Raw genomic sequence first — 60,948 nt, forward strand, 5'->3', positions numbered from 1 at the left:
TGTTTTGTTAAGGGTTTGGTAGGTGGAGTCTTGCTGTGTTTTGTTAAGGGTTTGGTAGGTGGAGTCTTGATGTGTTTTGTTAAGGGTTTGGTAGGTGGAGTCTTGCCATGTTTTGTTGAGGGTTTGGTGGGAGGGGTCTTGGGTTATTACGGCAAGGTTGTAGTAGGTGGAGTCTTGGGCTGATGACCCTAGACGGTTGACTGACTCTGAGGAACAAATGAACATGTTATAAAGAAGTGTGTGTGTGTGTGGCTGTTAGGCTGGCATTTTTACAACAAGGAATAATAGGCTGTCCTGAAAGTGCAAACCACAACAACTAATATGATTGAACAAAAATACTACCCCCAATACGAAAACACAATCCTTAATTAACTCCTTGACACACTAACAATTGAATACAATACCCATTCCCCAAAATGAACCCACTTCTCCAATTACGAAACAACAGCACTAACAGACAACGGAAAGGTTAGGTACAAGACTCTCATTGCTGATTGGATGCACATTCTGTTATTCAGGGGGAATGGGAAATGACAGTTTAGCAGCAGTTGAGCTGGGGTTCCAAAGAAGAGGCGAAGAGAAGTTATATGATGAGTCACGAACATGTCGTGTCCATACTGTTACAATCTCTTTTACAAATTACACAAGTTTGTGGTGGTTGTGGCAAAGAGTTGCATTTACAAATGATGTTTTTATAGGTTGACGATATATCTAAGATTATCTCAGAATTGTGCATAACTAGCTCTGACTAGTAATGTTCATGTGTTGCTGATGTGTACAGAGTGAGAGCGTTTATCATGTTCCCAAATTAAAGATTCCCATGGTAATTATGAATTTACAAAACAAATGCAGGGACATTTGATGTCAGGTTTAGTTTATTTTTATTTTAGTATTTGTTTATGTCTGATGATCCAAATCATGCTTTTCAACTTTTAAATAACTGGACATATAGACAAGAAGCTGGCAAACTTTTAGATCTTCTCTGAACATTATCTAATCTAATTCAATGTCTTCGTGACTAATAGCCGACCCAGTCATTCCATTCCATGTTTCATGGACACAGCCGCCCTCCTCACAACGTTCTCAATGCAAATACCATGTCTAAGACCAACATCAGCAAGACACATGTGATGACCTAATATGATTGTCCCTGAAAATAATAAATACGAATGGGTTCAATTAAATGACTCGTTGAATTGCTTACACTCATTTATATTCCTTCCAATAAAACCATTTAATATTTCCCATTCACCCTGAATAACAGATTGTGCATCCAATCAGGGACGAGATTCAATGAACTCCCCCTTCGGTTGTGACTTAATGTTGTCATTTCCTATAAAGGGGGTGCACATTCATGTTTGGGGAAGGGGAATTGTTTTGAAGGAACTGCAACATTTCTATTCTATGATTATTTACTATTCATTCAATAAGGCTTAATTTTGTACTAGATCCATTCAGATGTATTTCCTATGAGTCATATAAATCCTATGAGCTGTACTGTATGAGTCTTATATGATGTCATTTGAATAATATTTGTTGCTGCTGTTCCATTTGCTCACAGGTCCCTCTGTTTCTGTGTCCTAGTCCAAATGTAATACCTTGTTTAGGTTTGTAAACTGACACTACCCAGGAAGGCATAGATTGGAAGGTGTTCACAGATAGCAAAGTGGGCTATGGGGTCAGAAAACATCCCCCAAACCCACATGTTTGTCTGTAACAGGGAGATTTTCTGGCACTTAAATCTCTGGAGAACTTACTAATAGATTCACCGGTCACATTACTTTGTTGACCCATTGGAAATATATAGAAAACAGGACAAAATCTAGTTCCTTCAGCATAGATTTTGGAGTGGGGAGTTGGGGAGGGTATTTGTATTAGGGGTGGTGTTTTGTACTTCCCGGCCGTTGTAGAATAATAAGTAATTTTTTGGTATTCTGTTTGTCTATACATGAATATGTAAGAGGTTACTCACTTGATGATTTCCTGACTCTCCATTTATAGACAAGTAACAGGATGAGTCCCAACACCAACACAACCACACTCACAAACACCCGGATGACCACTGGAATACCTAGAAATACAAATACAAGAATCACACACACCATGATGACCACTAAAGTACCTAGAACTACAAATACCAGACTCACACACACCATGTGTACCTAGAAATACAAATTGCAGTGGCACAGATCACAAAAAGTTCAAATTCTGCCCACGTAACGCAAATGTATTAGATAAAATGTGTATATCACATCACACTATTAATGATCATTTCCAAATGTAAATATGGTCTCTGTGAAACTTGAAACTTTTATTCTACTTTAATAATTGATAATATACACCTTAGTAATTTATCATATACTATCTAACTTTTGTTGAAGGGAAAGACAACAGAGAATGATGAATAGTGACATGTCCAATGTATCTACATACAGCTCTGGAAAAAATTAAGTGACCACTCCTAATTTTTCTTAAAACAGCATCTCTACATGTATGGCAGTCATTCACTTTCAGTGTCTGTTAAATTCCAACACAGGCACACGTCAATTTATTTAATGAGATACTGAACCAAATCTAATATATGGAAAAGTATAAAAACCACTGCTGTGATCATCACTATCCTCTTGCAATAGGACCAGCTGGATGACAAAAACAGTGCAAGTAGTACCTCAAAGGTAATTTGAACAATAAAATAACTATTCAGCTAGACAAAAGAGTTGAAAAGAAATGCTTTGAGTGAGGAAAAGAAGGGTTCAATTCTGGCTTTACTGGCAGAGGGATACAGTGAGCGTCAGGTTGCTTCCATCCTGAACATTTCAAAGACGGCGGTTCATAAGAACAAGGTCAAGCAACAGACGTTGGGGACAGCAAAGCTACAGACTGGCAGAGGGTGAAAACGACTGTCCACTGATCAAGATGACCGTCAACTCATTTAAATGTCGCTCAACAACCGTGGGATGACATCAAGTGACCTACAAAAAGAATGTCAAACAGCAGCTGGGGTGAAGTGCACGGCGAGGATAGTTCGAAACAGGCTCCTAGGGGCAGGGCTGAAGTCGTGCAAAGATAGAAAACGCCGGAGAGGCCTACCAGCCACAGTGTGGTGGAGGATCAGGGATAATCTGGGATGGCTTGCTAGAATCGAGCAGGTTGGTCTTTGTGAAGGATGCCTGAATCAAGCCAAGTACAAGGTTATCCAGGAAGAACGCCTGCTTCCTTTTGCTCTGACAATGTTTCCCAACTCTGAGAGTTTTTTCTAGCAGGACAATGCTCCATGCCACACAGCCAGGTCAATCAAGGTGTGGATGAAGGATCCCCAGATCAAGACCCTGTCATGGCCAGCCCAATTTCCAGACCTGAACCTCATTGAAAACCTCTGGAATTTGATCAAGAGGAAGATGGATGGTCAAAAACCATTAAACAAAGCCGAGCTACTATCCAACAGCAATGTGACTGACTGCTGGAGAGAATGCCAAGACGCATGAAAGCTGTGATTAAAATTAGTCCTAAGTTAAAACATTAAACATCTGTATCAGTGTCATTCATGAGTGAAAGACAAAAGTATGGTGTTATGCCATGACAGAAAAAAAGACGTTCTTATGCCATGAAATGAAATAGCATTGGCAGACTCACTAGCAGTTGCTCAATTCTTATGACTATTCCAGTAAGTTAGTAGATACCGGTAAAGCTTATTACTGGCTAATACGCTGTTAAAACAGGCAATGGCAAACACCATACAGTGCATGGACGCAATTTGTGGTTGAGGTAAACTTAGTAAGATCTTAGTTAGTCAGTTTAACTGTATCAATGTTATTCACGAATGGCCAATTAACTGTTAAAATTGCCAGTGGCAGGATCGTTCAGTATAGACACAAGAGGCTATACTGGCACCTGGCATAAGTACAGCTTGTGGTGTAGTGGTTAATGACACAGCTTTTGCGTGGGTGACCTGGGTTCGAATCTCGAGATGACAACACTTTCTATTGCGGGCCGGCTGAACTAGGCTTGCCTGGTTTCTTGTTTGGTTATTTTGACCAGTTGTTATTTTCAAATAAATACTCTATAATCTTTTTCCAGAGCTTTATATGATTGATTTCCTCCATCATCACAAGCATTTTTATATCACATTATTTCTCATGTCTAAGAAGAAAGATTATTAAACCTGCTGTTGATGAAGATCCATAATTAAAATTTCCGGATGTTGTGTAGAGGTTTGGTCTTGTCGTAGTAGTGGATGGAGCTGTGTGAGAACAAAATGTGTCAACAGAAGTACTGTAAAATAAATATTTTCATATTATAGAAAATAAGTCAGGAAGTCTCCCCACACATAATACATATCACAACATATAAAAATAAAATACTAAAGGAAATACTACATAACGATAAATATTAATAGTAAACATACCATCAGTTATACTACATACCCATTTTTATTAACAGTAAACAGTTTTTTGCAATGTCAGCATTAAATGTTATCAAGTAAAAAAAAAACGGATTGTTAAAACTGATTGTTATATATATATTATGCATGTGTCTGTGCGTGAAACAAATAGGAACAGAGAAAGTTAGAGAGAAGAAAGATTATTAAACCTTTTGTTGATGAAGTTCCACCGAGGTATCCATTAAATTCTCCACTAAAATCTCCACTAAAATCTCCGTGTGTCAGAAATGTAATGGGAAGGTGTGTTGAGGGTCTAGTAATGTGTGGAGCTGTGTGAGAATAAAGTGCATGTCAACAGAACTGTAACATCTATGTTTTTATATCATAGGAAATAAGTCAGGAAGTCACCCCACAGATACTACATACTATGACATACAATTATATAAAAATAGACTACATATTATTTACCAGTTTATATTAACAGTAAACTTACCATCACTGATATTACATACCAATTTTATATTAGCAGTGAACTTACCATCACTTATATCACAGTATGTACCAAACTGTATTAATAGTGAACTTACCATCAGTAATATAACATACCACATTACATTTACAGTAAACTCACCATCAGTGATACTGAATGAAATTGAGCAAGAACACAGTTTATAATCACAACAGAAATATTACCCTGAGATAATGTATAACACAGCACACAGTGCTATAAAACAAGACTGTCTACAGTTACAGTTGAGATATACACTGCCATGCTGTATAACCCGGTAGGTGGTTTTTTTTTTTTTCTATAACCCTGATCTGATCATTACAAAACACCAACATATCAAGTTTAGTGGTTTATTACTGTATTCAAGCACGGAGGAAATCTGTAAACTCTTGTGGCATAAAGAGAAAAAAATATAAGAGACACACCAAAGACACTGAAAGACAGATCTCACCTGAGAGGAGGAAGCAGTAGACATGGATCATCTTCATTCTGTAAAACCAGATATTATACTGTCACTGTCACTACACTGTTACTATACTATCACCAGTTAGTACACTGTTACACTCGGTATACTATTACTTTACTACCATCAGTTATTATAACACTATACTATTACTATACTACTATCAGTTATTATACCGTCACACTCACTTTACTATGTCTATACTAGAATCTGTTTGCACAGGTCTGATATAGGTCGTTTTCAACAACTGAAGCAACAACACTTCTTTGACAGTGTTTTTGAAATGCTCTTCCTTCTTTATTGAAGTTCCTCTTCTCGCATTGGCTCTTTTCTTCAGTCTCTTCAGGAAGTGATAAATGTCACTCTATTAAGGATAGAAGTCATATTTCCTTCAGTCTTACCGTCCTCATCAATAACTTCTGACACACTGAGGAATATTATGTTGTATTATAAATGGTAGAGCCACTCACGCACACCTTTATTTCTTTATCCATTTCGGGGACCTGGACAATGATGCCCTGTTTTACTCATATTAACAATGAAGGGTATTGGTTTGTTTGGCAGTCCGATATCCCAGAAAGGCAATAGAGGGCGAAGGGAACTGATCATCTCACCTGTTGGTGTTTATGGTAGGACCGGCTGCTTGCCAGTTACTAGTCATCCATGGTGTGTCCAACACCTCATATCCTGACCAGCTGTCAATGAGGGACAATATATAGGGGTCCTGTTAATGTCACGGCTGTCAATGAGGGACAATATATAGGGGTCCTGTTAATGTCACGGCTGTCAATGAGGGACAATATATAGGGGTCCTGTTAATGTCACGGCTGTCAATGAGGGACAATATATAGGGGTCCTGTTAATGTCACGGCTGTCAATGAGGGACAATATATAGGGGTCCTGTTAATGTCACGGCTGTCAATGAGGGACAATATATAGGGGTCCTGTTAATGTCACGGCTGTCAATGAGGGACAATATATAGGGGTCCTGTTAATGTCACGGCTGTCAATGAGGGACAATATATAGGGGTCCTGTTAATGTCACGGCTGTCGATGGGGGCTTTGGAGAAGAACCAAGGGTTTCTGTTCTTCTCCAAGGTTTGTTTGAACTAGAAGGGTTGGTTTGTTTGAACAAGAAACCTGCCTAAAAAGCTGTTGGAGGTTTAGTTTGGAGCTGCCCACTGGCAACAGGACGGCTGACCTCCAGAGGAGGAAAATACATGTACATCCAAAAAGAGCCATCTGGTACACCTGACTCACAGTGTTGTGGTGGGGTGTCCAAGTCTGAAACACCAGCTCATCTGGGGGGTTCAGTGTTGTGGTGGGGTGTCCAAGACTGAAACACCAGCACATCTGGGGGGGTTCAGTGTTGTGGTGGGGTGTCCAAGTCTGAAACACCAGCTCATCTGGGGGGTTCAGTGTTGTGGTGGGGTGTCCAAGTCTGAAACACCAGCTCATCTGGGGGGTTCAGTGTTGTGGTGGGGTGTCCAAGTCTGAAACACCAGCTCATCTGGGGGGGTTCAGTGTTGTGGTGGGGTGTCCAAGTCTGAAACACCAGCTCAAATGGGTGGAGTTTCACTGTTCCAGATTGTAATGGTGATATGAGCTGGCAACGAGCTGGTTCTCTGTACATGCAATTTCATTTTCTTCCCTGTTATGTATAGTTGGACAAAAGAGTTTAATGTTTAATATTTGTTCCATCCATCCATGTTTTCATGTGTATACATCTTCGCTTTAGTGTGGTCAGGGCCGGTTTATAGGCATGAGCGACACCGCTAGGGAGCCCCCAACCATAAGGGGAGAAGGGGCCCCTAAAATTTGGTTAGGGCCCCCTAAAGGCTAGAGCCGGCACTGTATGCGGGGTATCTGGGCCAATAAATGGGTTTCAAATGGGTTTCTCTCTCTCTCTTTCTGTCTTCATTCCTCTAGCAGTCTATGTTTTTCTCTATTGTTTAATTTCTTTTCTTATAGCTCTCTCTATGTCTCTGTCTGTCCCTCTGTCATTCTTTGCGTTTCAAGAGAGGGACATGATGATGCATGTAGAGTGTGAAGTGACCTCAGTCCAGATGTCCTGAGGTGTAAAACTTGTTCAGTAGCTGTGGATGACAACATTCTGAAACTGTTAACAGAGGAATCACAGGAAACTCAGCTAATTGACAACCTTTCTGTTCTGAAGTAACTCTGTCTTGTCATTGAGTATAAACTAATCTATATCTTCATAATGTAAATCAAATGTAATAGATCTAACTAGTATAGTGACAGGTAAGTTAATGACTTGAATATCCCTCCATTCAATCTCTCCCCATTTACCAATGATGTCATCATCATAAATATAACAGGGAACCCAACTAAACTGAACCATAACTACCTCAATGTCTCCCTCTACTAAACTGTATGAGTCCACAAGGACAAATGTACGGTTGTTCTAATTGTCACCAGGTGGAAAAGGGAACGGTTCTTCATGGATCCAGTTGAAGTAGGCATGATGAAGCAGGCACCCAGACACCAAGAACAAATATAACACTTTATTAAGTGGCAGAGTTTCCTTTGTATCTCTACATTCCAAAATACATGAACATAATATGATTTATTTTTTACAGATTGTAGTTAGTCATCTTCCATCTGTAAACATCTGCTTTAAAACATGCTATTTTAAACAGGCATACCAGGTACAGGAGACACAGGAATCAGACACAGCACAGGTGTTTTGGGTTCTGGTGGGCGATTTATTCAAGCAAATGAGAGGCCTAAATGCATGTCTGTAGATGCTCAACAGATGATCTACTGACAAGCAGTAACATTTTAAGTAACTGTCTACTACTGTAACCTTAATTAACCTTTAACCTTTATCCTAACACTAACCTTTACCTTAAATCCTCTTCTAAACCTAACCTTACCCATAACCTTCACAACCAGATGCTTATCAACAGTTTGTGGAACCTTTGTTGATAGTATTGCTATACATAGATCATCTAAAGATGGAAATCGGAACCCTAAAAATGAATTGTAACATTTCCTGCTCTCATCCATAATACTCTTATTGTGTTGGGCATTATTTTAATATGAATACACACCCACCCACCCACCCCCCTCTGGAAAAAATGAAGAGACCACTGCAAATTGAACGCTTCTGTTCCTCACTCCTTTGCAACTTTTTTTGGAAAGGAAAGAAAAAGCAGTGGTCTCTTCATTTTTTCCCAGAGCTGTATATTTATTTATATATATATAGAGAGAATATATTAATTCACTACGTCTTGACTCTGCAATATATTCATTACATTATGTTTGGTGGAAAAGCATCACTGCTGGGAAAATATGCACACTTTTGTCATGCCATTGGTGGAAAGCTGTGCAACAGCTCTACAAATTGTGCTTTCAACATAACAATTGACAGAGGAGTAGACAGATGTAAGATCCCTGAAGTCCACTTGATGTTGAAGTGATTAAGGAGGTTCTAGATTAGAATCTCAAGGGTGTAAATTAGATGGAACCATCATGGGTTCAACTAGCTTTTGGAGTGATTAAGGAGGTTCCAGAATCTTTGCATTGCTGCACAGAGGAGTAGACAAGAGCATCTGGGGGATCTGCAGGAGAGCAGATTGGGTTGATGTGATCTTTGTGGAAGTCCACAGTAGAGTAGTTTAGATATGTATCATCTTGGGGACAGTTAGTATAAACAGGGTTGGATTCAGAGGAGGAGGAGACGACTACAGGGAGTGTTTCAGTTTGTCCTTCTTCCTCTCTGATCACCTCGTACAAACAGTCAGTCTGCAAACAGAACCAAAAATAACATTTAGATGTGCAGAAATGGAAGGACATTTAAAGTCCAATAGGGGGAGCTGTAAGTCAACAAACACACAACCCTTAAATCAGGGGAATCATACTCTTACATGTTTAGGATCCTGTCTTTTCTACCTGATGATTTGTTGCACATACGTGCCATGAGAAAGTAGATATGGAGTACGTACACACACAAGATATTATGAAGAAAATATGTAGGCACATATTTGTGAGCAAAACTAAGACCCTACCATTACAACTACAGAAGACTCCACTTGCACAACTACAGAAATCTACACCCTCAGAGCTATAGCAGACTCCACCCTCAGAGCTGTAACAGGCTACACCCTCAGAGCTATAGCAGGCTACACCCTCAGAGCTATAGCAGACTACACCCTCAGAGCTATAGCAGACTCCACCCTCAGAGCTATAACAGGCTACACCCTCAGAGCTATAGCAGACTCCACCCTCAGAGCTATAACAGGCTACACCCTCAGAGCTATAGCAGACTACACCATCAGAGCTATAGCAGGCTACACCCTCAGAGCTATAGCAGACTCCACCATGAACATTTACCAGAATGATTGCAAACAGAAGTCTGGAGACAGACTTTTGAAAGTCCTTGACTGGATCAATAGATGTACAGATTTAAATCCAATTAAACATGTATTCCATTCGCTGAAAATAAGACATTCAGCAAATGAAAGCTGAATCCAAGTGACTTGAGATGGTTTCAGTAGTCCCAGCCAAGCATCACCAGAGATTAGACCAGGTGTCTGAGGGCTCAAAGTGTTGGAGATTTCCAGCAGTTATTGAATGCAGATGAATACTAAACATAACTGTTTAAATATCTGCTTTTTATAAAGTGTCCCAATACTCTTGAATTGAAAGGACTGTGTACAAAAAGTGTTTTGATTTCTATAAGACCAAACCCACACATATAGAAATACAGTGTACCTCCAGTATGACCTGAAAGGATGATAAATTGTTTGGGGAATTAAGGCCAAAGTACAGATTATTATTTTTTTTTTTATAATTACACCCATCCCTAAAACACACCCACACACAAACATCTAACAAAGATTCTAAAGGCCCACTCTCACCTCTCCACTAGGGGCAGTGTTGGTGTTATAGCAGACTGGTTGTAGTGGTGTTGGTCTCTTGCTTCCTCTCCTCGTTTTGTAGAACAGGACCAGTACGAGTACTAACACAATCACCATGACTACCAGAGCAGCACTGATCCACTTTTGGGTGGAATGCCCTGGACAGGACAGACAGACAGAGAGACAGACAGATGAAGGACAGACATGTTGTGATTATGAAAGGGAGCAGCCCTGGCAACAGATGTCACTGTGCTTCTTGGCTCGGAACCTCAAGTGTTGAGTCACTTCCTGTTGGGCTCTGAAGGTGTCATATCGCCATGACAACTTAAACGTGGTAAGACATTAATACTTCTGCTAATTTTGACACACTGACATAAATTGCATGAAACCTACCAGTACTCTTTGTATGTGCAGCACTATTAGAGTAAAAATAAACACCTGGAGAGGAGAGAAAGAATAACAGAGAGCTAGTGGTAACACAAACAGTAATAAATAAATGATTGCCTTAATCTTATTAGTTATGTCTAAGAGAAGAGTTTCATCACACCTTCTGATGAAGAGAGACCGTGGATGTTTGTAGATGTCAGAAATGTTATGGAGCGTTCTGAGGATGTTGCTGAGAGGTTTGGTACTGTTGTAGAGTTGTCAGATGTTGCAGAGAGTTTTAGTACTGTTGTAGAGTTGTTAGATGCTGGGAGTGTTGTGGAGACATGAGGTCTAGGGTTAACAATTGGGTTTAAAGCTGTTTGTGTGAACAAATATTGTAACATCTGTTTTCATGTCATAGGATATAAAACATAATACAACAAACGTATATTAACAGTAAACTTATCCCCTGTTATATTATATAACAATAATTATTAACAGTAAACTTACCATCTGTAACTGTCAGATACACCCATTGGTATGTGTCCACACCAACTCTGTCCACTCCACACCAGTATGTCCCAGAGTCTGACTTCTTCAGGTCCTTGATGGTCACAGTGACATGTCCATTTCCATAGTCTTCTATACTGTATCTACCTTGAGTTACATTCCTGCTCCCTTTAGTTTCAACCAGAATATCTTTACCAGAACACGTCTCCTTGCAGAAGTACTTGTTGTTGGTTTTAGCCCATGAGAATAAACAGGGGAAAGTGACATGTCCCCCTAAAACCCTCTTAAAGTAATTAACAGCCACGGCAGACAGAGCTATGAAACAAGAAGACATGGTTTAATCACAACAGATACATTACCCTGAGATAATGTTTTCACCTGCTAATTTTACTTTATCCCTGTACACAACCATTAAAAATTGCATCACATCAATTATTTTAATGTGGATGGATATAATGTACAGTACATTGAAAAACAACATCTAGACTAAATAACATCTAAACCCAGACAGACAGACTCACCTGAGAGGAGACAACAGGAGACAACATGGAGGATATTCATTCTACAACAGTTATTCAACATTCACACTGCCTATACTGTTACTATACTATTACTATACTACTACTATACTATTACTATACTACTACAATACTAGTACTACACTACCATCTCATCTTGCTAGGCTTTAAGTATTTACTATTAATTTCTTTGTTATCAAACTCACTTCTCTCTGCCACAATCTCTTGTAGCTCTTTATGTCTCTGTCCGGGCCTTTTTCGTCTTGCGAGTCTGAGAGAGGGTGATGATGATGCTTGTAGAGTGTGAAGTGACCTCAGTCCACATGTCCTGTGGTGTGAAACTGGTTCAGTAACTGTGGATGACAACATGATAAAACTGTTAATATAACAAGAAACTCAGCTAACAGGCATCTTGACTGTTCTGAAGTAACACTGTCTTGTCATTGAGTATTAGTTAATCCATATCTTCATAATGTCTATCAAATGTAATTGATCCAAATACTATGGTGACAGTTGAGTTAATGAATTCAATATCCCTCCATTCAAACTCTCCCCATTTACCAATGATGTCATCATGTAACTAATACGACCCAGGAAACCAGGCGTAGTGGAGTAAATGGCACAGGGGTGGGGTGTGGGTGGGGTTCCAAGCCGTTGTGAGTAAACAACAACTAAGGAGACGATGGTCATGTGGAAGGCGCTCTTCTCTGCTTTCACTTCTAACTGATCATCCAGGAGGCGACTGATAACTTGTTTGACATGATGGAAGTGCTCAGGAAAGGAGTTAAATAGTAAACCAGGATGTTTACGATGTATATGATAACAAAACGGCCGATCGTGTCTTGGGAAAAGCTCATTCATAAAGGACTGGAAGACAATAGTGACCCCATATGGCATCACAAGGTATTGCTAATGGCCTCGGTTGGTAATAAACACGGTCTTCTATTGGTCTTGTGATGGAAATTCCATGTATCGACACTCGGAGTAAGGGACACAGAGACAAAGTTCTCTTTGTACATTATAACCGTTTTATGAACTATTCGGCACATATGAGAGACACGTTAACCGCTTACACACACATAATCGTCTGAGGAGTCTCTAACTCAATATAACTCATTCAACCGTATATATCACATAGAAAAAGGGGTGTGGTAAGATGCTGCCATCTGTCTCATGTCAATCAAACACATTCCCTTTGTTCTTATCACACATGTCAAATGCTATCTTCCCCCACCTTATCCTTCCTGCCATAATGTTTACTGTAGTGTTTACCTAAACTTCACACAAAGGACAGCTCTCCTTCCTGTCATAAGTAACTTCTTCAATTCAAAGAGTTCTTACAGCATCTGGACAGACAATAGATTCCCCCTATGCAAAAACCAGCTCCCCCACATTCCTGAGGAACAAAAGACTGACACCCTTCTTCTAGGCAGGAGGACATGGCCCAAATACCTGTTAATCCTCTGATATTATACAGACATGTGTGTCACAATCAAAATAAAGATCTACATATCAGCCAAATGGAAAGACAGACATTTCTCAAATGTACCTTAGTTCAAAATTACCATAACAGTCTCCCTTTCCAATATGGATCAGGTTATATGTGTTGCGTAAATCCCACTTGGATAGATGGAGGCCTGCCCACCTGCTCCAGAGAGGCCTGAATCAGAGGAAGAAAGTATCGATGTTTGATTGTAATTTCATTCAGACACCTGGAGGCCGTGGGTAATGTGGATGGGTGTATTGATCCTTGTTGGAAGGCATCATCAATGTAGGTATTTATGGTCTCCTTTTCTGGAAGAGACACAGGATAGATCCTTCCTTTAGGTGGAGTGGAGTCAGGGAGTACATCAGCAGCACAGTGCCAAGCGCAATGAGGCAGCAGAATAGAGGTCTTTTCCTTGGACATACTGAGGAGGAATGGAAGTAGAAGATTAAGGCAATGGGAAAAACAGAAAGTTCTCCACGAGCACAGTTCTCCTCTTCTCCAAGAGATGACAGGGTCATGGAGGCTAAGCCAGGGGTGTCCAAGAACCAGTGGCTCACCTGGTGGTGCCAAGGTGTTCCCCATCCAGGGAGCTCATCCTTAAAGGAGGGTCAAGAGGGGTTCGTTTTACTGCCCAGGTCATGGACTTGTTGATAATCAATAAAATGACCAGCTGCTCCCGAAACCACTAATCCCTTAACGGACAGAGTCACCCCATTAACAGTGAGAAGGACAGGTAGATCCTATTGTCTTTTTGACCCCCTGCAGGGGTGGAGCTCGTCAATATACTTCTCCTGCTGCGACGGTTGTGCTTGTAGCTCCTCCTGCTGTGTCAGTCGTTCATGTAGCTCCTCCTAATGCGTCACTCGTGCATGTAGCTACTCCTAATGAGTCAGTCGTGCATGTAGCTCCTCCTAATGCGTCAGTCGTGCATGTAGTTCCCCCTGCTGCGTCAATTGTGCATGTAGCTCCTCCTAATGAGTCAGTCGTGCATGTAGCTCCTCCTAATGCGTCAGTCGTGCATGTAGTTCCCCCTGCTGCGTCAATCGTGCATGTAGCTCCTCCTGCTGCGTCAGTCTTGCATGTAGCTCCTCCTAATGCGTCAGTCGTGCATGTAGCTCCTCCTAATGCGTCAGTCGTGCATGTAGCTCCTCCTAATGCGTCACTCGTGCATGTAGCTACTCCTAATGAGTCAGTCGTGCATGTAGCTCCTCCTAATGCGTCAGTCGTGCATGTAGTTCCCCCTGCTGCGTCAATCGTGCATGTAGCTCCTCCTAATGCGTCAGTCGTGCATGTAGTTCCCCCTGCTGCGTCAATCGTGCATGTAGCTCCTCCTAATGCGTCAGTCGTGCATGTAGCTCCTCCTGCTGCGTCAGTCTTGCATGTAGCTCCTCCTGTTGCCTCAGTTGTGCATGTAGCTCCTCCTGCTGCATCAGTCGTGCATGTAGCACCTCCTGCTGCATCAGTCGTGCATGTAGCTCCTCCTGCTGCGTCAGTCATGCATGTAGCTCCCCCGGATCCATCTGTAGTTGTTTTATTGGGTGAGGTGTTCTGAACGAATACGACACAGGAACCATGTGGAGGGGTAACACAGGGCGTGTAGATTCATTACTAACAGGCAAATCCATGGCCAAGCAGGCAGGGTCAGGTGCACAGGAGATCAGGTGAGTACGGTACAATTCCAACATCCAAAAGAGAAAAACCAAGGGGCAGAATCAGACAACAGAGTCCAAATGGGAAAAGGTACAAAATGGACAGGCTAAAGACGCAGTCGAAGGAGAAGACAGAAACTGGTCGATACTCTAGAGACAATCAAAACTAGAAGAACAGCGAGAAACAGGCTTATTATGTCGTAGTGAATACAAAAAATACCTCACAAAGACAAAAGTGAAACTAACTCAAATAAGTAGTGGACACTAATGAAAATCAGGTGGGATAAACAGGTGTTCAGAATTCAGGTGATTGGGGACTGGGGAGTGTGCTGCGTTCAGGGTCAAAAGGTTGTGCGTTATCTTCTGGAGGTAGGGGAGGAGAGGTGATCTAACACGTCATCTAAAACATAGTTCCTCAACCCTCTCCTGGGGAACCCACAGCCATTCCATTAGATGTATCCCAGAACTAGCACACCTGAATCAACTTATTGACTAATTAACAAGCCCTTACCTGTTGAATCAGGTGAGATAATTCAGGGCAAAAACTAAACTGTGAGATGGCTGGGGGGTCCCCAGGAGAGGGTTGAAGACCTATGGTCTATATGTAACAGGGAATCCAACTGAACTAAACCAAAACTAACTCAATGTCTCCCTCTACTGAATTATAATATTCCACAAGGACAGATGTACAGTTATTCTAACTGTCACCAGGTGGAAAAGGGATAATTTCGTTGTCGATCCAGTTGAAGTAGACATGATGAAGCAGGCACCATGTCACACCCTGATGTGTTTCACCTGTTGTTTGGTCCCCGCCCCTCACCAGGTGTTCCCGGTTCCCTATTAGCCCCGTGTATTTAAACCCTGTTCTCTGTTTGGCAGTTGCCAGATCGTCTTGTCCCGTACAGTCGTTTCCAGCGTTCTATGTGTTCATCAGTCAGTCTACCTGTCCTTCTATTCCCCGGTTACGACCCTTGCCTGTTTTCCGGATTACGAGCCTGCCTGCCCTCTCCTGTACCTTCGACCACCCGACCGCCCGACAACGAACACTGCCTGTCCCCCACTACGAGCCTGCCTGCCCTCTCCTGTACCTTTGACCATCTGACCCCCCGACAACAAACACTGCCTGTCCCCCACCACGAGCCTGCCTGCCCTCTCCTGTGCCTTCGACCATCTGATCGTCCGATAACGAACACTGCCTGTCCACCACTACGAGCCTGCCCACTGCCTGGTAGTTCAATAAATACTTTGGACCGCCCTCCTCTGCCTCTGTGTCCGCATTTGGGTCCCCACCCGTGCACCGTTGTGTCAGAACGATCTGGCCATGTCGGACCCAGCGGAGTTGGAACACCTACACAACGCAGTGGCCTGCCAAGGGGTCGTCGTGGGCCGACACGAAGAGGCACTCCACGGCATCGCAGAGGAACTCCGTGAGCAGAGAGTGCGCCAACAGGAGACCAACGATAGCCTGCTGCGAATGCTGGAGAGAATAACCCTAGCCCTGCCTGCACAGGTAGCTCCCCACCTGCCTCCTGCCCCGTCTATTCCCGACTTCCCAACGCCCCCCCCGATGCCCCAAAGGGAGCCACACTTACCTGCCCCCGAACGGTTCTCTGGTGACTCCAGTTATTGTGTTCCCTTTTTGTCCCAGTGCTCGCGCATCTTCGAGCTCCAGCCGTCCTCGTTCCCTACGGAGAAGTCACGGGTTGCTTACATCATTACCATGATGTCCGGGCGGGCCTTGGCCTGGGCCACGCCGATCTGGGACCAACGATTGCCCATCTGTTACAGCCTAGCGGCTTTCACGGCGGAGGTAAAGAAGGTTTTCGATGCCCCTCTGTCCGGCAGGGAAGCGGCACGCCAGCTCCTACGACTCAGGCAGGGCAACAGTAGCGTTCCGGATTACGCCATCAAATTCCGTACCCTGGCAGCGGAGTGTTCGTGGGGTTCTGAGGCGCTACTCGACACGTTCTACAACGGTTTGTGTGACCCCATCAAGGACGAGCTTGCTGCCCGAGATGTGCCCACGTGTTTGGATGGTCTCGTGTCCATGGCCACTCGAATAGGTAGCCGACTACGGGAACGGGACCGGAAGAGAGGACACCGTCATCCTGCCCAGGCACTTCCGCATCCCGGCAGGCTGGATGGTGGAGCGTCACTGGGTCTGACGACACCACCCGAGCCCTTCCGAGACTCACCGAGGGTAACCGAAGCCCTTACACCTGAGCCCATGCAGTTGGGCAGGGCGCGTCTGACTCCGGAGGAACGTCAACGGCGAATGCTCAGCCACAGCTGTCTCTACTGCGGAGGGCTAGGTCATTACGCCGCCAGCTGTCCGGTAAAAGGACGGGCTCATCCGTAACCGCAGGAATACGGGTGAGTCAGACCAAGACGCGGTGGGCACCCACTGAGCGCTTTCCTTTTCCTGCCACTGTTATCTGGGGTTCCCAAACCCTGAGTGTGAACGTTCTTATTGATTCCGGGGCTGATGACTGTTTTATTGACACCTCCCTTCTTGCGCAGTTGGGCATCCCCTCAAGCCCCTTACACCCACCCATAGAGGCCACAGCCCTGGACGGCCGCTCTATTGGGCGGGTGTCTGAGATATCAGTTCCTGTTACCCTGACCCTATCTGGTAACCACAGTGAGGAGATCCAGTTCCTGCCCTTACGTTCCCCTAATGTTCCCATAGTGTTAGGCCACTCATGGCTCGTGAAACACAACCCCCACATTGACTGGACTACTGGCTCTGTTACAGGTTGGAGCCCCTTTTGTCTGGCACACTGTCTGAAGGCCGCTCCACAGGCTCTGACCAGGGCCGCCCCCCTGTCCACGGACATCGATCTGTCATCTGTCCCTGCTGACACACCAAGGACAAATACTTAATAATTTGAAACATTTCACTGTTTCCTTTGTATCTCTACAATGCAAAATACAAACATTATTTTAGTTCTATTTCCATTTTAAAGATTTATTTTTATAATTTTCCATCTGTAAACATCTTTACAAACATGCTATTTTGAACTAGTATACTAGACAGTAACAGACAGAGACACAGGAAACGGACACAGGACAAGCGGTTTGGGTCCTGGTGGGCACTTTATTAAAGAAAATAAAAACAAGGTGATGCATTATTACGAGAGTCTCAGTGCCTGTAGAGTCTCTGTGCCAAAGATTATCTACTAAAAACAGTAACATTTTAAGTCATCTACTATCCCTAATCCTTACCCTAACCTTAACCTTTGTCCTAACCTTCAGTCATAACTTAACCTATAGCCTAAAACTTATTTTAAACCTAATCTTAACCCTAACAAAAGCAAGCAGTTGCTTCTCTTCAGTTGGTGATAGTATTGCTTTGAACATCTATAGATTGAAATTGGGACCCGGAAAATAAATTGTAACCAAAAAAAACATATTCTGCTCTTACCCATAATAATATTTTTGTGTGTTTTTTTTAAAGCCACACTATTTAAGATGTTATCTACAGGGCAGGTGCAATGATCAGAGTGGACACATTTGCTGTTGAACAGAACAGATTTTGTGAGAAAACTACAGTAGCAGTGAATCTGAAAATGCCACAGCAACACATCAATCTTTGTTTTGTATACAGTGTGTGGTACATTTTATAAATTCACTACATTTTGACTCTGCTTAATATTTGCAACTTTAGCTTTGGTGGAAAAACATCACTGCTGGGATAATTTTTCATGACATTGGTGGAATACTTTGTGCTTACAAAATACAAAATTAAAGAAGAGTAGACAGATGTAAGATCCCTGAGGTCCAATTGATGTTGGAGTGATTGAGGAGGTTCTAGAATATTAAGGGTGTAGAATAGATGGAACCATCCTGAGTTCTACTGGCTGTTGGAGTGATTGAGTAGGTTCTAGAATATTAAGGGTGTAGAATAGATGGAACCATCCTGAGTTCAACTGGCTGTTGGAGTGATTGAGGAGTTTCTAGAATATTAAGGGTGTAGAATAGATGGAATCATCCTGAGTTCTACAGAAAGTTTCTGAAATTCTCTCTCTTCCTGTACTGAAGCTCCTCCCTCCACGAACACGCCCCTTCAATCTCCACATCACTCCATCTCAATGTATTTAATTTAAAGTGTGTGATGGCAATTTACAATGTATCGACACTCGGAGTAAGGAACACAGAGACAAAAATGTATCTTGGCACATACTAACAGTTTTATTAACTATTATGCAAAATATGAGAGACGCGACATAATCATCCGAGGAGTCTCTAACTCCATACATGAACAATCCGTATTTATTACATAGAAAAAGGGGTGTGGTAAGTTGTTGCCCATCGGTCTCATGTCAATCAAACACATGCCCTTTGACACAAGGGACATGGTGTCTTCCCCCATGTGGTTAACTTTCTCAACCCTTAAGGGAAACTTAAAGCATCTAGACAACCTCCAGGTTGGCAGATGATTAACCCTACAACCCATTGTGACCAATCAAGAATGACCCCTAAGACATATACCAGATCCCTCTCTCCTACGTTCCTAAAGAACAGAAAGGACTGACACACTTCTTTGTCTAGGCAGGAAGACATGGCCCAAATACCTAATAATCCTCTGATATTATACAGACATGTGTGTCACAATCAAAGTAAAGATTTACATACCAGCCAATAGAAAGACAGACATTTCTCAAATGTACCTTAGTTCAAAATGTCCATAACAAGTGTCACAGGTGTTGTCGAGGTGTGTATATAAATAAGGGAGCCAAGCGCAGGGAGGTAGTTCAACTAGCTGTTTCTTTTATCCTTGAAAAATGGCACGGGTAAAACAAGAGCGCATAACGTGCAAACATAGAACAATACCTAACAAAGACGCCCAGAAACACAGGAACTAATAAAGGTAACCTAATGAGGGAATGGACACCAGTTGTGGGCAATAACAAGACATGACAGAGCTGTGGGAGACACACGCCGGGGGAGAGGGCGTGCGTCTGCCACGCGAGTCCTCGTTACATAAAGGGCTTCATTTAAATGAGAAATATCAATACATGGCTGAAGCAAGAGGAAAAAGAGAAAGATGATAAACACAAAAACAAAGAATAAAGACATGTCAACTGTTGTTTTATCTGTATTTAAGTCAATGTGAAAGGGGAAAATGTGCTGCACATTGAAAATGGTTCAAACTGGTTGAATGTTAGACTTCTAAACCATAGCAGAACTCAGTCTATATGTGTTTCTGTGTCCCAAATGACATCCTATTCACTACACAGTGCCCTACTTCACACCAGGACCTGTAGAGAACTCAGTCAGCTGTGGAACAAAATTACACCCTAGTTCCCTACTTTTGAGAAAGGGGTGTAATCTCAGTCGATGAACCAGAAAAAGGAACCAGGCCACCAATAAGAGACATTCGCTCTTCTAGGCCAGCTCCGCTTAAATGGTCTGGCAAAAACTAATATTACAGTCAACTTCCCTGTTCTAAAGTAACCATGTTTATTTCAGCCAACAATTTGAAATAATGATGACACACTGATAATTATAGCATCATTACAGTGGTTAATCCAAACAGATTTTCCAACAACAGTATTATACATTTTGTAATTTCATTCTGAGAACTAATGAAAGACCTCAAGTTCTCTGCCCGTTGTTCAATGACACAGAACACCATTGGTCTATGTTGAAATATAGAGGTCTGAGAGTAGTTGAATTTCAATTTCTCTGTTCCAAAAGTTATCATGTTTGTTTTAGCTGAGGAGACAAACAATCAAGGCGATGAAAATACAGCTCAGATATACATAGCTCTATGTTCAATTACAGTAATCTACTGTTAACAATAATTGGAGGTTATGGTGCATGATGGTTACAGCGCTAACATGATTCATGACATTATACACAAACCCATTGTATAACACATTGAGAAAGTGAGAGTATTTTCTTTCTTCAGGATGTTGGGTATGAATGGAAAATGGATGACATAGTAAAACATTTGTTGATGTAGTACACAAAAAATTATCACCTGTATTTGCTTGTGCACAGTAATTGTAAGATATTTTTGAAGACTTCTGCTTTGGGTATGTTTTGTTTTGGATGAAAGTCTGGTAGGTAGAATCTTAAAGTTTTGTATTGAGGGTTTGGTAGGTGTAGTCTTGAGGTGCTGAGTTGAGAGATTATAAATAGATTTAGGATTTGGCTTCAGGGAATGCCAAGGCATAATTTCATGTTGTGTGTCTGTACATAAAAACTCTAGGGGGTTACTCACTTGATGAATTCCTGTCTCTCCTCCATTTACAGATCAGTAACAGGATGAGTACCAACGCCAAAACAGCCAGACTCACACAGACAATGAAAACAACTGGAGTTCCTAGATAAGACATTATGGATAAAACATTATAATTTCTGCAATATTGCTTCTGCTAATTATGACTCACTGACATAAAATGCATAAACATTACCAGCAGTCACTCTAGCATCAGAGTACGAAGTAGTACCTGAAGGAGAGAGAAAGACTAATGAAGAATAATTGGCAACACATAAAAAGTAATACATACATGATTACTTTAATGTTATTAATGATTCTCTCCTCCTTCTCCTGATGGTGAGAGACCGTGGATGTTTGTAAATGTCAGAAGCGTTGTATGTATATACAAGGATGATAACAACTGGAGCTCCTAGAACTACAAATACCAGACTCACACAGACCATGATAACAACTGGAGTACCTAGAACTACAAATACCAGACTCTCACACAACATGATGACCACTGGAGTACCTAGAACTACAAATACCAGGCTCACACACCATGATGACCACTCGACTGCCTAAAACTACAAATTCCAGACAGACCATGATGACAGAAAGATGGACAGATGATGGACAGAAATTCTTTAAAAAAAGAGACCACAGATAGTGAGCAGAGTAACCATAGCAACAGAAGCCACTGTGCTTCTTGGCTCGGAACCTCAAGTGTTGAGTCACTTCCTTTTGGGCTCTGAATGTGTCATATCTTCTTGGCAATTCTATGCACAATACATAAGACAATATAACTTCTGCAATAATGCTTCTGCAATTTTTGACTCACTGACATAAAATGCATAAACATTACCAGCAGTCAATGTACCATCAGAGTACGAAGTAGTACCTGAAGGAGAGAGAAAGACTAATGAAGAATAATTGGCAACACATAAAAAGTAATACATACATGATTGCTTTAATGTTATTAATGTAATATTTCTAAGAGGAGAGAATCATCACACCTTCTCCTGATGAAGAGAGACCGTGGATGTTTGTAAATGTCGGAAGCGTTGTATGTATATCCAAGGATGTTGCTAAGAGGTTTGGTACTGTTGTAGAGATGATGGATGTTGTTGAGAGGTTTGGGAGTGTTGTGGTGACATGAGGTCTGAGGTTGACAATTGGGTTTTCAGCTGTGTGTGGGAACAAAGTTTGCGTCAACACAAATACTCTAAGAAATAATTCAGGATAAATAGTAAGTTACAATAAATAATAAACAATACAACCAATTTAAATTGACAGTAAACTTACCATCTCTAACTGACAGATACAACTCTTTGTATGAGTCCTTTACAGATCTCTCCACTCCACACCAGTATTCCCCAGAGTCTGACTTCTTCAGGTCCTTGATGGTCACAGAGAAGACTCCATTTCCATTATCAGTTATACTGTATCTACCTTGAGTTACATTCCTGCTCCCTTTAGTTTCAACCAGAATATCTTCATCAGAACACGTCTTCTTGCAGATGAACTTGTTGTTGTTCTCTGACCATCCGAAAAAACAGGAGAAAGTGACGTATCCTCCTTCTACTTTCAGCACACCGTAAGGTGAAGCCTCAACACACAGACCTGTAAAACAAGACAGAGTCACAACACAGAGATACACGGACCTGCTGTATAACCCTGTACATATTTTACTATAAACATCCCTAATCTATTCAAAACACCAACATACTTTAGAGATACACTGACCTGCTGTATAACCCTGCACATGTTTTACTATAAACATCCCTAATCTATTCAAAACACCAACATACATTAGAGATACACTGACCTGCTGTATAACCCTGTACATGTTTTACTATAAACATCCCTAATCTATTCAAAACACCAACATACTTTAGAGATACACTGACCTGCTGTATTACCCTGTACATGTTTTACTATAAACATCCCTAATCTATTCAAAACACCAACATACTTTAGAGATACACTGACCTGATGTATAACCCTGTACATGTTTTACTATAAACATCCCTAATCTACTCAAAACAGCAACATATGTTCAGTGCATTAATAAACAGAAAAATAAACTCTGAACTGCACAATATTCTGTCTTCATACGGACAAAATAAATAAGCAGAGTATCAGATAGACAGACACAGACTCACCAGAGAGGAGACAGCAGTAGACAACGTGGAGGATATTCATTCTGAACAGCTACTCCTCAGTTACTATCCTGTTGTGTATCAGTGTTACTACTATCACTGTTACTACTAAACTATTACCACACTACCAATGTGTTGCATCAGATAACAGGTTTACAACAGGTTGTCTGTCAGCTATTTTACATCCAACTAAACCATCACCAGTTGTTTGACAGCAGGGTGTTTCTGAAATTATCTCTTCCTTTTTTTAAGCATCTCCCTGACAACCTTGTTTTTCTCTCAGTGTCTCTCGCTTTCTGTTTCTCTTGCTGTCTTTTTATCGCTTTTTGTTGAATTTTTCTGACATTTTATGAGACTTGGGAAAAGGAGAAGTGGAAGAATGCATGAGAATGAAAAAATCTGAATGAAGTTGGTTCACACTGTTGTTCAAAGTTTAGACTTCTAAATCAAATTTAAGGACATATAGAGAACTCAGATATCACTACTTTAAACCAGGACATATAGAGAACTCAGATATCACTACTTTAAACCAGGACATATGGAGAACTCAGATATCATTACTTTTAACTAGGACATATGGAGAACTCAGATATCACTAGTTTAAACCAGGACATATAGAGAACTCAGATATCATTACTTTTAACCAGTACATATAGAGAACTCAGATATCACTAGTTTAAACCAGGACATACTGTGGGGAGAACAAGTATTTGATACACTGCCAATTTTGCAGGTTTTCCTACTTACAAAGCATGTAGAGGTCTGAGAGACAGAATCTAAAACAAAAATCCAGAAAATCACATTGTATGGTTTTTAAATAATGAAATTGCATTTTACTGCATGACATAAGTATTGGATCACCTACCAACCAGTAATAATTCCGTCTCTCCCAGACCTGTTAGTTTTTCTTTAAGAAGCCCTCCTCTTCTCCGCTCATTACCTGTATTAACTGCACCTGTTTCAATCAAATCCATCCATCCATCCATCCATCTTCTTCCGCTTATCCGGGGCCGGGTCGCGGGGGCAGCAGTCTAAGCAGGGATGCCCAGACTTCCCTCTCCCCAGACACTTCCTCTAGCTCTTCCGGGGGGACACCGAGGCGTTCCCAGGCCAGCCGGGAGACATAGTCCCTCCAGCGTGTCCTAGGTCTTCCCCGGGGTCTCCTCCCGGTGGGACGGGACCGGAACACCTTCCCAGGAAGGCGTTCCGGAGGCATCCGAAAAAGATGCCCAAGCCACCTCAGCTGACCCCTCTCGATGTGGAGGAGCAGCGGCTCTACTCTGAGCTCCTCCCGGGTGACCGAGCTTCTCACCCTATCTCTAAGGGATCGCCCAGCCACCCTGCGGAGAAAACTCATTTCGGCCGCCTGTATCCGGGATCTTGTCCTTTCGGTCATGACCCAAAGCTCATGACCATAGGTGAGAGTAGGAACGTAGATTGACTGGTAAATCGAGAGCTTCGCCTTGCGGCTCAGCTCCTTCTTCACCACGACAGACCGATACATCGACTGCATTACTGCAGAAGCTGCACCGATCCGTCTGTCAATCTCCCGTTCCATCCTTCCCTCACTCGTGAACAAGACCCCTAGATACTTAAACTCCTCCACTTGAGGCAGGCACTCTCCACCAACCTGAAGTGGGCAAGCCACCCTTTTCCGACTGAGGACCATGGCCTCGGATTTGGAGGTACTGATTTTCATCCCCACCGCTTCACACTCGGCTGCAAACCGTCCCAGTGCATGCTGAAGGTCCTGGTTAGAAGGGGCAATCAAATCAATCACATTTATTTATAAAGCCCTTTTTACAACAGCAGTTGTCACAAAGTGCTTTTACAGAGACACCTGGCCTTAAACCCCAAGGAGCAAACAACAGTAGTGTTGAATTTCAGTGGCTAGGAAAAACTCCCTAAGAAGGTCTAATTTTAGGAAGAAACCTAGAGAGGACCCAGGCTCAGAGGGGTGACCAGTCCTCTTCTGGCTGTGCCGGGTGAGATATTAAGAGTCCAATTGGAATAATAAATTTCTCTGGGCTAAATCCAGAGTCTATTAGATTTTAGACTAGGTCAGAAGTATAACCAGGTGGACAAGGACAGGGACAGCAACGGGCGCCCCAAACCAGGTAATCCGCAAGTGTGGACCAGGACCTCATCTCCTCCTAAAATGTAAAACTGGAGGAGACTGAGAAAAGTTAGTAGTGCATTCCTCATATCCCCCAGCACAATAATATAGCAGCGTAACACCTTGGCACTGAGACGGGGGGGTCCGGTGACACTGTGGCCCTACCCGGGGGAGGCCCCGGACAGGGCCCAACAGGCAGGAAATCAATCCACCCACATTGCCAGGCATCAACCAAAGGGACACCCACCAACCGCAACCTCCCTGAATGAGGGCCGAGTATTGCTAGCAGCGTACAGCCCAATTGCACAGGTGCGCAACAGAGAGTCAACAACAAGCCAGTGACTCTTCCCCCGAAAGGCATTGGAGGGAAGGCATCCTCCCTCCAATGAACTCATTACCTGTATAAAAGACACCTGTCCACACATTCAATCAAACAGACTCCAACCTCTCCACAATGGCCAAGACCAGAGAGCAGTGTAAGGACATCAGGTATAAAATTGTAGTACTGCACGAGGCTGGGATGGGCTACAGGACAATAGGCAAGCTTGGTGAGAAGGCAACAACTGTTGGCGCAATTATTAAAAATGGAAGAAGTTCAACATGATGGTCAATCTCCCTCGGTCTGGGGCTCCATGCAAGATCTCACCTCGTGGGGCATCAATGATCAAGAGGAAGGTGAGGAATCAGCCAAGAACTACACGGCAGGACCTGGTCAATGACCTGAAGAGAGCTGGGACCACAGACTCAAAGAAAACCATTAGTAACATACCACGCCGTCATGGATTAAAATCCTGCAGTGCACACAAGGTCCCCCTGCTCAAGCCAGCGCATGTCCAGGCCCGTCTGAAGTTTGCCAATGACCATCTGGATGATCCAGAGGAGGAATGGGAGAAGGTCATGTGGTCTGATGAGACAAAAATAGATATTTTTGGTCTAAACTCCATTCGCCGTGTTTGGAGGAAGAAGAAGGATGAGTACAACCCCAAGAACACCATCCCAACCATGAATGTCCCAACCATGAATGCATCTCAAGGTCCTGGAGTGGCCTAGCCAGTCTCCAGACCTGAACCCAATAGAAAATCTTTGGAGGGAGCTGAAAGTCTGTATTGCCCAGCGACAGCCCCGAAACCTGAAAGATCTGGAGAAGGGCCAAAATCCCTGCTGCAGTGTGTGCAAGCCTGGTCAAGAACTACAGGAAACATGATCTCTGTAATTGCAAACAAAGGTTTCTGTACCAAATATTAAGTTCTGCTTTTCTGATGTATCAAATACTTATGTCATGCAATAAAATGCAAATTAATTACTTAAAAATCATACAATGTGATTTTCTGGATTTTTGTTTTAGATTCTGTCACTCTCAGTTGAAGAGTTCCTATGATAAACAGACCTCTACATGCTTTGTAAGTAGGAAAACCTGCCAAATCAGCAGTGTATCAAATACTTGTTCTCCCCACTGTATAGAGAACTCAGATATCACTACTGTAGATCAGGACATATAGAGAACTCATATATCACTACTATAGACCAGGACTTAATATATAAACAATTAAATAATTACATGGTCATTTACAGGACTAAAGATGAAACCCTGTAGAAATTTCATCCAAAAACAGATCATATCCCGAACTTGGACCCCATCAAAGCCAAGTCTGAGATCAGCAGACAATCAGCTCCTTCTATACTAAATACCATTTAATGCTGTGATTGTATTTTCTGTCCCTCATCAACGGGAAAACAACATGATAGTATGAGAACACAGAACTGGTTACCATCTGATCTGAACTAGGTAAAACCCCCTTCACTCTTCTTGTACTCTTGAAGTACTACTCTTGAAGTACTATTTATCCATCACCAGTGTTTTAACAGGAATATGTTTCTGATACACTCTCACTTCCTGTACTGAAGCTTCTCCCTCCAACCCCTCACACTCTGCCTATCTGTCTTTGACTCCCTGTCTCCATTTATTTAATTTTAATGGCTTGAAATATCCTAACATGGCTAAAACAAGTGGAAAATAAGAAAGTACTAATATCAAAGAAACATCTATGTAAACACTGAGGATGCAAATGTGCCATAAGAATAAAAACTTTTCAGATGTTGTATTATTGGTATTGTTAAAGTTTGTAACGATGTGTGAATGAAGTAAATATGACAGGGGAAAATGTGCTGCTCATTGAAAATGGTTCAAACTGGCTGAATGTTAGACTTCTAAACCACAGCAGAACTCAGACTATATGTGGGTGTTTGTGTCCCAAATGACATCCTATTCACTACACAGTGCCCTACTTCACACCAGGACCTGTAGAGAACTCAGTCAGCTATAGGTCAAAATGACACCCTAGTTCCCCTACATTTGAGACACTCTACTTTTTGTTGGTCTATCACTATGGGTTACAAACTATGATGAACTGTCAACTTCCCAGTTCAATAGAAACCATGTTTATTTCAGACAGAGATAATGATGAGACACTGATAGTAGACAATGAGAAAATGATAGCCTCATTACAGTGGCTAATCCAAACAGTTTTTCTTACAGCAATATTATGCATTCTGTAATTTCAATTTGAGAAATAATGAAAGACTTTAAGGTTTCTGCCCGTTATTCAATGACACAGAACACCATTGGCCTATGTTGAAATACAGATATCTGAAGGTGGTTGAGTGGGAAAACTGTTAACTTCTCTGTTCTAAAGTTTGTTTTAGCTGAGGAAACACACATAATCACAATGGTAAAAATACATATAATAAAGGATCTAAATAGTAATTGCTTTGAAGGGGCTCTCAGGGTTTGTCACATTGTGGTCACTCTGTCCACCGTTCTGGGGTCCACAGCCTGATTGGCTGATTGGCAGGGGGCAGGGTCATAAGCAACGGTTTCTAGATGTGTTGCATTCTGGGTAGAGGTTATATTTTCCTCATCCCTAACATCATCATCAACCTGTGAGGAAGAGAGGACTCCTTAGGTACAGAGACACACACATGTACAGATGTTATTCCCATTCAAAATCAAATTTTTCCTGGCACTTGCATGTAACCCATCCCAAAAAAACATATCTGTTACCCTAAACATAATGTCTAATGGAGAATGAGCCTTTTTAGCCGTGGGCACTGAATGTCCAGGATAGGGTCTAACACATGGAGGCGGAGCTACAGGTCAGGGTGTAATATGTGGAGGAGGAGCTACATGTCAGGGTCTAACAAATGGAGGCGGAGCTACAGGTCAGTGTGTAATATGTGGAGGCGGAGCTACAAGTCAGGGTCTAATACATGGAGGCGGAGCTACGGGTCAGGGTCAAATACAGAGAGGCGGTGCTACATGTCAGGGTCTAAAACAGAGGCGGAGCTACAGGTCAGGGTGTAATATGTGGAGGCGGAGCTACAAGTCAAGGTCTAATACATGGAGGCGGAGCTACGGGTCAGTGTCTAATACATGGAGGCGGAGCTACAGGTTAGGGTCTAATACATGGAGGCGGAGCTACAGGTCAGTTACTAACACACAGACGTGGAGTGACATGTCAGGCTCACACATAGAGGTGGAGCTACAGCTCAGGGACTAACACATGGAGGCGGAGCTACCGGTCAGGGTCTAACGCATGGAGGTGGAGCTACCCCAGCCAACACACCCATGTGGGGCCCAAACGGGCTGCAAATGGGCTGATATCCGGGGCCCACCTGGGCTACCCAACTGGGACCCAGCTAATTTTGGCCGCAGTTTCCATGGAGGCCCCACATGTGTTAGCCCAGATGGGTTGATGATGGGCTCTTGATGGGCTCCATATCGGGCCCATATGGGTAGCCTAGGTAGTCCCCATATAGGGACTACAGGAGTCTGCCCACATGGGTTGATGATGGGACCCAGATAGGTCTTATCTAGGGCTCTTATGGGCCACAACGGGTGTATATATGGGCTACCATATTTGTCTTTTTGGGTTACCTTATTTTACAGTAAACCCCTAAATACAAACATTATATGTAAGCAATGAACAGAAACCATTACTTCAAGCTTTACTTTATTAACAGAATATTTATTAACATATGTGTATTAACAGACAAGTATCAAAAGTGAAGGCTTTTGACAAACTTTATATTTCACATACAAAAACAAAAGTGCAGAATCTCAGTCCTCTGTTGTCGCTCTCCCAACGGCCCTTTGAAAAGAGAAAATAAATAAATCAACCATTTTTCTACTACCTTTTCACAGTTCAAACAGATGTGTCAGGTTAGACTTTTGGTGCTCCAAATCAAGTTTATGTAGATAAGGGGTTTTCAAACCTGTCCCGGAACACCCCCTGCACTGCACATTTTGGAGGCACAAAATATACATTTTGACCAACTTTTACCACTTTTCACGAGTTCACACTTACATACAATTAGAGGGGTTAAGGTTTAATGCATATTTGCCGTGCTTTTCGGAGGGAGGACTCCAAGCTCTGAATTCAGCCCGAACCCAGAGTACTCCCCCCTGCATGTAAGTGGTTAGGACTAGAAGTGTGGAGAATAGGTGGTGGGGGGAAGCTGCAAACTGTCAATGGATCGAGGTAAGACTGCTGAGTCTATATGGGCCATTCTACAGAATTGGTGCAAAGTCAGAGTTGGAAACATCTTGAATTTTTTTTCCCCACAATTTTTTCCATCCATCCATCCATCCATCTTCTCCCGCTTATCCGGGGCCGGGTCGCGGGGGCAGCAGTCTAAGCAGGGATGCCCAGACTTCCCTCTCCCCAGACACTTCCTCTAGCTCTTCCGGGGGGACACCGAGGCGTTCCCAGGCCAGCCGGGAGACATAGTCCCTCCAGCGTGTCCTAGGTCTTCCCCGGGGTCTCCTCCCGGTGGGACGGGACCGGAACACCTTCCCAGGAAGGCGTTCCGGAGGCATCCGAAAAAGATGCCCAAGCCACCTCAGCTGACCCCTCTCGATGTGGAGGAGCAGTGGCTCTACTCTGAGCTCCTCCCGGGTGACCGAGCTTCTCACCCTATCTCTAAGGGATCGCCCAGCCACCCTGCGGAGAAAACTCATTTCGGCCGCCTGTATCCGGGATCTTGTCCTTTCGGTCATGACCCAAAGCTCATGACCATAGGTGAGAGTAGGAACGTAGATTGACTGGTAAATCGAGAGCTTCGCCTTGCGGCTCAGCTCTTTCTTCACCACGACAGACCGATACATCGACTGCATTACTGCAGAAGCTGCACCGATCCGTCTGTCAATCTCCCGTTCCATCCTTCCCTCACTCGTGAACAAGACCCCTAGATACTTAAACTCCTCCACTTGAGGCAGGCACTCTCCACCAACCTGAAGTGGGCAAGCCACCCTTTTCCGACTGAGGACCATGGCCTCGGATTTGGAGGTACTGATTTTCATCCCCACCGCTTCACACTCGGCTGCAAACCGTCCCAGTGCATGCTGAAGGTCCTGGTTAGAAGGGGCCAACACGACAACATCATCTGCAAAGAGCAGAGACGAAATCGTGTGGTCCCCAAACCTGACACCCTCCGGCCCCTGGCTGCGCCTAGAAATTCTGTCCATAAAAATTACAAACAGAACCGGTGACAAAGGGCAGCCCTGCCGGAGTCCAACATGCACTGGGAACAAGTCTGACTTACTGCCGGCAATGCGGACCAAGCTCCTGCTTCGGTTGTATAGGGACCTGACAGCCCTTAGCAAAGGACCCAGGACCCCATATTCCCCAAGCACCCTCCACAAGATGCCGCGAGGGACACAGTCGAATGCCTTCTCCAAATCCACAAAACACATGTGGATTGGTTGGGCAAACTCCCATGAACCCTCCAACACCCCGTAGAGGGTATAGAGCTGGTCCAGTGTTCCACGGCCCGGACGAAAACCACACTGTTCCTCCTGAATCCGAGGTTCTACTATCGGCCGTATTCTCCTCTCCAGAACCCTGGCATAGACTTTCCCGGGCAGGCTGAGAAGTGTGATCCCCCTGTAGTTGGAACACACCCTCCGGTCCCCCTTCTTAAAAAGAGGGACCACCACCCCGGTCTGCCATCCCAGAGGCACTGTCCCCGACCGCCACGCGATGTTGCACAGGCGTGTCAACCAAGACAGCCCCACAACATCCAGAGACTTGAGGTACTCAGGGCGGATCTCATCCACCCCCGGTGCCTTGCCACCGAGGAGTTTCTTGACCACCTCTGTGACTTCAGCCCGGGTGATGGACGAGTTCACCTCTGAGCCCTCATCCTCTGCTTCCTCAATGGAAGACATGTCAGCGGGATTGAGAAGATCCTCGAAGTACTCCTTCCACCGCCCGACGACATCCTCAGTTGAGGTCAACAGCTGCCCACCTCTACTGTAAACAGCGTTGGTAGGGCACTGTTTCCCTCTCCTGAGGCGCCGGATGGTTTGCCAGAATCTCTTCGAGGCCAGCCGAAAGTCCTTCTCCATGGCCTCACCGAACTCCTCCCAGGCCCGAGTTTTTGCCTCCACAACCACCCGGGCTGCAGCCCGCTTGGCCTGTCGGTACCCGTCAGCTGCCTCAGGAGTCCCACAAGCCAACCAGGCCTGATAGGACTCCTTCTTCAGCTTGACGGCATCCCTTACTACCGGTGTCCACCACCGGGTTCGGGGATTGCCGCCTCGACAGGCACCGGAGACCTTACGGCCACAGCTCCGAGCGGCCGCTTCGACAATGGCGGTGGAGAACATGGTCCACTCGGACTCAATATCTCCAACCTCCCTCGGGATCCAGTCGAAGCTCTGCCGGAGGTGGGAGTTAAAGATCTCTCTGACAGGAGACTCGGCCAGACGTTCCCAGCAGACCCTTACAGTACGCTTGGGCCTGCCGAGTCTGTCCAGCTTCCTCCCCCGCCATCGGATCCAACTCACCACCAGGTGGTGATCAGTTGACAGCTCCGCCCCTCTCTTCACCCGAGTGTCCAAGACATACGGCCGCAGGTCAGATGAGACAACAACGAAGTCGATCATCGACCTGCGGCCTAGGGTGTCCTGGTGCCACGTGCACTGATGGACACCCTTATGTTTGAACATGGTGTTCATTATGGACAAACTGTGACTAGCACAGAAGTCCAATAACTGAACACCACTCGGGTTCAGATCAGGGGGGCCGTTCCTCCCAATCACGCCCCTCCAGGTGTCACTGTCGTTGCCCACGTGGGCGTTGAAGTCCCCCAGTAGAACAATAGAGTCCCCAGTCGGAGCACTTTCCAGCACCCCTCCCAGAGACTCCAAGAAGGTCGGGTACTCTGCACTGCCGTTAGGCCCGTAGGCACAAACAACAGTGAGAGACCTATCCCCGACCCGTAGGCGCAGGGAAACGACCCTCTCGTTCACCGGGGTAAACTCCAACACATGGCGGCAGAGCTGGGGAGCTATGAGCAAACCCACACCAGCCCGCCGCCTCTCACCATGGGCAACTCCAGAGTGGTGAAGAGTCCATCCTCTCTCAAGGAGTGTGGTTCCAGAGCCCAAGCCGTGCATAGAGGTGATCCCGACTACCTCTAATCGGAACCTCTCAACCTCACGCACTAACTCAGGCTCCTTCCCCGCCAGCGAGGTGACATTCCACGTCCCTAGAGCCAGTTTCCGTGTCCAGAGATCGGGTTGTCTAGGCCCCTGCCTTCGACTGCCGCCCGATCCTCTTTGCACCGGCCCCTTATGGTCCCTCCTGTGGGTGGTGAGCCCACGGGAGGGCGGCCCCACGTCACCCGTTCGGGCTGAGCCCGGCCGGGCCCCATGGGGGAAGGCCCGGCCACCAGGCGCTCGCATTCGAGCCCCAACCCCGGGCCTGGCTCCGGGGTGGGGCCCCGGCTGCGCCATACCGGGCGACGTCACGGTACTCAAAATTGAATTCTTCATTAAGGGGTTTTGAACCGCTCTTAGTCTGACCCGTCGCCTAAGACCTGTTTGCCTTGGGAGACCCTACCAGGGGCATATAGCCCCAGACAACATAGCTCCTAGGGTCACTCGGGTACTCAAACCCCTCCACCACGTTAAGGTGGCAGTTCTTGGAGGGGCACAATTTTTTTTTTTTTCATATATGCAAATTGTATAATATCCAAGGTATGCTTTTCTAGTAATTGTGCAGTTAATTCTCATTTTGTATTTTCAGATAATGCTGGAATATTTTCCTTCTCCCCAAATTTGTCACTACCGAAACACAATATTAAATAATTTATTAAGAAGGCTTATTATGACCTATTACGATTTTGTTTACATCTACCTTATAAATATATATTTTTTCAATTTTTTTAAAATATTTTTACAGGATAAATAAATGAAGATTATAATTTGTATAATATTTTTAGTGTAATTTATGAGAATTGTTGTATTTTGAACCCAATCTTTCTTTGTAGAAGGCATAAAGTTTATCGTACTGATTTCAAAGTTAAGGATTCATTAGTTTGAATATGCATTGAACCAAACACTATCATAACATCTTAGTTGATAATTCAATATACTTTATTTTTGACAAAACATCCCATGTTACGGTAGTGACTGCATGTTTTGGTAGTGACCACAATACTTAGTTTGCCATGGCTGAATCAGACTGTCCATATTTTATGTTAATATAAATAAATAACTATGATGCACATATGCAGTCAGTACATATAGCAGACACACATCTGACAGTAAATGTCTTATAAGAACACCTAGAGCTATTCTATACTTTGGGTCTTGAGGTGCAAGTGCGAAGAGATATGGCTCATAGATTTTTCTTCCTAAAAAACATTTCAGAACCACTGTTTTATTTTCACATTTTTAACATTTTTTGTTTATGAGTCATTCCGATAAATCTCCAAAACCACTGAACTGTGTGTGTGTGTGTGTGTGTGTGATTTTGGTTGGGTGACAGTTGTAGGTTAGCCTACAAAAGTTTAAAGTTTGACAAAAGCACAATGTTGTGTTTTACACAAATATAAGTAGGCTAAACACTTTTTAACTGCAGTTTTAATAATAATGACTTTTACCCATCTTGCTCTCCACCACGTGCCCTCGCTGTACGGTTTCCTCCCCTGTCCCTGGCACCAATTAGCCACTTTGACACTGCCTTTTCAGCATCTCTTCTAGTAATCTGGTTTGTAAGGGCACTTTTTTTCAAGCTTCCTGTAAAATAGATAAAGAGTGAGATAAATTCCTCATTTGAGCCCTTGCAACAAAGCAGAAATCTCCACCATGTAATTTTTCAGGTAATACAATAATGGTATCGGATATAATATTCTGTCAAACACAACATTTTTGGTGCAAAGGTTTATTAAACAAACAAACAAGGGACTGGTTCTGTACCTGTACCTGAAAACTACAGTTAATTTAAATTAAATTGTTCTATTGTATTTACCTTTGCTTGTAACTAGTGTATTTTTACTTATATTATTTGTAGTACCTCACTTGTATTTAATAATGATTTAACTTTATTATTTATTATAAACCATGAGTTGTGTGATTGCTACACCACTAATTAACAGTTACTTATCACTGAATTGGCAGTATACCTGGTCCATATTGTCATAATTAAGGGTATTCTCTATCCAGGTATGGACAATTAATTGCATACAATCAAATTGATTTATGAAGAACTCAACTCTACAAAATAACCTTTGTTTGCACATTAATATGTTAAACAGCGAGTAAACATACCATATACAACCTCAAACAGTTTGAGCCCCGAAACTCTCGCTTTCCATGGCAGCCAACAAAATTGTACTCTCTTGATAGGGAGTGGTCTAAAAGGAAGGCCATCATTCTTCTGGTGGCTTCATCCAATGTTCTTCCTCCAATTTCTGCCACCACGCCAACCTAAAGAAAAATAAGATTATCATAATGGGAATTAATTCTGATTATCATCGGAAGTAGTAATCTACTATTTGTATAGTGTATCGAGTCCCTAAATACAACTCTATTTTTCATAATTCCCAGGGAACACTCCCATAATACATGCAGTTGCCTCTCTAACAGATGTTTTATACTTGTACTTAAGTTATTAGCAAAAAAGCTACAGTACTGTGCAAACGTCTTACACCACCATTATTTTTGTTTTAGAAATTATATAATGACCATATGCTAATTGTGGGAAGTATTTAGTGTGAACTCCCCTTACACTTGAGCAATTGTTGGGATCATGAATGTGGAAAAGTACAGACAGGTTTTAATTTATAATGCCATTCCTTCTGGAAAGTGTCATATTGGGAATGTTTTTATATTTTTTAGCATGATAACGATTCCAAGTACACTGCTAATACAGTATAATCATATTTGAAGAGAAAAACAGCTTTCCTGAATTTATAGAGGCAGTATGGGGTCACCTAGACAGAAAAAAATTTGAATACGGCCTAAATCTAAAGATGAACTATGGGAAGTGCAGAAAGCAGCCGAGGTAAAATATGCCAGACAATTACTTCAAAAAACTTAAGGGCAGTCCCCCCAAAAGAGGTGTGAGATGTGCTCAGTGCAAAGAGAGATTACACAAAATACTGACTTTTGCCTGAAGAAGCCTTTTTGTTATTATTTTGTGTACATATTTCCTGTACTTTCTGTACATATTTCCTGTACTTTCTGCATCATAATAAAGAAACCGAAAAATAAATGTGGGTGGTAATTAATACTTTGCTAAAACAACTAAGCTTGTGGTGGCCTAAGACTTTTGTATAGTATTGTATGTGCAAAAACATTAACGATCAGCCCAGTAAATCTGCTAAATGGTCATATTAGAACATACCACTTGTTTGTGGAAGGTGGGGTCTGCCAATTTCTGCTCCATTGCAGCAACCTCAAAGAGCGTCCTCAGGGGGAAAACAATATCTTCTGGAAGTGCTGTAACTGAAAACAGTAGTCATCACTAACTAAGCATTATCTATCAATGACTTCATTATGTGTGTGGACCCTCAAATAAAATGCTGACTAGTTCCTTTGAAACACTGATGAACAATATGGTGGCATAACTGTAAACAAAGAATCATAATCATGCATAATAAATCATATTTCATGATGATGTAATGATCTTAGTTAATGTTTTAATTAAGGTGTTGTTCATCCATGAAGTTGTAAATGAAAAACGTTGAACTCGTGTTAGGCTAGTTCCTGATGATTCATGAGATATTAATGCATAATGCATGCATGAATTTATACATGAATTCATGATAATTCATGTACCCTGACCGTTAAGTGTTATAATAATATTTTTAGTAAAACTTTAGAATACTCTTCTATCATCAATGAATAACTACACAGGAACAAATAAGTAACACACTATTAACATTCTACTAATATTAACTAACAAGGAACTCTGATTAATGAAATAGTAATAGCACTCAGTTGAATGTGGTAGTTCTATAACTAATCAATAACTGCTATGTTTTTCATACCTCCCAGATAACTACTAAGAGAACTACTATATGAGTTCATAATGCATAAATTAGGAAGGAATTGGAACAGTATTCTAAAGTGTAACGTTAATTCGGTATATTTTGTGCCATTTGTTAATTGAATTAGCACTAACTTTAAATAAAAAAAGGAAAAAATAGCACAGGCCGCGGAGATGGTGTTAAAGCTTCTTGAATCTCGAATGTTCTGTGATGAAATAGACATTTGTTAAAGATTTATAAAAAAAATTACATTTGAGAAGGGGATTTTTTCATTAAATGCGCACACTTTTAAAATAACAGCTAGCTGCTGAAATGGTCGCTGTATGGCTTTGTTCTGTGATCACAAAATAATCGGGTGCAGACACGATTAAACAGGCTTGTCTTGTAATTGCATTCGAAAAATTAATAAGGAAGTGCTTTCATTTTGGCTGTTTGATGTGCACATCGATCTTATACAAATTCAAAAATGGCGCCAGAAATAAGGGAAAATATGGCGCGATTTGGGGGAATTCGAAATTCTAAAGTGACAAGAAGCTTTTGGTCAACATCGTGTTTTGAAAACAATGTATTTTAATTAACATTTATATTGTGAAATGTAACTTTCTTACCTTGACTTAGCCTTGACTACGAAGACAGCGAGAATCTTCCAAATCTCCTCCCGAAAATTACAGCAGAGTGTGAGTGAGACTGAGAGAGTGAATGGTGTCGCGGCCTCGCGAGCGCGAAAAGGGCGAGGGGGGTGGGAAGTGTTGAATGAAATCTCGCGAGATCTATCATGCAAAGGTTTTTTTTTTTGTGTGTGTCACCGTTGTACAGTGTCTGTACCTTTAGGTGTCTTTTTGTAACTGTTTAAATTATATTGTGAGTAAAAGTGTGCATACTTTTGACTGCACCACTGTGACAGTATCTGCAGGGTCTTGATCCTTTTAATTGGCCGAAAATTTGTTAAAATTGCAATTGTGTTGGCATTTGTATAGATACAAGCAATTTCAAAGGTGCATATGTGTGTACTATCTGTAAAAAAAAATTGGGTTTGACTGTTTGCACTTCCTGAATTAGTAAACTGTAAAACTGAATTAGTCCCCAAGTGTAGCCCATTTTCAACCCATGCACTCATTTCCCATTAGTGAACCACCTAGGCCCCACAAAGGGAGCCCAACTGGGTTTGCCCATGTTGGACTTACTCAGTTGACCCAAGTGGGCCCCAGATAAGAAGCCCATTTTGAGCCCATGCCCACTCTGTACCCCTGTTGCCCATTTGTAACCCATGTGGGCCCCACATAAACGTGTTGGCTGGGACAGGTCAGGGTCTAACACAGGGAGGTGGAGCTACAGGTCAGCTTCTAACACATGGAGGCGGAGCTACAGGTCAGATTCTCACACATGGAGGCGGAGCTACAGGTCAGATTCTAACACATGGAGGCGGATTTACAGGTCAAGTTCTAACACACGGAGGCAAAGCTACATGTCAGGGTCTAACACCACTAATACAGAGACAGGTCAAGGCTAGATGTCTCATATCAACATAGATCTGTTATGTTGTGGATGAGGGTTTTGGTGGGGGGGTCTTAAGGTGTTGTGTTGAGGGTTTGGTAGGTGGAGTTTTGGGATGATGAAAATGCATGGACGACTGGCCCAGTAGATAACATTGAGATCTCCTCCATTTATAGATCAGCAACAGGAGGAGTCCCAACACCAACACAGCCAGACTTACACACACCATGATGACCAATGGAATTCCTAGAAATACAAATATCAGAAACACCATGATGACCACTGGAGTACCTAGAAATACAAATACCAGGAACACCATGATGACTGAATAAAAAATAAAAAAAGAGCTTACATAAAGTGAGCAGAGTAACTCTGGCAACAGAAGCCACTGTGCTTCATGGCTCGTAACCTCAAGTGTTGGGTCACTTCCTTTTGGGCTCTGAACGTGTCATATCGCTTTGGCAAAATAACTTCTGCTACTTTTGACACACAGATATAAAATGCATAAAAATTACCAGCAGTCTCTGTAACATTAGAGTTCAAAATAATGCCTGAAGGAAAAAGACTAATGAAGAATAATTGGCAACACATAAAAAGTAATAAATACATGATTGCCTTATTAATTGTTATTTCTAAGAGGAGAGATTCATCAAACCTTCTCCTGATGAAGAGAGACCATGGATGTTTGTATATGTCAGAAATGTTATGGAGCATTCTGAGGATGTTGCTAAGAGGTTTGGTACTGTTGTAGACTTGTTAGATGTTGTTGAGAGGTTTGGGAGTGTTGTAGGGTTGTCAGATGTTGTTGAGAGGTTAGGGAGTTTTGTAGAGTTGTCAGATGTTGTTGAGAGGTTAGGGAGTGTTGTAGAGTTGTCAGATGTTGTTGAGAGGTTAGGGAGTGTTGTAGAGTTGTCAGATGTTGTTGAGAGGTTTGGGAGTGTTGTGGAGACATGAGGTCTGGGGTTGACAGGATATATAGCTGTTTGTGTGAACAAAGTTTGAGTCAACACAAATAGTGTATCATCTAGGTTTTCATCTCATCTGAAATAATTCAGGATGAATAGTAAGTCAAGAATAATACATAATACAACCAATTTATATTAACACAAAACTTAACATTTCTTGTATTGAATACCATTTTATTTTAATAGTTAACACACCATCTGGAACAGTCAGATACATCTCTTGGTATGAGACCTTTACAGATCTCTCCACTCCACACCAATATGTCCCAGAGTCTGACTTCTTCAGGTCCTTAATGATCACAAAAAAGACTCCATCTCCATTATCAGTTATACTGTATTCAGGTTGAGCAGTACCTAGAATTACAAATACACGACTCACACACATTAGAATAACCACTGTAGTAACTATAACTGCAAATGCCAGACTCATATACACCGTGTTCATCACTGGAGTACCTAGAACTACACATACCAGACTCACATAGACCAGGGTGACCACTCTTTGGGAGCATTGAGGTTTAATGAAATGCTTCAGAAAAATGTTTGCAAAATGCAGATTTATGCAGATAATAAATATATTCATCTGGAAGATGTGACTTAGTTACTACAGTGACATGTCTTCATTCTTACCACTGGAAAAACATATTTTAGCCGAAATGCAAAAAAAAGAAACTTGAATCGGTTCACTTTCATCAAACATGGGTCTGAGAGTTGTATCAAACAAAATGGCAAAACACAGAAACAATTTTATCGTGAATCTGAATGGTGAAGGTTTCTTAATAAAACTCAAGGTGAAGGCAAGTTGAAATATGTTGTTGTGTCGCAGCTCTTGTCAGTAATTCTAGAATATTCAGGGCAGCTTCAGAGAGGAGTAAACAACTGAATCTGGGGGATCTGCAAGTAGAGTAGGTTGGATTCACATCCTCTATGTGGGAGTCCACAGTTGTTTCCTATTTATCCATCACCAGTGTTTTAACAGGAAGATGTTTCTGAAACACTCTCACTTCCTTTACTGAAGCTCCTCCCTCCAACCCCTCTCCCTCTCTGCCACTTAATTTTAATGGCTTTATTTGCATGGGAAATATCCTAACATGGCTAAAGCAAGTGGAAAATGAGAAAGTACTAATAAACACAATATCAAAGAAACATCTATGAAAACATTTAGGACGCAAATGTGTCATAATTATAAAGACATTTCAGAGGTTGTATTATCGGTAATGTTTAAGTTTGTAACAATGTGTGAATTCAGTCATGATGACAAGGGAAAATGTGATGAACACTGAAAATAATTCAAACTGGCTGAATGTTAGTGAGGAAACCTTGGGTAAAGACGCATAAATGTGCAGATTAAGTTATTCACATTCAAAATCTTTTTTCCATTAAACGTAAATGTAACCCATCCTCCAAAACCTAACCCTGTACTAAACCTAACCCTATGTAGTAAACCAAACCCTATGTACTAAACCTAACCCTAAGTAGTAAACCTAACCCTATGTAGTAAATCAAACCCTATGTACTAAACCTAACCCTAAGTAGTAAACCTAACCCCTAGGGTTTGGTAGGTGGAGTCTTGAGGTGCTGTGTTGAGGGTTTGGTAGATGGAGTCTTGAGGTGCTGTGTTGAGGGTATGGTAGATGGAGTCATTAGGTGCTGTGTTGAGGGTATGGTAGATGGAGTCATTAGGTGCTGTGTTGAGGGTTTGGTAGGTGGAGTCTTGAGGTGCCATGTATTTGGTTTGGTGGGTGGAGTATTTCGTTACTATGGTGAAGTGTTAGTTGGTGTAATCTTGGGTGGATGAGAGTGGATTGATGACTGGCCCTGTGGAAAACACTGACATGTTATAAACACAAATGTGTGTGAGTGTGTGTTTGACACACATCTATGTTTACATTCATATGAGGAACAGAAATTGTTAGCTAAAATAGAATTTCCAGCTTAGGGTTTGAGTTTAGGGAAAAACCTATAATTGTACACAGTGTTAATAGAGGGATTAGAATTGGGATCAATATTAAGGTTATGATTATGTTTAAGTCTAACATGTTTCTAATATCAGGTTTAGGCATTGGGGTTTAGAGTGAAGGTTAGGGTTAAGTCATATGTAACCATAGAGTTTATGTTACTGAGAATTAGATTTAGGATTTGGCTTCAGGGAATAATAAGGAATCATTTCATGTTGTGTGTCTGTGCATAAATACACCAGGGGGTTACTCACTTGATGATTTCCTGACTCCTTTATAGATCAATAACAGGATGAGTCCAAACACCAACACAGCCAGACTCACACAGACCATGATGACCACTGGAGTACCTAGAACTACAAATACCAGACTCACACAGACCATGATGACCGCTGGAATACCTGGAAATACAAATACCAGACTCACACACCATGATGACCACTGGAGCACCTAGAACTACACATACCAGACACACACACAATCATGACCTCTTCAATACTACAAACATGAGAGAACAAGATTATTAACCTGTTCTAGATAAAGTTCCACAACAAATGTCTCCAGATATCAGAAATGTTGTGTAGAGGTTTGCTGATGTAGCCAGGTGGTATGGGAGCTTTGTGGAGACATGACGTCTGGGTTTGATTGTTGAGAGTGTAGTGGTGGGTGGAGCTGTGTGAGAATAAAGTAGGTGTCAACAGAAGTACTGTAACTGAGAGAATCATCCTACCTGGTTTAGATGATGAGAATCCAGAGAGGTTTGAAATGGTTGTGGAGACATGAATTCTGGGGGTTGATTTTGTTGTGGGGATGTTAGAAGTTGTAGAGAGGTTTGGGAGCCTTGTGGAGACATGAGGTTTGTGGTTGATAGTTGAGCGTGTAGGAGTGGGTGGAGCTGTGTGAGAATAAAGTAGGTGTTAACAGAAGTACTGTAACATCTATGTTTTAATATCATAGAAAATAGTTCAGGAAGTCCCCCACAAATAATACATATAACTGCATATAATAATAAAATAATACAGTAATTATTTCTTAACATTAAACTTACCATCAGTAATAATACATTCCAATTTATATCAACAATAAAATGTCCATCAGTAATATTACATACCAATTTATATTATCAGTAACATTTCCATCAGTAATATTGCATACTAATCTATCTGTCAGTAATGAATACATACCAATATATATTTTAATCGTAAACGTACTCAGAAATCCTATATAACAAGAAATATTAACAGCATACTGTCCATCAGTTAGAATACACACCAATTTAAATTAACAGTAAACCTGCCATCAGTAAAACTACACAGCAATTTGAATTAACAGTAAAAGTTCCATCTTTTATACTACATGCAAATTCATTTTAACAGTAAACTTACCATCAGTAACTGTCAGATACACCTCTTGGTATGTGTCCACACCAACTCTCTCCACTCCACACTTGTATGTCCCAGAGTCTGACTTCTTCAGGTCCTTGATGGTCACAGTGACGACTCCATTTCCATTGTCTTCTATACTGTATCTGCCTTGATTTACATTCCTGCTCCCTTTAGTTTCAACCAGAATATCTTCACCAGAACACGTCTCCTTACAGAAGTACTTGTTGTTGGTTGAAGCCCATGAGAATAAACAGGGGAAAGTGACATGTCCTCCTACAACCCTCTTAAAGTGATTAACAGCCACAGCAGACAGAGCTATGAAACAAGAAGATATGGTATAATCACAACAGATACATTAACCTGAGATAATGTTTCCACCTGCTCATTTTACTTTATCCCTGTTCACAACCATTCAAAACGGCATCACATCAGTTATTTGAATGTGGATGGATATAATGTACAGTACATTGAAAAACAACATCTAGACTAAATAACATCTAAACCCAGACAGACAGACTCACCTGAGAGAAGACAGCAAGAGACAACATGGAGGATATTCATTCTACAACAGTTATTCAACATTCACACAGTCTGTACTGTTACTATACTATTACTATACTACTACTATACTAGTACTACACTATTACTATACTACCATCTCATCTTGCTAGGCTTTAAGTATTTTCTATTAATTTCTTTGTTATTAAACTCATTTCTCTCTGTCACAATTTCTTGTAGCTCTTAATGTCTCTGTCTGGCCCTCTCTTGTCCTGCGAGTCTGAGAGAGGGAGATGATGATGCTTGTAGAGTGTGAAGTGACCTCAGTCCACATGTCCTGTGGTGAGAAACTGGTTCAGTAGCTGTGGATGACAACATGATAAAACTGTTAATATAAACTCAGCTAACAGGTATCTTGACTGTTCTGAAGTAAAACTGTCTTGTATTGAGTATCAATTAATCTATATCTTCATAATGTCTATCAAATATAATAGATCCAAATACTATGGTGAGTTAATTAATTCAATATCCCTCCGTTCAAACTCTCTCCATTTATCAATGATGTTCTCGTATAAATATAACAGGGAACCCAACTAAACTGAACCAATAGTACCTCAATGTCTCCCTCTACTGTATTATATTATTCCACAAGGACAAATGTACAGTTATTCTAACTGTCACCAGGTGGAAATGGGACCAGTTCTTCTTGGATCCAGTGGATCCAGTTGACATAGGCAGGCACCAAGGCACCAAGAACAAGTACAATCATTTTTTAAGTCCCTATATTTCATGCTGGCAAAACTATTCCAATTTCTCTATGATTATGAAACAATGTGCAGATTATCAACAGATGGTATAAGGTCGGTCTCGTCCAGCCGGTAACTGACCGTCTGTTTCCACTCTGGCGCTGGGCTCCTGCGGCCTGTTGTTCTTTTTGGAGGAGGAAGTCCTCCCTGATGAGTGGGTTCTGCTCCATGTCATTAAGGGCCACATTGGGGAAGGCAACTACAGCTACCTGCAGCTGAACCACGACGGCAGGATCGTCCTACACATGCGCAGCCTCAAGAAGGATGCATTTACGGCCACCCGTTGCACCGGGAGAGTTTGACATGAGGGTGTCGGCCTTTGTGCTTTTACATTCGTATGAAGTTGAGCTGAGCGTATTATTTGAACTCTGGCCTCCGTGATCTGGACAAAAAATGTATTCTGGCCAAAGGGTGGAAAATGTAAGGAATATTTTTCAATGATACTTTTTTTCATAAATCAATTGGTCTTCTTTTGATTACTGTCAATCCACCATTTGGCTGAGTCTTACCTCTGTGAAATGATTGAATCAAACCACTAGTCAAGGACATATGAGTGAGTTTCATATTGTGGGTTACGCATTTAATTGGGGATGACCAATTTACCTGGATCTAAGTGATAACAGAATATTTGAAATGGAGGCAACAGGAACTTCCTTAAAAACTGTTATTATCTGTCATGGTGCGGTGAGCAGCAGCGCTACCGTGCCATAGTTTCTCAGTTCCCATACCTCACAAACACATCCCGGACTGTCACATGTTTCCAATCTTCCACACCAGGTCTCAATCTAGCTAATTTATATGTGTATGAATGTTTCCCCTCTGCTCCCCACATTGTGGCTCATTGTTCTTGTTGTGTTTGGATGTTGTGTGTGTTGCCGTTATTGTAAGTACTTGTACCATTTCATATTGTCGTTTTTTGCTGCTTTAGTCAGCCCTTTGCTTTGTGTTTTTGTGCTCGGTGTTTTGTTTATTTCTTGTTAAATTAAAGAATCCACACCGACTACCCCTGCCTGCACCTGGTTCCTTGTTCAAGCAACACTGCACTACACAACCTGTTGTGACATTATCTATTCTAATTTGCGTTTCCATTTGAAAATATTTGCTCCCGTATGTGCCTAAGGAACAAGACCTAGGTCTGAATTACACAACTAAATGTCAGTAGAGCTGTGAGCAGAAATGTTAGACAATGCCTTTTGGTCAGTAAGTTATTGGGTGAATTGCAATGCATCTCAAGCCAACTGAGTTATTTTTTTACATTTTCAAATAAAGAAGTAATTTTTTGCAAAATATGTAAAAATAGTTCCTTCTATTTCCCTAAAAATAGTACAAAGAAAACATATCAAATATTGAAACAGAAATTTTATTGTTTTTGGAAAAATACATGCCCATTTAAAATTTTATGCCAGCAACACATTTCAAAAAAGTCAGGACAGGGTCATCTTTACCACTGTGTTGCATCACCTGGTCTTTTAACAATACTCTAAGAGTTTGGGAACTGAGGAGACCAACTGCAGTAGTTTTGAAATTGAAATGTTTTCCCATTCTTGCTTGTATAGCATTTCAGCCGCTCAACAGTTCAGGGTTTCCTTTGTCGTATTTTTCATTTTCTATAGCGCCAAATGTCTTTAATGGGTGATAGGTCTGGACTGCAGGCAGGCCAGTTTAGCACCCAGACTCTTATTCTGGAGTCATGCTGTTAATATGTGCAGAATGTGGTTTGGTATTGTCTTGCTGAAATAAGCAAAGCCTTTCCTGAAAAAGATGTAGTCTGGATGGCAGCATATGTTGATCAAAAACCTGTATATATTGTTCAGCATTAATGGTGCCTTCACAGATGTTCATGTCACCCATGCCATGTGCAATAATGCACCCCCATACCATCAGGAATGCTAGCTTGTGAAATGTGAGCTGATAAGAAGTCATATGGTCCCTCTTTTCTTTAGTCATAGAGGACACGGCGTCCATGAATCCCAAAAGTAATTTCACATTTTGATTCTTCAGACTCCAGGACTGTTTTTGACTTCGCGTCAGTTCATCTTAAATGAGCTTGGGCTTAGAGAAGGTGGTGGCAGTTCTGGATCTTGTTTATATAGGCTTTCTTCTTTGCATGGTAGAGTTTTAACTTGGGGATGCAGCGATGTACTGTGTTCACAGAAAATGATTTTCGGAAGTATGTCAGAATCGTGTCTGTTTTTAATAAAGTGCCGTTTGAGGGCCCGAAAATCACGGCCATCCAATATTGGTTTTCAGCCTTGCATACTGAGATTTCTCCACATTCTCTGAATCTTTTAATGATTATTATGTACCGTGGGTGATGAGACCATCAATCTCTTTGCTATGTTTTCTTTGCATTCTATTGTTCTTTACATTTTATGCAGCATCTCAACTATTTTGGAAACGGGTTTTACATGAAAATATTATGTATTTTTTGCAGATTTCATTTAATTGTCATCCGTCTGTAAACATCTGCTTTAAAACCATGCTACCGGTATGAAAGACAGTAACATGCCGAGACCCAGAAAACGGAGACAGAACAGGTGTAGCTGCCATCAGTCAGATTTAGTTGAAGTAAATTTAATAGTTTGAGTTAACAATATGAATAATCTTCCTTTTTTAACAAGATAATATTTTGATAAGTAAGAACATGTTTATTTACCAGCCTGGTATTTCAATAGCGGAACCAATATTCCTGTGCTAGTGGGTCGGGTTATTAGTATAATTGGTTGCTAAGCGTTACCACTGGAGGCAGAGCACCTGTGAACATTCTATAGAGAATATCATAGGTTATGTTGCTGTATGGAAATATTAATGAAGAGTGGAATTCTTTAAGTGCAATGCTGGAAGTTCCGTTCTTACTCCTCTTAATTTAACGCAGCCAATGAGGAATGCTAACTACATTTCTATACTGACCTTAGTTATTGGATATGCAAATGTGTTAGCTAATTTCTATTATGCTAGCAAAATAAATGTGATATGCTACATACATTTTTGTAAATGGATTGTATGTTTTATTTTGTGTTGTAAGATTTATTTTAATGATTATTCTCTATGAGATCTAGTTCTTATGGCATGTTCACGGCATGGATGTGCGAACAAACACCTGTAATCAAAAGAACGTCTTGTGTTCATGATTTATCCTGAGGGGAGTAATAACAGGTGATTCGTGTCCTGATGAGCAATTAATTAAAGCAAATTGAAGCAGGGTAACACTGACAAGCAGTAACATTTTAAGTAACTATCTACTAACCCCAATCCTTGCCCTAACCTTTATCCTAATCTTGACCCTAAAACCTATTCTAAACCTACCTGTAACCTAACCCTTTCAAGCAGTTGCTTATTAACAGTTTGTAGAACATTTGTTTATAGTGTTGCTATATATTGAACAGCTACAGATGGAAATTGGGACCATAAAGATAAAGTGAAACTAAACATAAAATGCATTATGCTCTTGTCCATAATAATCTCCTCATGGTGGGTATTATACAACCACAGGATGTTGTCTAAAGTGCTGGTGCAATGACCAGGGAGGAACATTTACTGCTGAACAGAACAGATTGGTGAAGTTGAAAATGCCACAGCAACACATCAATCTTGATTTGTATACGGTACGTGGTACATTTTATAAATTCACTATGTCTTAACTCTGATTTACATTTGCAACATTACAATTGGTGGAAAAACATTACTGCTGGTAAAATATGAATACATGCCATCGGTGGAAAACTTTCCAGAAGATCTTCACTTTGTGCTTACAACATACAGAGTGACAGAAGTGTAGATAGATGTAAGATCCATTAGGTCCACTTGATGTTGAGGTGATTAAGGAGGTTCTACATTAGAATATTAAGGGTGTAGAATAGATGGAACCATCCTGAGTTCTACTGGCTGTTGGAGTGAATAAGGAGGTTCTAGAATATTTAGGCAGTAGAATAGATGGACACATCCTGAGTTCTACTGGCTGTTGGAGGTTCCAGAATCATTGCATTGCTGCACAGAGGAGTAGACAGTAGCATCTGGGGGATCTGCAGGAGAGCAGATTGTGTTGATGTGATCTTTAGGGAAGTCCACAGTAGAGTAGCATGTATTTATATCTTGGGTACAGTCAGTGTCAGCAGGGTTGGTTGTAGAGGAGGAAGAGATGATTTCAGGGAGTGTTTCAGTTTGTCCATCTTCCTCTCTGATCTCATCGTACAAACAAACAGTCTGCATAGAGAACCAAAGATAACATTTAGACATTGTCAGAAATGGAAAGACATTTAAAGTCCACTAGGGGGAGATGTAAGTCAACACACACAACCCTTCAATCAGGGGAATTGAACTCTTACAAGTACAGGATCCTGTCTTTTCTACCTGATTATTTTTTGCACATACATGCCATGAGAAAGTATCTCTCTTTCTCTCTGTCATATACACACACACACACACACACACAAAAACACACACACACAAACACACAAACACATCTCACAAAGATTCAAAAATCCCACTCTCCTGTCCTCCCCATTTCACTCACCTCTCCACTAGGGGTGGTATTGGCGTTATTGCAGACAGGTTGAAGTGGTTTTGGTCTCTTGCTTCCTCTCCTCTTTATGTAGAACAGGACCAGTATGAGTCCTAACACAATCACCATGACTACCAGACCAGTACTGATCCACATTAGGAGGGAAAGCACTGGACAAGGCAAACAGAGAGAGAGAGAGAGACAGAGAGACAGAGAGAGAGAGCCAGACAGAGAGAGAGAGATGGACAGATGATGGACAGAAAAGTTGTGATTATGAATGGGACTACAGATAGAAAGCAGAGTAACCCTGGCAAGAGAAGTCACTGTGCTTCTTGGCTCAGAACCTCAAGTGTTGAGTCACTTCCTGTTGGGCTCTGAAGTTGTCATATCGCCTTGAGAACATAACACTGCCAAGACATTATAACTTCTGCTAATTTTGACTCACTGACATGAAATGCATAAACATTACCAGCACTCCCTGTACCATTAGAGTATGAAGTAGTACCTGAAGGAGAGAGAAAGACTAATAAAGAATAATTGGAAACACAAATTGTAATAAATACATGATTGCCTTAAACTTATTGTATGTCCACAGTAAGAGGAGAGATTCATCACACCTTCTCCTGATGAAGAGAGACCATGGATGTTTGTAAATGTCAGAAGCGTTGTATGTATATCCAAGGATGTTGCTGAGAGGTTTGGTACTGTTGCAGAGTTGTTAGATGTTGTTGAGAGGTTTGGGAGTGTTGTGGAGACATGAGGTCTAGGGTTGACAGTTGGGTTTATAACTGTGTGTGTGAACAAAGTTTGTGTCAACACAAATACTGTAAGAAATAATTCAGGATAAATAGTAAGTCATAATAAATACTAAATAATACAACCAATTTATATTAACAGTAAACTTACCATCTGTAACTGTCAGATGCACCTCTTGGTATGAGTCTGGGCCAAATCTACCTACTCCACACTTGTATGTCCCAGAGTCTGACTTCTTTAGGTTCGTGATGATCACAAAAAAGACTCCATTTCCATGGTCTTCTATTCTGTATCTACCTTGAGTTACATTCCTGTTCCCTTTAGTTTCAACCAGAATATCTTCACCAGAACACGGATCCTTGCAGAAGTACTTGTTGTTGTTCTCTGCCAATATGAATGAACAGGGGAAAGTGACGTATCCTCCTTCTACCTCCTCCTTAATGGAAGATGAAGCCTCAACACACAGACCTGTAAAACAAGACAGAGTCACAACACAGAGATACACTGACCTGCTGTATAACCCTGTACATGTTTTACTATAAACATCCCTAATCTATTCAAAACACCAACATACTTTAGAGATACACTGACCTGCTGTATAACCCTGTACATGTTTTACTATAAACATCCCTAATCTATTCAAAACACCAACATACTTTAGAGATACACTGACCTGCTGTATAACCCTGTACATGTTTTACTATAAACATCCCTAATCTATTCAAAACACCAACATATGTTCAGTGCATTAATACACAGAAAATGAAACTCTGAACTGTAAAACATTCTGTCTTCATACGGACAAAATACGCACAGTATCAGACAGACAGATACAGTATCAGACAGACAGGCAGACACAGACTCACCAGAGAGGAGACAGCAGGAGATAACATGGAGGATATTCATTCTGGACAGTTACTCCTCAGTTACTATCCTTTTGTGCATCAGTGTTACTACTATTACTGTTACTACTAAACTATTACCACACTACCAACGTGTTGCTTCAGATAACAGGTTTACAACAACTCCCCTGTCAGCTATTTTACATCCAACTAAACCATCACCAGTTGTTTGACTGCAGGATGTTTCTGAAATGATCTCTTCCTTTTTAAAGCTCCTCCCTGACAACCTTATTTTTCTCTCTCTCTCCCTCAGTGTCTCTCGCTTTCTGTTTCTCTTGCTGTCTTTTTATCGCTTTGTCGCATTTTTCTGACATTTAATGAGACTTGGGAAAAGGAGAAGAGGAAGAATGCATGAGAATGTAAGAGTCCTGTGGACTCTTAAGGCAGGGTTCTATTGGTCAACACTCCCTGCTGTGGACCCTTAAGGCAGGGTTCTATTGGTCAACACTCCCTCCTGTGGACTCTTAAGGCAGGGTTCTATTGGTCAACACTCCCTCCTGTGGACTCTTAAGGCAGGGTTCTATTGGTCAACACCCCCTCCTGTGGACTCTTAAGGCAGGGTTCTATTGGTCAACACTCCCTCCTGTGGACTCTTAAGGCAGGGTTCTATTGGTCAACACGTCCTCCTGTGGACTCTTAAGGCAGGGTTCTATTGGTCAACACTCCCTCCTGTGGACTCTTAAGGCAGGGTTCTATTGGTCAACACTCCCTCCTGTGGACTTTTAAGGCAGGGTTCTTTTGGTCAACACCCCCTCCTGTGGACTCTTAAGGCAGGGTTCTATTGGTCAACACCCCCTCCTGTGGACTCTTAAGGCAGGGTTCTATTGGTCAACACTCCCTCCTGTGGACTCTTAAGGCAGGGTTCTATTGGTCAACACTCCCTCCTGTGGACTCTTAAGGCAGGGTTCTATTGGTCAACACTCCCTCCTGTGGACTCTTAAGGCAGGGTTCTATTGGTCAACACTCCCTCCTGTGGACTTTTAAGGCAGGGTTCTTTTGGTCAACACCCCCTCCTGTGGACTCTTAAGGCAGGGTTCTTTTGGTCAACACCCCCTCCTGTGGACTCTTAAGGCAGGGTTCTATTGGTCAACACGTCCTCCTGTGGAGTCTTAAGGCAGGGTTCTATTGGTCAACACTCCCTCCTGTGGACTCTTAAGGCAGGGTTCTTTTGGTCAACACCCCCTCCTGTGGACTCTTAAGGCAGGGTTCTATTGGTCAACACTCCCTCCTGTGGACTTTTAAGGCAGGGTTCTATTGGTCAACACTCCCTCCTGTGGACTTTTAAGGCAGGGTTGCAGCCCAAATATTATAATGATTGTTTACAAAATGTTCAACTCTGAGTATATTCTATACTCCTCAGGTTGATCACAGAACTACAAATACAAGACTCACATAGAACACAATGACCACTCTTTAGGAGCATTGGGTTTTAATGAAATGCTTCAGAAAAATGTTCATAAAATGCAGATTTATGCAGAAAATAAATACATACATTTGTTAGATGTGACTTAGTTACTACTGTGTTGTCTTCATTCTTACCACTGAAAAAACATGTTTTTGCCAAAATGCAAAAAACAATTGCATAAATATTTACAACTTGAATTGGTTAACTTTCATCAAATATGGGTCTGAAAGTTGTATCAAACACAATGTCAAAACACAGAAGTTGTTTCAATGTGAATCTGAATGGTAAAGATGTCTTAGTAAAACTCAAGGTGAAGGTAAAGTGAAACATGTTGTTGGGTCTCAGCTCTTTTCAGTTCATCTGGAGTGAATGAGGTGATTCTAGAATATTCAGGGCAGCTTCAGAGAGGAGTAAACAACTGAATCTGGAGGATCTGCAGTAGAGTAGGTTGGATTCACATAATATATGTGAGAGTCCACAGTAGAATAGCATGGGACTATATCATCTTTGGGACAACTGGCTTCAGCATCAATAACACTGTGAGGGTTACATGTGACTCGTATAGCAGAGTAGATTACAGAGTCATCAGGAGAGTTGACAACAGAGATGACTGAAGGGATGAATGAAGGGATGACTGAAGGGACGACTGAAGGGACGACTGACGGGACGACTGACGGGACGACTGACGGGACGACTGACTGGACGACTGACGGGACGACTGAAGGGATTGTGTCTGTCTGTCGGTCTGCCCCTCTGATCTCCTGGTACAAACAGGTAGAGAACCAATGAAACAGTTACATGGTCAGTTACGGGACGAATGGTGAAAATGTGACCCTGAATAAATGTCCTCCAGAAACAGATCACCATTTCCTGAATTTGGATCAAAGCCAAATCTGAGATCAGCAGACAATCACCACCTTCTATCCTGAAACCATTTGATGCTGTGATTGTATTTTCTGTTAGAAGTGACGATGCGCCTCTCTCATCACATATATTTATTTACATAAAACGAATGTCCCTCATCAAAGGGTGAAAAACAAATGTTAGTACGAGAACACAGGATTGGTTACCATTGGTTCTGAACCAGGTAGAACCACCTTCACTCTTCTTGCCCTCTAGAAGTTGAAAAGAATCCACATTGACATTCCTGTAATTTCGGGGTGAGGGGTTGACACCAACGTTCCCCCCAAATCCATGTCCCTGCTTGAATGCCTCAAACCCTTGAATTAAGCTGGCTCTCTGATTGACGTTTTGCTTTGAAGAAAACAGCATCTGTTTGTAATGGATGGTTGTGTGTGTGTGTGTGTGTGTGTATTTGTGTGTGTGTGTTGTTACTTTGTTTTTGTTTTTAGTACCGCTACTTCTCATCCTATATACAAACGTGGTTTATCCTGTGTTCTGTGTGGATTATTAAGAAGAAAATTAATTCTTCATAACTTGCCTGTTCAAATAAAGGTAAAACCGTGTTGTAATACTTGAATGGTTCAAACCACGCAGTAATTCTTGAATGGTTCAAAACATTCTGTAATTATTTAAAAGTGCAAACCATTCTATAATTATTTAAAGGTGCAAACCATGCTGTCAATATTTAATGGTTCAAACAATTTTGTAATTCTTTAATATCTCATTCAATATTTTTTATTTAAAAAAATTAAAGCTATCTTTACTTTAAAACCCCATAGTGATTGTTTCAACATCACATCCTAAGAGCTAGAACCTTTATCCCCACACCCGTCCACTAGGGGCAGTGTCGGTGTTGGAGGAGAGTGGATGTGCTGATTTCCTGATTCTTCTTCTCTGTCTGTAGAACAGGAGTAGAGCCAGTCCTCCCACTGTCACCATGACTACCAGACCAACACCGATCCACACCAGTTTGTTGACAGGGTCTGTAATGTGACAAAGAGACAGACACAGATAGGACATAGAGTTGGAGAGAGAGAGAAGTATTGACACTGGTTCAATGCATGAACAGTTAGAAATGGGTTAATTGCTTCTAGAACAACCATTACATATCACATTACTGTATAGTGCAATGCCAACTGAATCACGTCCAGAAATTGAAACTGAGAATAGCAATATTAAAAAAACAAAATAATGTATGTTTGATATCTTCACTATTTCCATCAGTCCAGTGGGTATTTGTTTAGCAGCCAATCATCTCTGTGCTACAGAAACAGGACTCAACAACAGCCTCTAGCTGGATTACAATTTAACCAAAAAAAATACTGTTTCTTATAGATTTGTATGATTAAAAGACCTGAAAACTGAACTGAAAGAACTGAAATTCCCGAAATTCTAATCTCAATATCAATGGAATTTGGTGGGAAAGGTCAAAGAAATCAGGAATAAATCTATTTAAATCATTAATTTCCACCAGAATAAGCATCTTATTTGTTGCTCTCAAAGATGAGAGTATTGTCCTACCTGGTTTTGATGATGAGTTTCCAGAGAGGTCTGACAATGTTGCAGAGAGGTTTGGGAGAGTTGTGGAGGCATGAGGTCTGGGGGTTGATTTTGTTGTGGGGATGTTAAATGTTGTAGAGAGGTTTGGGAGCGTTGTGGAGACATGAGGTCTGTAGTTGATTGTTGAGGGTGTAGGAGTGGGTGGAGCTGTGTGAGAATAAAGTAGGTGTCAACAGAATTATAGAAGTAATATCATAGGAAATAAGTCTCCCCACAAATAATCCATACAACAAAATATAATAATAGAAAAATACAGTAAATGTTACATAACATTAAAAATGAACAGTAAACTAACAATCTGTAATATTACATAACATTTTATTTTGTTCAGTAAACTAATCATCAGTAATAATATATAGTAATTTCTACTAACAGTTTACCGTCCATCAGTAATACAACATACCAATTTATATAAACAGTAAACTAACCATCTGTGATAACACATACCAATTAATATTATCAGAAACATTTACCAAAAGCAATATTATATGTCAATTTATATTAACAGTAAACTTACCAACAGTAACTGTCAGATGCACCTTTTGGTATGTGTCCACACCAACTCTCTCCACTCCACACCAGTATGTCCCAGAGTCTGACTTCTTCAGGTCCTTGATGGTCACAGTGACGACTCCATTTCCATAGTCTTCTATACTGTATCTACCTTGAGTTACCTTCCTGTTCTTTTTAGTTGTAACCAGAATATCTTCACCAGAACACATCTTCTTACAGAAGTACTTGTTGTTGGTTGAAGCCCATGAGAATGAACAGGAGAAAGTGACATGTCCTCCTACAACCTTATTAGTGGAAGGTGAAGCCACAGCAGACAGAGCTATGAAACAAGAGAATAATCAGACACATTACAACACATTAATGATTTTATATTGGATTGACTTAATGTATATTGAAAAAAACATCTAGACAAAATAATATCTAAACACAGACAGACAGACTCACCTGAGAGGAAACAACAGGAGACATGGAGGATATTCATTCTACAACAGTTACTCTACTTTCACTCTGTCTATACTATTATTATACTATTACTATACTACCACCAGTTATTATACTGTTACAGTCACTATACTAGTACTATATTACCACCAGTTATTGTACTATCACAGTCACTATACTAGTACTATACTACCAACTCATCTTCCTTGGTTTTAATGTTTCCTTTTATAAAGTAAGTGGTTTGTCAGAAAGATGTTTCTGAAATTATCCCTCTTCCTGTATTGAAGCTCCTCCCTCCAGTGACATGCCCTTTCACTCTCCTCATCACTCCGCCTCTATTAATTTAATTTTAAGGCTTTATTTGAATGAGAAATGTCACTACATGGCTAAAGCAAGAGGAAAAAGAGAAAGATCTAACAAACACAATACCAAACAATAAAGACATTTCAGATGTTGTGTTATCGGTAGTGTTTAAGTTTGTAGTTTGTGTGAATTAAGTCAAGATGACAAGGGTGAAAGTGATGCACATTGAAAATGATTCAGACTGGCTGAATGTTAGACTTCTTAACCACAGCAGAACTCAGTCGATTTGTTTACTGTGTCCCAAATGACATCCTATTCCCTGCACAGTGCCCTACATCACCCCAGGACCTGTAGAGAACACAGTCAGCTGTGGGTCAAAATTACACCCTTGTTCCCTACTGTACATTGTTTCAGAGAGGCCTCATCACAGCTGATGAAGAACTATGATAACTGTCAAGTTCCCTCTTCTATAGTAACCATGTTTATTTCAGGGAGCAGTCGGAAATATCGATGATACATGGATGGTAGTCAATGAAGAAATTATAGCATACATAGAGTGGGTAATCCAAACAGTTTCTCCCACAACAGCATTATGCATTTTGTAATTTCATTTTGAGAAATAATGAAAGACCTCAAGGCTTCTGCCCGTTATTTAATGACACAGACCACCCTGGGTCTATGATGAAATACAGATATCTGAGGGTGGTTGGGTGTGAAAAATGTCAACTTCTCTGTTCTAAAGTTAACAGGTTTGTTTTAGCCGAGGAGATACACATTCAAGGCGATAGCAATATAGCTCAAATTTACATTGTTCTATTTAATTAAAATGTTAAATTACAGTAATCTACCGTTAACAATAATTGGAGGGTATGGCGCATGATGATCTTTAATTGCTGTAAATGTTACAGCGCCAACATGATTCATGACATTAAATACAATCCCTATGTGTAACACTGAAAAAGTGAGTCTTTTATTCCTTCAGGAATTTAGGTGTCATGGAAAATGGATGACATAGTAAAACACTTGATGATGTAGTACACAGAAAATTAGTACCTGTATTTGCTTGTGCGCAGTATTTTTTTTTTTTGAAGACTTATACATTGGGTATGTTTTTTTTTGGATGAAAGTTTGGTAAGTGGAGTCTTGAGGTGTTGTGTTGAGGGTTTGGTAGGTGGAGTCTTAAAATGTTGTGTTGAGGATTTGGCAGGTGGAGTCTTGAGGTGTTGTGTTGAGGGTTTGGTAGGTGGAGTCTTGAGGTGTTGTGTTGAGGGTTTGGTAGGTGGAGTCTTGAGGTGTTGTGCTGAGGGTTTGGTAGGTGGAGTCTTGAGGTGTTGTGTTGAGGGTTTGGTAGGTGGAGTCTTGAGGTGTTGTGTTGAGGGTCTGGTAGGTGGAGTCTTGAGGTGTTGTGTTGAGGGTTTGGTAGGTGGAGTCTTGAGGTGTTGTGTTGAGGGTTTGGTAGGTGGAGTCTTGAGGTGTTGTGTTGAGGGTTTGGTAGGTGGAGTCTTGAGGTGTTGTGTTGAGGATTTGGTAGGTGGAGTCTTGAGGTGTTGTGTTGAGGGTTTGGTAGGTAGAGTCTTGAGGTGTTGTGTTGAGGGTTTGGTAGGTGGAGTCTTAAAATGTTGTGTTGAGGATTTGGTAGGTGGAGTCTTGAGGTGTTGTGTTGAGGGTTTGGTAGGTGGAGTCTTGAGGTGTTGTGTTGAGGGTTTGGTAGGTGGAGTCTTGAGGTGTTGTGCTGAGGGTTTGGTAGGTGGAGTCTTGAGGTGTTGTGTTGAGGGTTTGGTAGGTGGAGTCTTGAGGTGTTGTGTTGAGGGTCTGGTAGGTGGAGTCTTGAGGTGTTGTGTTGAGGGTTTGGTAGGTGGAGTCTTGAGGTGTTGTGTTGAGGGTTTGGTAGGTGGAGTCTTGAGGTGTTGTGTTGAGGGTTTGGTAGGTGGAGTCTTGAGGTGTTGTGTTGAGGGTTTGGTAGGTGGAGTCTTGAGGTGTTGTGTTGAGGGTTTGGTAGGTAGAGTCTTGAGGTGTTGTGTTGAGGGTTTGGTAGGTAGAGTCTTGAGGTGTTGTGTTAAGGGTTTGGTAGGTGGAGTCTTGAGGTGTTGTGTTGAGGGTTTGGTAGGTGGAGTCTTGAGGTATTGTGTTGAAGGTTTGGTAGGTGGAGTCTTGAGGTGTTGTGCTGAGGGTTTGGTAGGTGGAGTCTTGAGGTGTTGTGTTGAGGGTTTGGTAGGTGGAGTCTTGAGGTGTTGTGTTGAGGGTTTTGTAGGTGGAGTCTTGAGGTGTTGTGTTGAGGGTTTGGTAGGTGGAGTCTTGGGTTACTATGGTGAGGTGTTGGTAGGTGGAGTCTTGGGTTGATGAGACTGGATTGGTGATTGGCCCTGTGGAACATTAATATGTTATGAACAATATTTTGTGTGTGTCTATATGTGTGTGTGTTTGATCCACATCTTTATCTACATTTATGTGGGGATCTGAAATAGTTTTTCAGGTCTCCACTAGTTTAAATGCAATTTCCAACTTAGGGGTTGAGTTTAGGGAAAACCCTATAATTGTACAAAGTGTTAATAGAGGGATTAGAATTAGGATCAATATTACATTTATGATTAGGTTTAAGTCTAACATGTTTCTAATATCAGGTTTAGGCATTGGGGTTAAGAATGAAGGATAGGGATTAAGTCATATGTAACCATAGAGTTTATGTTACTGAGAGTTAGATTTCGGATTTGGCTTCAGGGAATAATAAGGTATAATTTAATGTTGTGTGTCTGTACATAAATACTCTAGGGGGTTACTCACTTGATTTCCTGACTGTCCTCCATTTATAGATCACTAACAGGATGAGTCCCAACACCAACACAGCCAGACTCACACAGAACACGATGACCACTGGAGTACCTAGAACTACAAATACCAGACTCACACAGACCATGATGACCACTGGTGTACCTAGAAATACAAATACCAGACTCACACAGACCATGATAACCACTGGAGTACCTAGAAATACAAATACCAGACTCACACAGACCATGATAACCACTGGAGTACCTAGAAATACAAATACCAGACTCACACAGACCATGATGACCACTGGAGTACCTAGAACTACAAATTCCAGACTCATATACCACTGTGACCACCTCAGCACCTAGATCTACAACTACCAGACAACAACCTTATTAACCTGCTCTGGATGAAGTTCCACAACAAATGTCTCCATTTATCAGAAATGTTGTGTAAACGTTTGCTGATGTTGCCAGATGTTGTGGTAGAGTTCTGAAGACATGACCTCTGGGGTGGGTAGTTGAGAGTGAAGTAGTGTGTGGAGCTGTGTGAGAATAAATTAGGTGTCAACAGAAATACTGTAACATCTATGTTTTCATGTCATAGAAAAAAAAGTCAGGAAGTCTCCCCACAAATAATAATAATTACTACATGTAATAATAAAATACTAAATCAAATATGACTTAATAATAAACATTAACAGTAAATTCACCATCCGTAAACTCACCTACATGCATTTTATATTAACAGTATATCTGTCATACTATCAGTACTTTACAACTCTGTTTCCAAATAAATTGTGACGCTCCGTATACTGTACATAGAAACAGAATGCAACGATGTGTACATCAATTAAACCTTATATTCAATTCAAAATAGTACAAAAACATCATATTAAATGTTGAAATTGAGATAGTTTATTGTTTCTTTAAAAATATATACCCAGTTTGAATTTGATAGCAGCAACACGTTTCAAAAAGTTGGGACAGAGCCGACAAAAGACTGGAAAAGTTTTGTAAGGCTAAAAATCTAAACCTGGTGGAACATCTCACAACTAATTAGGTCAATTGGCAACAGGTCAGTAACATGATTGTGTGTCAAACATAATTCCAGAGAGGATGCATCTTTCAGAAGAAAAGATAGGGAGCGGTTCATCACTCTGTGAAAGACTGTGCAGGCAAATAGTGTAACAATATAAGAACGTTTCTCAATGTAAAATTGCAAAGAGTTTGGGGATCTCATCATCTACGGTATTTAACAGCATTTAAAAATTCAAAGAATCCGGAGAAATCTCTGTACGCAAGGGACAAGCACAAAAACCAATAATGGATGGCTGTGATTTTCTTGCCCTCATTGCAATAAAAAACAGATACGATTCTGTAGTTAACAAGTTGAGTATAAACGAGATCCAGTACTGCCACCACCTTCTTTGGGCTTGGGCTCATTTAAGATGGACTGAGGAAAAGTGCAAAACTTTCCTGGTGTCTGACAAATCAAAATGTGAAATTATTTTTTGGGAATCATGGACATCGCTTCCTCTGGACTAAAGAGAGCAGGGACCATCCGGCTTCTTATCAGCACACAGTTAAAAAACCTGCATCCGTGATGTCATGGGTGTGCATTAGTGCACATGGCATGGGTGACTTGCACATCTGTGAAGGCACCATTATTGGTAAACAATATATACTGGTTTTGGAGCAACATATGCTGCCATCCAGACAACGTCAGTTTCAGGAAAGGCCTTGCGTATTTTAAGAAGAAAAGGCCAAACCACATTCTGCACGTATTTCAACAGCATGACTCTGTAGTAAAAGAGTCCGGGTGCTAAATTGGCCTGCTTACAGTCCAGACCTGCCATCCAATGAAAACATTTGGAGCATTATGAAACAAAAAATACAACAAAGGAAAATCTGAACAGTTCAGCATCTGAAATCATAAATCATTTCACTTTAAAAACTAAAGCAAATTAGTATCCTCATTTCCCAAATGCTTAGAGAGTGTTGTTAAAAGAAGAGGTGATGCAACCCAGCGGTAAGCAGTTTCAACATTTGAAACATTGACTTTGTACTATTTTCTATTAAATACAGGAATAAATTATTTGCACATCATTGCATTGTGTTTTTACTTGCATTTTATACAGTTTCCCAACGTTTTTGGAAATTGGTTGTATACTAACAGTAAACTCACCATCAGTAATATTACATACCAATTTATATTAACAGTAAACTTACCATCTGTAACTGTCAGATGCACCTCTTGGTATGAGTCCTTTATAGATCTCTCCACTCCACACCAGTATGTCCCAGAGTCTGACTTCTTCAGGTCCTTGATGGTCACAGTGACGACTCCATTTCCATCGTCTTCTATACTGTATCTACCTTGAGTTACATTCCTGCTCCCTTTAGTTTCAACCAGAATATCTTCAACAGAACACGGCTCCTTGCAGAAGTACTTGTTGTTGGTTGAAGCCCATGAGAATGAACAGGGGAAAGTGACGTGACCTCCAACAACCTTATTAGTGGAAGGTGAAGCCACAGCAAACAGAACTATGAAACAAGACAGTTTATAATCACAACAGAGACATTACCCTGAGATAATGTGTAAACCTACACGTCTTACTTCACACCTACTCACATCCATTCAAAATAGCGACACATCAACAATCTTAATTTGGATTGAAATAATTTACTTACAAACAAAACATACAGACAAAATAATATCTGAAGACAATAGACAGATCTCACTTGAGAGCAGACAGCAGTAGATAAGGAGCGTCTTCATTCTACACCAGTTATTATTCTTTCACACTCCGACTTTTATAATTTTTTTATTGTTTCCAATTGAGCCTTCAACAGTGGTTTGTCAGATAGATGTTTCTGAAATTATCCCTCTTCCTGTACTGAAGCTCCTCCCTCCCCTGACCTGCCCCTTCACTCTCCTCATCGCTCTGCCTCAATTGATTTAATTTATATTTGAATGAGAAAAATGAGAAAATGAGAAAATAGCTAAAGCAAGAGGAAAAAGAGAAAGATCTAATTAACACAAAAACAAAGAATATAGACATTTCAGAGGTTGTTTTATCGGTAATGTTTAAGTTTGTAACAATGTGTGAATGAAGTCACAGTGACAGGAGAAAAAGTGCTGCACATTGAAAATGGATCAAACTGGTTGAATGTTAGACTTCTAAACAACAGCA

At 41.5% G+C, this 60,948-nt stretch overlaps 2 protein-coding genes and 3 long non-coding RNA genes across 10 annotated transcripts; 1 reads left to right on the top strand and 4 right to left on the bottom strand.

Moving 5' to 3' along the window:
• Positions 1 to 48: 48 nt before the first annotated feature.
• On the bottom strand, positions 49 to 4,216 carry LOC105029347. Its single transcript, XR_004576114.1, has 3 exons — positions 4,163 to 4,216; positions 1,973 to 2,071; positions 49 to 206 (listed from the first exon to the last, which is right to left on the bottom strand). It is a non-coding gene; the product is annotated as an uncharacterized LOC105029347 (long non-coding RNA).
• Positions 4,217 to 19,396: 15,180 nt separating this feature from the next.
• LOC106023875 (CMRF35-like molecule 1) lies at positions 19,397 to 23,408 on the bottom strand. Of its 3 annotated transcripts, XR_004576214.1 has the most exons (8): positions 23,141 to 23,408; positions 22,281 to 22,598; positions 21,992 to 22,162; positions 21,841 to 21,876; positions 21,190 to 21,225; positions 20,997 to 21,098; positions 20,754 to 20,891; positions 19,397 to 20,485 (listed from the first exon to the last, which is right to left on the bottom strand). XR_004576214.1 is itself a non-coding variant. In XM_020049848.1 (7 exons), the coding sequence occupies exons 1-7, from the start codon at positions 23,178 to 23,180 to the stop codon at positions 20,848 to 20,850; spliced, it is 747 nt and encodes a 248-aa protein (XP_019905407.1). In that variant the 5' UTR covers positions 23,181 to 23,408; the 3' UTR covers positions 19,397 to 20,847. The 3 variants fall into 3 exon arrangements, 2 of the variants coding, with proteins under 2 accessions (XP_019905407.1, XP_019905408.1); XM_020049848.1 differs by having other exon boundaries at positions 19,397 to 20,891; XM_020049849.1 differs by lacking the exon at positions 21,841 to 21,876 and having other exon boundaries at positions 19,397 to 20,891.
• A 5,479-nt stretch (positions 23,409 to 28,887) lies between these two features.
• LOC114840962 lies at positions 28,888 to 37,309 on the bottom strand. Its single transcript, XR_004576215.1, has 5 exons — positions 37,202 to 37,309; positions 35,948 to 36,048; positions 34,870 to 35,028; positions 34,203 to 34,338; positions 28,888 to 29,401 (listed from the first exon to the last, which is right to left on the bottom strand). It is a non-coding gene; the product is annotated as an uncharacterized LOC114840962 (long non-coding RNA).
• Positions 37,310 to 38,152: 843 nt separating this feature from the next.
• Positions 38,153 to 56,284, top strand: LOC117594936. The gene is made up of 3 exons (XR_004576216.1): positions 38,153 to 38,189; positions 40,615 to 40,771; positions 56,191 to 56,284. It is a non-coding gene; the product is annotated as an uncharacterized LOC117594936 (long non-coding RNA).
• LOC105029728 (CMRF35-like molecule 3) lies at positions 47,291 to 60,599 on the bottom strand. Of its 4 annotated transcripts, none has more exons than XM_034294565.1 (6): positions 60,497 to 60,599; positions 59,984 to 60,298; positions 48,818 to 48,988; positions 48,646 to 48,705; positions 48,213 to 48,370; positions 47,291 to 47,902 (listed from the first exon to the last, which is right to left on the bottom strand). In XM_034294565.1, exons 1-6 carry the CDS (start codon positions 60,531 to 60,533, stop codon positions 47,651 to 47,653), a joined length of 993 nt encoding a protein of 330 aa, XP_034150456.1. In that variant the 5' UTR covers positions 60,534 to 60,599; the 3' UTR covers positions 47,291 to 47,650. The 4 variants fall into 4 exon arrangements, with proteins under 4 accessions (XP_034150456.1, XP_034150455.1, XP_034150454.1 ...); XM_034294564.1 differs by having other exon boundaries at positions 48,670 to 48,705; positions 60,446 to 60,599; XM_034294563.1 differs by having other exon boundaries at positions 60,446 to 60,599.
• Positions 60,600 to 60,948: the final 349 nt, after the last annotated feature.

The sequence above is a fragment of the Esox lucius genome, chromosome 9, assembly GCF_011004845.1.
Source record: "Esox lucius isolate fEsoLuc1 chromosome 9, fEsoLuc1.pri, whole genome shotgun sequence".
Lineage (NCBI taxonomy): Eukaryota > Metazoa > Chordata > Actinopteri > Esociformes > Esocidae > Esox > Esox lucius.

Coding starts and splice junctions, on each gene's coding strand:
- LOC106023875 (XM_020049848.1), bottom strand. CDS start 23,180: ATGAATATCCTCCACGTTGTCTACTGCTGTCTCCTCTCTG. Junction 21,226..21,840: donor TGATGGTACATTGACTGCTG/GTAATGTTTATG, acceptor TCTCTCCTTCAG/GTACTACTTCGTACTCTGAT. Junction 20,892..20,996: donor GAGAGACAGGAATTCATCAA/GTGAGTAACCCC, acceptor CTCTCAACTCAG/CACCTCAAGACTACACCTAC.
- LOC105029728 (XM_034294563.1), bottom strand. CDS start 60,533: ATGAAGACGCTCCTTATCTACTGCTGTCTGCTCTCAAGTGAGATCTGT. Junction 60,299..60,445: donor TTTGTCTGTATGTTTTGTTT/GTAAGTAAATTA, acceptor CTTGTTTCATAG/TTCTGTTTGCTGTGGCTTCA. Junction 47,903..48,212: donor ATACCACCCCTAGTGGAGAG/GTGAGTGAAATG, acceptor TTCTCTATGCAG/ACTGTTTGTTTGTACGATGA.